Source organism: Drosophila albomicans, unplaced genomic scaffold, assembly GCF_009650485.2.
Source record: "Drosophila albomicans strain 15112-1751.03 unplaced genomic scaffold, ASM965048v2 utg000125l_pilon, whole genome shotgun sequence".
NCBI classification, from domain to species: Eukaryota; Metazoa; Arthropoda; class Insecta; order Diptera; family Drosophilidae; genus Drosophila; species Drosophila albomicans.
This window is the reverse complement of record NW_026263522.1, coordinates 50,769-122,857: the sequence shown is the minus strand read 5'-3', so window position 1 is coordinate 122,857 and position 72,089 is coordinate 50,769. Positions and strand designations below refer to the sequence as shown.

Sequence of the window (72,089 nt, the reverse complement as noted above, 5' to 3'; positions counted from 1 at the left end):
CGCCCCGACTCGGTCACCAGGGCCTCTGTTTTTTGAGCTCCGTTACACGCCAGAGGTTGGTAATTGTTAGATCCACGACCTTTAGCTCACGATTCTGCTATGGCAAGCGCTAATTTGAGTGAGAACCTTCGGCTATGCAGCACTTTCTGTTGCCCCTGAAAGTATGCCGCGTTTCTTTCCTTCCTTTGGTTCGTGTCTCTGTTCTGGGTCGTATATGCTGTGGTTTGGCTCTTCGCTATGCTCACCAGTCAGCTGTTTATTTAGCTCCACCGCGGTGAATACATTTTGCTTAAAAAATATGTCACATATCACATTTTTTGATTTTTGGCCTCTGACGGAACCACTGTGTCGGGGTACAAACTTTTTTTTTTTTTTTTAATCGTATTTACAACAATTATAAATAAAAATTGTGGATTTTATTAAAAAAATATTTTGTATGATCAAAACCGCTGCTATGTATGTATTGTATGTAGGCGTATACGTATACATATACATGCTCGTCAATATTAGCATCTGTATGCACAGGGGGTTCATAAGCAATGCGATAGCTCAGGTGGTAGAATGCAAGCCGCGCATGTTGTGGTGCCCGGGTTCGAACCCGCTCGAAGTACAAACCTTTTTTTTTTTAAACACCCGGTCGGTGGTGCTTGAGTTCAAATCCCGATCGAAAATACATGCATATTTATTTTTTATATTTTGATATTATTACCGTAATATTTTGCTTTTATTCAAAATGGGTAGCGGGTATTTCACAGTCGAGCACACTCGACTGCAGCTTTCTTACTTGTTTTTTTAGTAATTAATACCGCTCTGTTCTGCTTTCATTACAAATGGGTAGAGGATAGCTTACAGTCGAGTGTGCTTTCTTATATGGAGTTATAAGATGTATATTGTGAATAACTTTGTAGCATTAGGTTTCTAGTCTGTTCGTTTGTATTGGTAAATGAAAATGGACAAAACTCTTCATATAGGTATATGTATGCCTGGAGGTGCTTTTTGAGATAAAAAAAAGCCATCAGTCGCTGGGGGCCAAATGTGGAAAGTAGAGTGAGTGCAGAAGTAGTTCGAACCTCAATTCGCTCAATTTCACCATAGTTGCCATAGTCTTGTGGCACGATACATTAACCTGATGAAACGGTTTCTTTTGTGCCACATGTGGACACTTTCTTGATAGCTTGGTCCAGTCGATCCAGCAGCTTCATATAATATTCGCTGTTGATTGTTTTATCTTTCTTCACGTAGTCTACAAACAAAATCCCAACATACGGACGCCATAACCTTACCCGCCGATATTTGTGTATTGGCACGCTTCGGACGGCTTTTACTGGGTACCACCCACTCAGAAGACTGACGACTGGATTCTGGAGTCTAGTGGTGTATCCATGTTTCGTCCATGGTTCCGTAACGGCGAAAAAATCGGTCCTCTTGTGCTTCAACATGCTTAAACACACCTCGGAACCATCGCGGCACCCACTTTGAGCAGAGCTTCCTCATATCCGCTGCCTTCTGATATCTTTGAGGCATCAGCTAACTCCTTTAATTCAATTTGCGGTCTGCCAATACCATTTATCGGATTTTTGCGATAATTTCTGGCGTAACTGCTGTTTTTGGACGACCGCTACGCTCAGCGTCTTCGGTGTCGACACGACCACGTTTAAATTCATTGTACCAATCCTTAATGGTTGATTTTCCCGATTTTCCAATCAAAAAAAGTGTCTAATGAGGACATGAAATTCCTTTTTTTTCCATATTGTAGAAAAACTCAAAGGTTATTTCACCTTAAAATTTATAACTTAAAAGCACGTGGTCGCAGAGTTGTAAAATTTTTACACAGAGCTTATGATAATCGACACTATCGATAAAAATATCGATGTTTGCCCGGCCCCCTATGCCGGGTCGTGAACTAATTAAGTGGTGTAAATATCCAGTTTTCAAAAACATTTATAAAACATAGTATGTTTTGATGTTTACATCTATTTTTTGTTAGTCTTAAATCACGTTAATATATTAGTAAGCGCATTGTACATAAAAGCATTCAGAATGTCTGAGGTATTTTTACATGTTTTTTTTGTGTTATATATATATATATATGTATACATTTTTTTGTAAGTAATATAATTTATTTTTATTTCAGAAAAAAATTAAATTTCCAATTCATGACACTCATCTGAATAAAATTTATGGAAATTTGCGGAATGCTTGTATTTTAGCTGTTTTGGCACCACTCTGCTTTTATGGCATGTACAATTTGCCCCATATGAATAAATATAAGAGTTTTTATTCTAATTATGATCCAATGGATTCCTTTGATCGCATGCAGACTGGAGGTTACCTGTCTTCGTGCCCAAAAGAAAAAGATGACAAAAAAAAATAAAATACAAGATACATATATATAAAATACACGAAAAATGTAAGGTTGCGTAAATGTCAGTTCCAGTAGGTGAAAGAAAATCCAAATAAATGAAGAAATATTGCCCAAAATAATAACGTTATATTATAACGATAATAATATAATGACTGGTTCAATAAATCTGCAATTACGCGAAAAGACGCTCTCTGCGATGAAATCGCTAATGTTTGTATTATGTTACGGACTGTTCGGTACTCAGGTGGAATTCCATCCCTAGTCCGCACAATCGGTACAAAAACAGCTGCTTAAAGACGGAAGAAACGCATCACTAACAAAACAAACAGCTGCCGCGCAATTGAAAATTTCGCTAAACAAAAGGAAATACATAAAAACAAACTATTGGCTATATAAAAAAAAACTACAATAAATCCATTTTGTATTCGAATAGGGCCCAATTGGACCCCGGCGTACCCACCCTGCCTAAGATGGCCACATCAGCGCCATCTCCCTTGCGTTGACCACCACATCAGTGGCTGCTCCTCATCCGGGGTAGCGCTGTGGAATTCCCCTCCCCTCCATGCTGAGAAGACTCACACAACCATGTTCAAGGTAATTACAATTATATCATCCATAAATTTCCTTAATTACTAACATTTAATTAATTTATTTTTTATTTCCAGATATTTGAATTTTATTACGGCTACACGGAACAGGATTTGAAGCAAAAGCAAACAACAATGCAAAAAAAGTACCAAATAACGAAGTAGGAACGGAGCGAAACAACAACGGTCACAACGGCGTAAAGGACAACTTTTATAATTCGCGCATTCGGAAGATTGGCATATATATGTCGGAAGACCGGTAATTTCATCCATTGTCACTTAAGTTTTATAATCGATGCGGCAGCACAGCGAGTTCCGCTCACACTCGGTACCGAAACTAGACTAAAATCTACTCTCATCGATCATTATGCTCAATCCTGCTCTCTCAGCATTCTCTCTCTCAAGTTGAGCCTCTATCGTCATCTCTTTCTATCTCACGACTTTCGGTAACTCGTCAACGGACCTCACTCACCAGCAGAGACTGCCACCGTCTCTGCTGCTATGCCTTTCGCATGAATTCTGTACTTCCCCCGAATTTACAACTTCGCAACAATTCTGTGCTTCCCTGAATTTATTGTTTCCCGACACGGCCTTCCTGACCTATCACACGTCCCTGTGTGTTGAATTTCTAGATTGCCAAACAAATCTGGAAAACATCGGTTATATTGGTTCTCATATTCAAAGCCTTAAATTGAATTTATTCATTGATTCTTTTCATTATTGTTCTCTTAAGCAGTTACAAACTATATGAGTCGCTTTCCACAGACAATTCCAACAATTAACATAAACTTCTCATTTTTTTTTTTTTTTTTACAAATTTATACAGAGCCATTCTTAATTTTAAACAATTCATCGTTTACATAACTTAAATTTGTCATTTAATTTCATTCATCATTGCCGTGCAAACATATGCACCAGGTCACTAAGACCATCCGCCATAACACTGTTCGACCCCTGCGAGACAGCTGCTATATTGCGGTCAACATTTCCCCTCTTGGGACACAGACGCACTTTCACTTGTGCCGTCTTCATACTCTTTCCCCTCTTAGGACACAGACGCACATTCACTTGTGCCGTCTTCATGCTCTTTCCCCTCTTGGGACACAGACGCACATTCACTTGTGCCAACCGCAGGCTCTCACCCATTTTGGGGCTCATCATTACTTCGGAATTCTCCTGTTAATTCGCAGATTAACTGTCTGTTTGGTAGCGCTCTCAGAGACTCGTGTGAGTACTTATACGTCCGCTTATTAACTAATGATTTCAATTCATACCGATCTCCATCTAATACTTTGACCACTTGAAACGGACCCTTGAACTTGGGATCAAGTTTTGTTTGATGACGCTCTTCAGCTTTCAGTAAAACATGACCACCTACGTTATACGCAATAACTTTCGCCTTGTTTTTGTCAAATCTTTCTTTATCGTACCGTGCATTACTGTCCATGTTTTCTTTAGCTTTTATTCTAGCATTTTCTCTATTCACTATATTATCTTCTTCATTTATTTTCAGCATACCAAAAGGCCTAGCCTCTTTCCCTATTAGCAACTCTAGAGCACTAGATTTTGTAACTCTATTTGTAGAGCGATTCATGGCTAACTGAATATCTTACAATGCATCCTGCCAAGAACGTTCACTAGTTTCTAGAGCAGTTAGCATAGCATAAAAGCTCCTGCCTTGAGCTGCGATGATTCGACTGGGAACTCCAAAGAAAGATATAGCTGACTTCACGGCTTTAATGCAATTTTCTGAGTCTAGATTAAGAGTCTGATACAAGTGAACAAACTTTGTAAATGGATCTACCTGGACAATAATATATTCCTTCAGGTCATTTTTTCCACTGAGCTTGCCACTTATATCTACGTGGATAGTATGCCAAGGTATATTAATCTTAGGTATAGGGTGCAATTCCATTTGTGCCTTTCCAGAAGGGGGCTTAGATAATTTGCAGGTTATGCAATTTTCAACGAACTTCTTGACATATTTAGACATGTGCTCAAACCAGAATTGTTCATAAACCTTGTCTAGAGTGTTCTGCCATCCCATATGCATCATAGCCTCGTGTACATGATTTATGACAGACCACTTAAACGCCTTAGGTATCACTGGTAAACAACGAGTCTTGCAATTACGTTGTATCTTGCAATATAATAGCCCAGTTCTAATTTCATAAGTTTTCATTACATCTGTCTCTATATCTTCGCTATTTAATTGGTCCATGATTTTTATTATGCTATCATCTCGTTTTTGTTCGGCTATTAGCCAATTATTTGTTATTGCTGCTAGATCTACACGAACCTCTGCTCTACGGATGACAGTTGAAACTACAGGAATTGGATTGCGCGATAAAAAGTCCACATGCGCACATTTGGCTACCCTTTCTATACTCAACGCTAAAATCAAAAGCCTGTAAATACGCCCACCAACGGTGTACTCTTGGGGTCAATTCAGCTTTCGTTTGAGTCGCTTTTAGTGAATTGCAATCGGTGTGCACAACAAATTTTCTACCATGTAAATAATGTCTGAAGTGTTTCACTGTATTGTAAACAGCTAAGGTTTCCAGCTCATAAGAGTGATATTTAGCTTCGGATACTGTCGTGCGTTTGCTAAAATATTCAACTACTCTTCGTTTACCATCTATTTTGTGTATTAGCATTGCGCCATACCCATCAGCACTGGCATCTGTATGCAATTCGATTTGGAGTTCAGGGTCAAAGATTGTCAGTACAGGGTCAGACGTCAGTACTTTGATAATCTTCTGTCGGATCTGCTCATGCTTCTCTTTCCAATCAAACGTCTTAAGTTTAGAGGTCAACTCATAGAGCAGCTTCATTTGCTCTGAGAACCGCGGGACAAATTGTCTGAAGTACGATGCCAAACCTATGAATTGCCTTAACTGCGTTACAGTGGATGGTGGCGACAGAACAGACAGGGCTTCTATCTTACTTGGATTCGGTTTAATTTCACCATCTTTAATATAGAATCCGAGGTACTCTATTCCTCGTGAAGAAAAGCGCACTTTATATTAAATGTAAAACCTGCCTCAGATAAAACTCTCAGCACTATGCCTAACCTTTCATATGCTTCCTCCTTTGTTTCTGCTACAATCAGCACGTCATCTATGTAGACTACTACGTAGGAATAGGCTAAGTCACCCAGGGCTCGGACTATGGCACGTTGAAAAATAGAAGATGCATTTTTTAACCCAAATGGCATCACCAGAAATTCATACTGACCCTCTGGGGTAACGAATGCTGTTCTTTCTATGGAGTCAGGGTGAATCGGTATTTGATAAAATCCGCTGGCCATGTCTACAGTAGAGAAATATTTTCCGCCTCGCAAGCGATCTATCTGATCAGAAATCAATGGCAACGGGTACTTATCTGAGATAGTGTTTGAATTTAGCTCACGAAAATCAATGCACAGTCTGTCGCTGCCATCTTTCTTTTTAACTAATAGCATTGGACTTACAAATGGCGAATTGCTTGGACGGATCACATTGGATTTAATCATTTGGTCTATTTTTTCTCTAACTAATAGCTTTTCATCTGCACTGAGTCGATATGGGCGCCTTCGAACAGTTTTATTCTCGTCTATCAAACGAATTTCTTATGCTCCTGTGGTTACGCGTTTAGTTGGGATTCCATTTATGAAATAGTCAGAGTATTTTTCCAATACGTTTTTTAGCTTACATTTATCAATTTCAATTAACTCTATGTTGGTATCAAGTAAATTTTCAAAATTGGGTGTATCTTCATGTACAGCATTAATAATCTTAGTTTTGTAAATATTAAATTTGTCTGTTTCGATCATAACACCAAAACCAAGCTGGAATATATCTTGACCAATCATTATGTCGTGCTTTAAATAATTGTCTAATACATGGAACAAAATTTTTAAATTGAATTGGAATATTTGAACCGTAGACAAAATCTGCAAATGGCTCGTAGTACAATTAAATTATTAAATCTTTTTCCAGCAATTTTTGTGACTTAATTTTTGTTTTATCAAAGAACACTCGGCACTCGAGTCAAAGAAAAATGGAATGGTCTCACCCCTTTGATAGAATAAGCCTTTGGGCTGAAGAACTTGACATATGTCCACGCGCTTCTCCTTGTACTCGCCGTGTCCACTGGTACTGCCTTTGGGGCATACAGAAGCAATATGTCCAACCTCACCGCACTTGTAGCATCTTATGTTTGAACGCTCCTTTACTCCGGACACGCTGCTTCCACTGTAATTCTTTCCTTTGGTGGAGGATGAGCTCTCCATGCGAGCGCGGCATTTGGCGTATTTGTGTCCAATTTTTCCACAACAATGGCGTTTCACCTGCAACTGCATTCGTGGTTTCTTCTTGTCCGCGTTTGACGAGTTTTCATCATTTTCGTTTTTGCGCTTCTTGAAGGCATAAGCCTGCAGCTGCCGCTGAAGTTCATTACGCGTCGTCACGTTCGTCGTAAAAACCCAACGCAGCAAATTATTGTCAAATTGTGTCATGTGGGCTAACGCTATTGACACCGCAATCTCCTCCAGTTCCGTCGATTTCCACTTGGATAATAATAGCGTAACTATGCGACTGCCATATTCCGCAAAGCTTTCTCCAGATCTGGGATGCCCATTTAAAACATTAATCAGTACGGCAGCCGTTGTCTCAATGCCCACGAATCGCTGGATGAACAATTCCTTGAATTGGGTCCAGGATATGCCAGCAAAGCATACCTGGGACAGCCATTGCGAGGCACTGCCTTCCAGCGCTTTGCTTAGTGCTATTACTAGGGCGCTGCCTTCGAGTACATTATCTGCGAAGATTAAATCGACCGTAGTGCACCATGCTGATGCATCTGTTCCAGCGCCATCGGGATTAAATTTGGGCAGTGTCACATGCGTGGTTTTCCCATCTGAAGCCGAGGCTCTTGGCGCCTGCATGGCTTTTATAATTTCCATTAGATTTTTGTTTTGCTCTTCTAGCGCTGCCATATATTGAGCGGAGCTGTGCTCTTGTGGCGAAGGCGATCCCACTTCTGATGTCGGAAGACCGGTAATTTCATCCATTGTCACTTAAGTTTTATAATCGATGCGGCAGCACAGCGAGTTCCGCTCACACTCGTTACCGAAACTAGACTAAATCTACTCTCATCGATCATTATGCTCAATCCTGCTCTCTCAGCATTCTCTCTCTCAAGTTGAGCCTCTATCGTCATCTTTTTCTCTCTCATGAATGTACTTCTCCGAATTTACAACTTCGCAACAATTCTGTGCTTCCCTGAATTTATTGTTTCCCGACATATATTTATTTATAATTTTATATACGCACGTTAGTTTGCATTTGCATACCTTTACTTACATCGCTTAATCATCTACCTTGACCTGCCTAAGAGCTCTTGGGATTGGTTAAGGGCGATATGGGTGAGGTGATGTAGAAAATATGTGCATATATATCTCAATTAGTAAACATAAATGTATCAATCCTGCCGCAAGTAGTTTTTAAAGCATATTTGTATTAAATGAATGTGTTTTGTCGTCCCTACTCTGTAATTTTTACAAGGAAATAAATTTGAATTTATTTTACTTTAATTTACTTTACTTTGCAATTTATAATGTCCTTTATTTTGTTTTTTATTTCTTTTTTTTTATATCTTCTAACAATTTGTGATCGACCACAACTCGAGCTCGATCGAGCAATCGTTACCACCGGTAATGCGGGTATTGGGGCGTGTCGCACTGGAGATCAGAACGAGCACGGGCCTGGCACTGACTCACCAGTCGAATTTCTGCTCCTCGCTCAACGTTGGCGGTGTCGTCTGACGCTCGCTGTCCCACGCCGTTGGTGTTGCACCGGCTCGTTAAAGCGCTGTGTGTCTCTTGCGGTGACGGTTGTCCGCACCTGTCCAGCGGTGATGCTCTGGTTTTTGCTGTCGTTGCAGTGGTTGTAGCTGTTATTGCCTTCTTCGCGCACACACTCGCAGCAACACATATGCACACAATTTTTCGTACAGATACCAATTTTCCGAACTCTTTTTTCTTCTCGGTGGACCGTCTCCAACCTCGATCAAGAATCAACTCCTAGACTCAGCAAAATCCACATGCTAACCTCTCGTGAAAAAAGTTGACGTTCTTTTTTCATCTCCTATTTAACAGGAGGAGCATTTTAAAACTCCCTCCATTTCTTATCTCCGATATATCGCCTCGTGATATATCGATAACCCCCCAACTGCTGGCACAAACGATACCTAAAAACGTAACAATACCAGACTTCTTGTCCTGGTGTCAGGAGAAGTTGGCGTGCACACTGATCATAGCGCTGACGACTGCGTTCGTAGGCCTTGTAGAGATGCTCTTTCACTTGACTTCGGAGGATGGCCAGTTTATCCCGGGCTTCTATGTCGGTGATAGTATGATCCGACAGCGATCTCAGTTTCCTGGCCAACTTGTATTGGTGTCCGTTTAAATACATGTGTTGGCCGAACACAGCGAAAAACGGCGTCACTCCAGTAGCGCTATGGACGGCGTTGCATATCGCTACTTCGATTTCCGGTAGGTAGGCATCCCATTCCCGGTGGTCGTTTTCCAAATACGCTCTTATGCCAGATATTACAGTTCGGTTTACGCGTTCAGCGGCATTGCTTTGAGGCGAATACACCGGCGTGCGCATATGGGTGATTCCAAAGGCTTTGACCACCGCACTATGGTCCCAAATCCCGATTTGGTGGCATAAAATCGAATATTGCATCTATCGAGCTGAAACTTGGCACACTTCATTAATAGACCACTCTAAATATTTAAGCAAACTTTCAAGTAAGTTTGACCACGCCTACTCCAACAGCCCATATACACATCATGACGTATACGTGATGTTTTCTTAAAATTTGTTTTCTTAAACATATTTTTATTATTTTCTTTTATTTTATACTTTTTTTTATATTTATAATAAAGTTTTATTGCTTTTTGTTTATTTTATTCTATAGTAATCTGTTGCAAGAAGTCAAAACTAAAAATATAAGTGTAAGCATATAGATATGTATTCAGTAGTTTTCTACGGCTAATTCAAACGAAAATGGATTTATTTCATTTGATTCAGAATCATCTGAGTCATCTGAGTCATCTAATAGATCATTAAACTTTCGTTATTAGCAAATGACTTTGTATTGCTTTGAACAATATGATGGGGTGCTTCTAAGAGTTCGATTACATCTTGGGGAAGCGGTTGTTTCTTATGACGTGCTGTCCTTTTCTTAATACCCATACTTGAAATAAGTGGATCTGATGAGTCCATAGATCTGTGGAAAACATCCATCAAATTATTAATTCGGGAATTTCTTCGAGCATGCATTTGCCTATCACGTTTGTACAATTTATTTCGTGCTTCTGAAGCATTTTCCCCAAGACAGCCAACCGGGACTACTGATGCAGCTATTATTTGCGATCCATGTATTAAAATCTTGTATAGAGTTGGTGACATCGGATACCACGGGTAATGTAATGTGTATAGTCGAATAGTTTTATCGGAGAATTTTTGAAATTTTTGAGGATCGATTGCAATTCACAGTTAATAGCTACTAGAATAGTATGCAGACTATTAATTAGCTCCAAGTCAAGTTCTAAAATGGATGCAAATAATTTTGTATTAGAAAAAGCCTTTCTAGCTGTATTGCCATCGTTCGTGTTTCCGCTGTCATTCTGTTTCGGCTTATCTACATGCAATCCCATTTCTTGCCGCATTCGCTTTTGTATATGTTCTTTTTTAAAAATCATATCGAGTTTGTCACTTTCGAGTCGTGCTTGCCACTTTTTAAACTTCAATCTATAAGATATTTTTAGGAGTAATTCAAAAACACGTATCCACGCGTGTAGTGGACTTATTCCATACTGAAGGTGTCCAGGTTTCGCTTTAAAAGAATTCTGGTCAATAGTATCCATAAATTGTTTTGGGCCTGCTCCACAAATTGAACATAATTGGCAGGAATTCGTGCCCGTTAAAACGTTTAAAACTTTTCCGTCTATAAGTGTCATATGCATATCAAATGCGATAGTGATTTTCCTTTCCTCTAAAATGGTTAATACGAAGGGAATCAAATGTTCTATTTGCCTGTCCAAATCGTTTTTCTCTGCAAGAATGTGATCTTTTGTTTCTTTTGCGAATTCCATTTTTAGAGGGCGACAAAATCTTACAGATTGCGGAGTTCTGTTATTCCAAAATATGGATCCTGCATCATCTATAAGCTTCAGAGGTATAATGGTAGTAACAAATAACGACTGATCTGAGGTGTCTTTTTCGTTACATTCAAATCTTTGTTTGTACATACTCTGTCCAGATGATCCATCAAATCCGTAACTTACAATTAATTTAAGGCTTGACACAGTTTCCAAATTTGCAAATAGTTTCTCCTGCATCAATACAATTCGGCTCGCAGTATGATTTAATAAATCCTGTAAAGCAACCCTTGCAAATGTTTCTGTCGCTGTTATCCCCACAGGTCTCAACTGTAATTTAGCTTCCAGAACTTTTTTGTAGTTGGGGTATATGTCGCAATTATGCAGTTTGCTTATTTGACGAATTTCTTTGTACAATTGTTTGCTTAATGAATTGTCTATGAAAAATTCCAAAGCCTCATTTATTGTAAGAGGTATTGGTTCTGCTGTATGAAGCTTTCTTTTAGCTTCAGTTGCCTGTGCTTCAGACCTATTACAATTTGCAAGTAAAAATGCAACACTATGTTCACTTGATTTCCTTGCTGATATTGAAGCTGCGTGTATCAAAAGTTGCGTATCATTTTCATTCTTAAGCGCTACTTCACCAGCAAGTTTTCTTTTAAGGCGCGATCCTCCTTCATCATAAGTCAGTTTTGGTCTTCCCTTCTTTAAATTTTCCATCTCCGAGTGATTTTCCAAATGTATTTTAAGAGACTTTAATAGCCACTGTGAATGCTTTTCTCTGAATGTTCGCATATTCCGACTGCACTTTTGCAGGTTTGACGTAACAAAAATTTCAAAACTTCTTATTTTTTTATTTATTTCACTCCTTTTGTCGTCGCTTAGTGTACATTGATCTATTTGACCAAATACAAATTCAGCCAGCGCGGAAGAGTGGCGCCCGCTGTCCATCCACACGTCCAGCAACGTGGCGTGACAGAATTCAAGCACATCTAAATAATTATAGCATCGGAAAAGCCGCAAAAAGCCGCAAACGAAACTATTATTAAAATTTAATATAAAGTGTCTACTATTGTTTAACATACATTAAACAACGCACAAATACGCACAACACCGTTTTTCCTCTACAGAAGACGAACACTTTTGTCAGCTTTTTGATTTCCTTGGACAACACAAAACAGTACAATTATATAACGTTAAACAAATTACCACACAAATTGTGTTTATTATTCGTAATTTACATACCTCCAACTTCAATATCCATTTTAAATAATAGAAAAATATTGTTTGGTTTAGATTTGCCAAGCTCTCAAAGTTATTAAATATTTCCCGCCAATTTTGTCACAAAAATCAGCTGCTCAATCACCTGACTTTAAACATCTGTAAAAATTGCAAGGTTGCATTTTTGACAAAAATATTTATTGATACTTTCTATCTAGGGTATCTAGTTTAAATATATAAAAAAAAAAAATTCAGATTTTCTTCCATGAAATTTGGGACTTTATGCCACCAAATCGGGATTTGGGACCATAGTGCACCGTCTCAAACGATTTGGAAATAAATTGCCGTCCGTTGTCGGAGTGTATCACCTCCGGTGCTCCGAATTTAAAGAATACTTCGTGAACTAGGAAGTCCACGACATCCGCGGCCGAAGCGTCTCTCATCGCCTTCAAGAAGGTAAACCTGGAAAAATGATCCACGACTATAAAGATCCAAGCGTGCCCACGTTTGGATCGTGGATATTTCCCCAAAAAGTCTATATACAACTTCTGGAATGGGGGATCGGTGAGCATTTCCTTTCCAATGCCGGCCTGCGTTGAGTAATTCAGAGTTTTCGTCTCCTTGTAGCACATACTCGTACAAAGTCTTGTACTTGTACCGCCATGCCAGGCCAGTAAAAATGCCTCCTCAGTGCATGTAGTGTTTTCGCCACCCCGCCGTGAGCTGATGTCTCGTCCGAGTGCGTTTTTTTGGATCAATCCCGCAGTTAGTGAATCGGGTATCCACAACTTCCAGCTCGCCTGGGTCGTCCTACCGTCAACCGACTCCTCTGTTACTCTCTTAAACAGCATGCCACTCTGAACTTTTACATCTGGCAACCGATATTGTTGCCTGGTGACCTCGTTGACCAGCTGTTTATAGTCGGTTGACTCGAACTCCGTCGTCTCCATCCCAAGAAGATCCTCCGGCATCACACTCAACTCCTCTACGCTTCTCGACAATGTATCCGCAACGACATTCTCCGTTCCCTTTCTAAACTGCATTGTGAACGGAAAAGCCTGGAGTTTCAGTGCCCACCTGGCCAGTCTCCCTGTCAAGTCTTTGAGACTCATGAGCCATTGGAGGCTTGCGTGGTCGGTGATCACTGTGAAAGGCATCATTTCAACATACGGCCTAAATCGATGAATGGCCAACTTCGCGGCCAAGCACTCTTTTTCGGTGACGGTATAATTGATTTGGTGCCGGTTGAGTTTGGCCGAAAAGAACGCGATCGCGATCGAAACAGCTCCGACTCCGAAGTTCGATGCGTCACACTGAATGTAGAAGGGCTTTTTAAAATCGGCATGCACCAAAACGGGTACCGTGGTAAGTGCCTTCTTCAATTTCTCCACAGCGTCCACGGCTTCCTCACTCAGCTGAAACTTCCCACTCCTTTTCTTTAGAGCATTTGTCAGTGGTACCGAGATCTCTGCGAAGTTCTTAATGAATCTCCGATACCAACCAGCCGTACCCAAGAAGCTACGCAGTTCCTTGACCGTTCTTGGAGCAGGGATGTTATTGATGGCCTCCACTCTGCTCGGGTCCATCCTTAAAGTGCCTCCACCTATGATGAAACCTAAATAGTTGTGGTTCCTAAAGGAGAATTTGGATTTGGCCATGCCAATGGTGAGGTTCGCCTTCGTTAAACATTCCGCCACTAACTTTAAATATTTCAGGTGCGTGTCGAAATCTGCCGAGATGATTAGCAAATCGTCCAAGTACACGAATACGTTGGACCTCAGAGACGTCGGGATTACTTTGTCCATGAGTTGGCAAAGTTGCTGTGCTGCATTGCATAACCCGATGTGGCGATGTGGCATGTGACGAAATTGGTACAGCGGTCGTCCCGGAACTGTGAAAGCTGTATAGGCCCTACTGCTTTCCTCCAGCTCGATTTGCCAGAAGGCAAACTTCAAATCAACACTTGAGATGAAGTGCGTCTCGTCGATCCGCGAGAGAATACCTTCGATGCATGGAAGGGTGTACGCATCTTTCACCGTTACGCTATTCAGCTTCCGAGCATCTAAGCAAAATCGATTTTTGCCGGGCTTCATGACGACCGTCGTCCTATTGCTCCATGGACTGTTGCTCTCTTCAATGATGCCCAACTGAAGCATGTGAGGTAGTTGTCTAATGACAATTAGAGTTTCAAAAACAAAAAAACAAAACATCTGATTGTCACAAAATCAAAACATCAGCTGATGTGCCAAAGCCTTAATTAAGTTGGCAACTCTACTTAGCATAGCTCAACTGTTGAGTCTATCGAACGGGGAGAATTGCATTGATCCACACAGAGATGCTTTGAGCACTCACTAGGGGCAGCCATTTTCACTTTTGCAACTTTTTCACTAAGAACATACGTATTACATCAGACAAAAAATTTGCAAAGAAAAAATTGCAAAAATAAAGATAAAATAGTACTGTAACAAGAAAGGAATACCAACACCTTTGGGCATCCAACCTGGAGTGGTCGTCTCTATTAGAGAAATTGGAATTGCTAAAATTTTCTCTTTGCCACTGATTGCTAAGTTGTGTCAATTTGTATAGACCTTGCGGTAAAAATGTTATTTTTATGCAGCTTATTGGCCATACCGCTGGCAATTGCACCCGCTAGACCCTCTATAGAGTGGAATAGGTGTGGCACATTGCCTCTTGCTCCAATTCTGCAAGTGCCTCAGCCTCAGCAAGTGCCTTCCGGGAATCCACGAAAGTTCATAGAAGTCCTCGCCATACCTCCCACTAAATGCTCGACCCTCCGACATTTCTATTTTCCTATCAATCTACTGCTAAGTAAGAAAAACTACAACTACCAAAATAAACTCCTATAATAAATAATTAAACACCATAAATAAATTATTATTATTATTAGGTGGCACTAAAACCGATTTCGGGTTTTGGCCGACCTCAGCGTCTCCCTCCAGGCGCCTCTGCTCTTCGCGCGCCTCCTCCAATTAGAAATACCCAGCAGATTGAGGTCCTGCTCTACTTGGTCCTTCCATCGAAGATTTGGTCGTCCCCTTCGTCGTCGCCCGTAGTCGACTTTCGCTTCGAATACCTTCTGAGCTGGAGATTCTTCATCCATACGCACAACGTGGCCGAGCCAGCGCAGACGTTGTATCGTGATGCGCCGGACCACGTCCACGTCGTCGTACAACTCGTACAGCTCGTGGTTCATCCGAATACGGAAGTCGTCCCCAATCCGAACGGGACCGAAGATCTTGCGAAGAATTTTCCTCTCGAACACTCCAAACTCTGCTGCATCTGTCATTGACACTACCCATGCTTCTGCGCCATAGAAGAGCACAGGTAGGATGAGTGTCTTGTAGAGTGCTAATTTTGTTCGGCGAGAGAGGTCTCTATTGTACATTTGCCTACTCAGACCAAAGTACCATAAATAAATACGTACCCTAATAAATAAATAAATAACTCAAACAAACTAACACCAACAATTTTCCTTTTTCTTTCTATAACATTAACAAACAGAATGGACGCATTACTACGCACAATTCAAACAATGGACAAACATTTAAGCACTAATCAGATGCTCTATCCATCACTCTCGTGATGGATGGCATCCAAGGAGCGCTACCTGAGATCTATTTTGATTCCGTCTCGCTTTTGAGCACGATTGGTGTCCGCTGTGTGGCAGGTGCGGCGCAGTATCGCTCCTATATCGATCTGGGTCACCTGTCGCCTATGCTGATAACAGAGCATCAGGCCAGCACACACCCAGCGCCACTCGAAATGAGACGGAACAAATAGTAAACATAAACAACAAAGAGAAAGTACCTATACAACAATGCTAACCTAATATCACAATTCTATCACAGTATTTGTTCGTTGATTCCACCAGGCTACGAAGACACGTTGCAAACTCTCTACTTCAACGTAAGAGTGACACACGCACATCAACCACAAAATGAACAAATCCTGCTACAAAAAAATGACATTAAGATTTGGATCCTGTCACCAAATGGAATCCCGATCAGAGCTGCGCAATTATGGGTTACTACCTCGTACCACATAAGACATCAGATGATCACTACATCGTTGAAACTATCTTTTTTAATTTTTTTGAATTCAAATTTCAATTGGGCGCCATATTGTTACGGACTGTTTGTCCTCCCTGGGCAGTGTTGCCAACTCTTCTGGTTATAAAATAGCTAAAGTAAGATATGAAAAACGCTAGAAACCGCCAGAAAATTAGGATGATAGCCAAAATATAAAGCTACGTGTTGAATTAAAATAGTTTATGGCAACACCTATGCATATAGAATATATATCTTATTGTGTTTTAGGATGATTAGCATTTTAACTTACCAAGTGTCTTGCTGACACTTACATATATCAGCACTCTCATCAGGCAACAAGCTGTACTTGGCATCACCGATACCCTCCTTTAATAACGATTTAAAGCTTGGAGCCAAAATATTTGTTATAATACTGGTGCACTTTGTTCTATGTAGCTTTAGAGCCGCCATCCTAAAAATTTGTCACGCCCAACAATCCCAAATGGTCAATGGGGCTCACCGACGAATGCGCCGCAACATACAAAGACAATGCCGCCTTTTGCCGGCAGGTTTTTGAAGAGACAGATGGAATTAACGTTATTGTGTTCGTCTGTGAAAACACAGATGACGAAGACTTGTGCTTTTTTGTCTTGGCATGCGCGTGCAAATCAGACAGTTTCGCATTAATGCTGGATTTGCAATATTTGTAAAAGCATTTTTGATCATTAGCCAATCCTTAAATGCTGGGTGTTGCAACCAAGCATGACGCGGATTTTGCTTATAAACTTTCGGCATTTAAACTGTCACACGATCGTTTTGAAAATTGTGAAATACCCAGATGGTGATAGTAAAACACTAGTAATAATCGATAATAATGTAAAGATCTTTTGGCATATCGATGTTTTTACCATTGCAATGCAAAAATACTGTAAGGTTTTAAAGTGTGGCATCGTAAAACATAAAAATACACAAAGTTACCAAATGTTTTTAAAAAACTAAAGTTCCGACAGTTTTGTTTTGAAAATAGCTTTAATTCCCGCTAGCCGCTAGTTTTCAATTTATCCCGCATTTTGCTTTTGAAAACCGTCAGATCTAGCGGGGAAATAGCTAAATTGGCAATTAGTAAATACAAATGCATCTATCCTGCCGCAAGTAGTTTTTAAAGCATATTTGTATTAAATGAATGTATTTTGTCGTCCCTACTCTGTAATTTTTACAATGAAATAAATTTTAATTTAATTTGTATTTCGAACTTTATTTTACTTTACTTTCCAATTTATAATGTCTTTTATTTTGTTTTTTATATCTTTTAACAATTTGTGATCGACAACTCGAGCTCGATCGAGCAATCGTTACCACCGGTAATGCGGGTATTGGGGCGTGTCGCACTGGAGATCAGAACGAGCACGGGCCTGGCACTGACTCACCAGTCGAATTTCTGCTCCTCGCTCAGCGTTGGCGGTGTCGTCTGACGCTCGCTGTCCCTCTTGCGGTGACGGTTGTCCGCACCTGTCCAGCGGTGATGCTCTGGTTGTTGCTGTCGTTGCAGTGGTTGTTGCTGTTATTGCCTTCTTCGCGCACACACTCGCAGCAATACGTATGCACACAATTTTTCGTACAGACACCAATTTTCCGACCTCTTTTTTTCTTCTCGGTGGACCGTCTCCAACCTCGATCAAGAATCAACTCCTCTACTCAGCAAAATCCACATGCTAACCTCTCGTGAAAAAAGTTGACGTTCTTTTTTCATCTCATATTTAACAGGAGGAGCATTTTAAAACTTCCTCCCTCCCCTGGAGTTACCATTTCTTATCTCCGATATATCGTCTCGCGATATATCGATAACCCCCCAACTGCTGGCACAAACGATACCTAAAAACATAACAATTAAAATCAATCTCGATTACAATTAGTCAAATCGACATTCGTGCACAACGTCACCGTGGGCAAGACCATGATACAATTATACATACATGTATAATTGTATCATGGGCAAGACGAGAGACGGCTCTCACAACAAAGAAACAACGCGTACTTATCTTTTAAAGCGACCGATAATATTGCAAGTGCGGTCAATAGGGATGTCGAAAATATATCAAAATATATTTTCGAAAAAAAATAAATATTTTTATCATGATATTTTAAAGCCGTAATATCGATAAATAAATATTTTTTTTTTATATTTTCCGATATTTTGTTTTCGTTCAAACTATTCATGTTCAATTGAAACCCGCAAGTTGTGAAAATGAGCTCCGCGAAATCTTATTATGAACTTAATGAAAAAACCGGAAAGTGCACTTTATGTTCTAAAATTATTAAAGCTAGTGGCAATAGTTCAAATTTATTGTCGCACCTAAAAAATAAGCACCAGGATGCATACACAAAATGTATTAGCAAGGTATATATGCATGTCTAAAAAGAGGTGTGATTTTCCATTTTAAAATATACACTCACAGTGATGCTATGTTTTGGCGCCAACGCCAATGTTAACATGTCGCAATTTTTTTAGAAACTTGTGTTTTTATGTATCTAATATATAAAATTATTTTATTAGAGCTCCTCAAAAACAGATGAAGATTTGATGCAAACAACTATTTCTAAATCGTTTATGAATGCTGAAAATTTCCAGGGTATGGTATTTGTTATTCGTCATTACAATGGTAAGTTAATTGTTGCTACATTTTCAGACAAAACGAAGCAAGTATGAAGGATGTTCTTATAAAAAAATCAGATGAATATTTAACCGGATTCAGCAAAAACAAGATTTTGATTAAAGCTTCATTATTGGATCCGCGCTTCAAAAAAATGTACATTCCTCCCACAATGGTGTTGGAAGCCTCAAAGGACATTCTGGAGGAGATGCAACTTAATAGCGAGGGAAAGAGAGTACGTAATTTACTATTATTAGCTAAGATCTCGCTCGTTAAACTTGCAACCGCCGGAAGAATTAGATATAACAAAATTCAACCGCCAAAAAATTTTTTTGAGGCTCACAATAGAAGCATTCAGCAAACGAAAAGCTCGGACAGCCCCTCTGAAAAGGAGTTCAACTTATATATTTCATTGCCAAACTCCAATTGGGAAGCTGACCCAATAGAATTCTGGACTTCCCAACAGCAGACAATGCCACACATTTCAAAGTTGGCACTACGTTACCTGATAACACCAGGTAACTCAGTATCCTCAGAAAGGATGGCTTCGGCTATCAAATGTGTAGTGTGTGACTCACGCAGCCGTATGACTGATCGACATGTAACACAGCTTGTATTTTTAAAATCAGTGGTCAAACAATACTGGAAATAAATTTAAGTTTATCTAACGTATATACATATATTATATATTAAAAAGTAATAAAAGCTTACAAAAATATTAAGTATTTGTGTTGCTGGTTTAGTTTGGATGAATTTAAGAGGGTCATTAGAAGCAATAGTGAGGGAATGTAATACGAACATTAGATAAAAAAGAGACATTTTTAAAGGCCTGATCCCACCAAAAAAAATTCTTATATATGATAAATACTCGATACATCTATATTTTTTCTTGATATTTAAAAAAATTATTTTGATATTTTTCAAAAAATTAAAATATCATTGATACGATATTTTTTAAATATCATACAACCCTAGCGGTCAATTATCCCCAACTTGACCGAATTCTTAAACGTAGAGAGCAATAGAGCGCGCTCTTGCTCTCCTTCGCTACCATCGATGTGTCTGCAGCCTAAGAGCGCAGTAAACAGTACCGCAATTTTCGCTGACAACGTCAACCGTAACAACAACAACAACAGCTACTGTATTGCTAGCAGCGCAAACATTAATAAGTTTGCCGCTACGCTGCCTGAAAAAAAGAACAAAAAACAGTGAACATATTAAGCGGCTGTGCAGACTGGTATGGATCGCCACATTCAAAGCAAACGGAGGACGAGCACCCTAAATTCTCAACGCAAAATAACCGTGGTAATGCTAGCCTAACTGCAATACAAAGGGACATGAACTCAAACCGATTTAAAACTTTGGCAGACCCCAATGAGGTTGAGGCGGCCGAATCTACTGAAGTCGAGAAAAGGAAGCCAAAGCCTCCGCCTATTTATATACGAGAAAAAAGTTCCAATGGTCTTCTCAACAAAATTATTGTGCTTATTGGCAAGGATAACTTCCACATAATACCCCTTGTGAAGGGCAACATTCAGGAAACAAAAGTTCAAATTAAATCTGAAGATTACAAATTACAAAGTATTATCAAAATATCTTACCGATAATAAAAAGAACTTTTACACGTATCAGCTTAAAAGCAGCAAGGGCCTGCAAGTCGTACTTAAGGGCATAGAATCCGAAGTGACACCTGCAGAGAACAAAGGCGCTACAAGAGAAGGGATTTAGCGCAACGACAGTCTTCAACATCCTTAACAGGGATAGAAAGCCGCAGCCAGAAAATAAGCCCCTGAAGAAATACGAAGTGCACCCTATATACAATCTTCAGTTCCTGCTGCACCGCCGAATTACAGTTGAGGAACCGCACAAACGCAATGGTACGGTACAATGTGCGAACTGCCAAGAATATGGTCATACAAGGTCAGCCAGATCCTCACTAGGACACAAGCGCTTCAAAATCACGACCGGCTACCCCTGCCTCAAAAAGTTCATTTCTGCAATAAGCATACTAAGAACCGAACATGGTTCAGCACAATACAATAACAATACCGGAGCAGCCAAAAAGCAACTTCGAAACTATGATATGCAGCCTACAACAAAGCCTTACGGAATTTACATACAAATTAATTCGCTCGCAGTCGCAGTCGGACGTGTTTTTTTTTCTTCCCTCTTAAACTTTGTGATTTTTCATTAAATTTCATATTTATTTACAATTAATATAACATTAATTTTATTCTCTCACTTGTGTTTAACTACAGATCGTTAAATCGCTGTGTGCTTTCTTGTATTTAGTATATTATCATTTTTCTGAAAATATAACAACAAATTGTGTGGTCAAACTTTGCTTTGCTTTGTTAGCAAAACAATTCTGTTTTCGTTGCCGCTGCACTTTGTTTTTGTATTTTTGTTTACTTTCGCGCTCTTCTTTTTTCACTTGCTATTCTTTGCGCTCAACGCTGTTACAATAGTTTACTCTCCCTCTCTTGGTGTTGTTGGTGGCTTTCGTCTATCTTGCGTCTCGCTCGACCCGCGCTTTACTCAGTGCCAGTGTTGCCAACTGTTAGTGGTCGTTTATAACAGTGAAAGCATAAAAAAATAGACAAAACTAGCTAGATTTCTTCAAAAATAGTAAATTAAAATAGCCGTTAGTTTTCAATAACAAAATCTTATATTTTTGTACATTCAGTGTTGATTATTTAATGATTCTTCTTCGATAAGCAAATTGTTTAAAGCTTGACCAATTTCCACCTCCTCGGAACCAATATATGTATTAGAAAAAAGCGGTAAACTCACCAAGTATTTTTGTAAAGCTTATATCTGTCGATTCATCAATCAATAAGCTAAATTTTGAATTTGCAATGTCGTTTTGAGGACAATCCTGAAAATGTAGTGACAGCACATTTTTTATAACTGTCATGCACTTTGTTCGATGAATTTTTAACTGGCTTTCTTTAAAGATTTGCGCGCACAAATTATTAAGGTGGTCAACCGAACTGATTGAACAGTGTTGAGCCACAAACAAGCAGAGAGCAGATTCTTTTGAGGATGTCTCTGTAGGTGTTTTGGGAAACTCTATTGTTTGGTTACCTCGTCGTACTTCAAGGTTAGCCTTGTGGTTTTTAGTTTCAACGGGCGATTTCAAGTCCCACAACTTTTCACAATGCTTCTGATTTGTTAGTTAAATCTTTTGCAATACAGTCCTTAAGTTGGGGATCCTCAAACCAAGCATCGCGACCTTTTGTTTATACAATTTAAGAAACCTTCGCACAAACACAATAATCAGTGAATTTGAATGTAGAGATGGTAGCATTGCGAGCGCGAAACGATGTTGAGAAAATACCAAGTACCCAAAAGCTACAAAGGGGTATATAATATTTTAGTATTTAAAATACACAATTCAGTCACGCTGGGCGGTAAACGTGGTGTGTATATATCGATAGCCACAAACAACATCTTTATTGTCAATATACGATTTCCGAAAATTAAATTTGAAAGTCCACTTTTTTTAAGTCGACTTTAAATAAATAAATATAATCAAATATTACAAATAATTTAAAATAGCTAAAAAATAGCAAATTTTTTTTGTGAAATAGCCAACATAACAGGCTCTAGCAAAATTGAGTGGTTTCTAGTTTTAGGTCATGCAAAATAGCCAAATCTGGCTAGAAAATAGCCAAGTTGGCAACACTGCTCAGTGCTTGTGCTTTGTGCTCTCAACGCTCTTTAGAATAGTAACTCTCCCTCTCTTGGTGTTGTAGTTGCCTATCTATCTTGCGTCTCGCTCGACCTGTGCATACTCTCTGTGTTTTGTGCTCTTCGTAAGTACAGATCATATTAGTTTGCAAATAATTTACCTACTTTGATTTATTTCTTTTTTGTATTTTAATTGGTTTAATAAACTTTGTTTTAGCAATATGTTGGTCTGCTATAACAAGAAATGCCGGGTGCCAGTTGGTGCCAAAATGGGTTTTGTTTGTTGCTGGTTATGCGACAACGTTGCACATGAAAAATGTGCTGGCTTTAACGGCCGTATTGTAGATTTGATTTCGGACAAGTCAGGATTAAGATGGACTTGTGAACACTATAGGGAGTCTGAATCGATATTGCTGGGTTTATACGGCGGACGCGAACTGGTTTTAAAGATATATTGGCGGGCTTTAAAAACTCTCCGATAGCTTTTCTGCCTTGGATTCTGGGTTTAAGAGTATGAAGCTCTTGACCGAGTCTCCGAAGCGTAAAAAAGCCAATACGCGTCTGTCGATTACCCCAGTCGAGCTTTCTGTCCCAGTTGATGTTCCAAGTTTATCTGTACCACCTGCTGGGGAATTAATGTCATTTAGTTCTCCGTCCCCTCAACCATCGGTAGCTCTGGATGCTCCACATCATGACATTACGTCATTAAGATTGGAGTCTCCTGCTCCGGCTTCGATTTCGTTGTCGACTGAGATGGAGACGGTTGAAGAAATTCAACCATCACCATTCTCAGTTGAGATCGTTAGTCCTGTCACGATAGAAGAATCGCCTCCAGCTCCTACCTCAGTTGTCCGCAACACATTAGTTGCAGTGCCCGCCTCTTAAGCAGATTTTCGTTTCAAGGCTTTCCCCTGATACGACATCTGATGATATTCGGGCTTATATTAAGTCCAAATCCCAAGCCAGGGTTAAAGTAGAAAAATTTAATTTCTCGTATGAACGGGAGATTTCGTCTTTTAAAATAAGTGTTCCGGTTGAACAATTTAGCATGATGTGCAGTAGAGTTTTGGCCGGAACACCTATTAGTTAAAGAATTTGTTGCTAAAAAGAAAAATCGGTCTCCTGTTTCTCTTCCTAGTAGTGGCAAGAATTCTATTTCAAAGCCTTCCTCTATGTCTGTCAGCTCAAAAAACTAACATCTTCTTTACTTCTTGGCTATCAGAATGTAAGAGGTATTTGTAGTAAACTTACTGACTTATATTTAAATAGTGTATCTTTCCCTTTCAATGTCATTGCCTTTACTGAAACTTGGTTAAGAAATGACATCCTTGATACGGAAATCTAGATTTTCCGTATACAGACGTGACCGCAAGGTACGTCGCGGTGGTGGGGTTTTAATTGCAGTAGATGCTCAATTAAATTCAGAGTTGATTGAGCACACTTCTGATATTGAGCTAGTGGCTGTTAGATTATCCTTTGGTAGTTTTAACATTTTTATTTCTTGCTCATATATCCCCCCTGCTTCAGATAATGCTTTGTATTTAGCTCATTTTTCTATTATTAATAACATTTCTAATATGCTTTCTGATCGTGATCACTTTATAGTCCTTGGTGATTTTAATATTGCTGGGGTGTCATGGCATTCCGTCAAGAATTTAAATGGACTTTGCCCCTCTGTATCCCATGTTTTTGTTGATAGTCTCTTCGGGGTATCATTGTCTCAGATTAACGGTATTCCAAATTGCTTAAACAGGTCTCTAGACCTTATTTTTGTTTTAGACCCAGATTCATGTTCTCTATTGAGAATATCTCCTATATCTTCCCTTGAAGACCCTTACCATCCCACTTTAGAAATTATGTTGGAGCTCCCATTTATTGCGTCAGAGTCGAGTGTACGTTGTGGTGAGCTTTCTCGTTGTTTTCGGAAAACCGATTTTGAGAAACTTGCTCTGCTTATATCTCAAACTGACTGGTCCCAACTTTCGCTGTCTACAAACTTGGATATAGCGGTAGAATGTTTTACTCGACTTTAAACTCCCTATTTGATGCTTGTGTTCCATCAAGTATTCCACATTTGTCTGATAAACCCTTATGGTTTACCAAGAAACTATCGAATTTAAAAAATAGTAAGTCGACACTTTACAAAAAATTCAAAGGAACTGGCTCTTTTGATTTTCTGCGTTATTCTGTTGCACAAGCTGCTTTTCGCACTCATAACAATGGGTGTTATAATAATTATTTGAGTAGGTGCAGAATAAGATTTCAGCGTGATCCAAAGCGATTTTACGACTTCGTTAACTCGAAGCGTAGATCCGCGTCATCACCAGCATTTATGTCTTTGGAGAATATGACAGTATCTAATGGTCATGATGTTGCCGATTTATTTACGGACTTTTTCCAAACGACATATTCTGTCCCAAGTTCTCAAAATTCCTTTTCTTATCCTTATCAGTTAAATTCATCTAATTGTATTTTTGGTCCTTTAATTACTGAAAGCTCGATTTTAACGGAACAATTGGCTATAAAACCTGTTTTTTCGGCTGGTTCGGATGGAGTACCTAGTTGTGTGCTAAGGTATGGTAAATCGCTTTTTAAATTGTTTGAATTATCCGTTAACTCATGTTCTTTTCCTAAAATCTGGAAAAAATCATACATTATACCTATCCTAAAAAAAGGGAGTAAATCTAAAGTTCAAAATTATCGCGGTATATCTAAATTATCCGCGATTCCGAAAGCATTTGAAAAAATTATAACTTCTCAACTGCAACATCTGTGTAAATCTATAATTTCACCTTACCAACATGGGTTTGTGAAGTCTAGATCCACTTCTACTAACTTATTGGAGTTCTCTTCTATTGTAATTAAAGGATTCGAGAATAAAATGCAAACGGATGTCATTTACACTGATTTTAGTAAGGCTTTTGACTCTGTTAATCATCACCTCTTACTGTATAAGCTTAATGTTTTAGGGTTTCCTCATAGCCTAATTGAGTGGATATCCTCATACCTTTCCAACAGAATTCAAAATGTTTATTATAATGGTTTTGTATCTAAATGTGTCCAAGTCACTTCTGGTGTGCCCCAGGGCAGTCATTTAGGTCCTCTATTGTTCACTTTGTTCATAAATGATCTTCCTTCTGTTATTGAGCATTCCCGTGTACTTATGTACGCCGATGATGTTAAGCTTTGCCTGACATTTAATGATAGTCTTGCGAGCTCACTGTTACAATGTGACCTTAATCGTCTAGAATCTTGGTGCAGAGTAAATATGTTACATCTCAATAGCAATAAGTGTAAGTTTACGACCTTTTGTAGGGGTTCTTCCCAGTTAAATAACTATATGTTATATGATACTCCTCTTGAGCGAATTGAAGGTGTGAATGACTTAGGGGTTTTCCTTGATGCAAAACTAAAATTTGATAAAAATATTCTGTCTGCTGTAAATAGGGCCATGGGTGTTCTGGGATTTATAAAACGCTGGTCGAAAGAGTTCAATGATCCCTACATCACTAAGACTTTGTACGTCTCACTGGTTCGTCCTATCCTTGAGTACGGAAATCTTGTCTGGAATCCCCAGTATAGGGTTTATCAAGATAGGATTGAATCGGTGCAGAAACAATTCTTATTATTTGTAGTAGACTTTTATTACTAAACCTTCCTTCTCTTTCTGACCGTAGAACTATGCAAGGTGCTGTTTTTATACAGAGACTAATTAATGGTGAAATAGACTCTTTGGAGCTGTTAAGTCAAATTAGTTTTGGAGTTCCTGTCAGGATCACCAGGAATTTTCTTCCTCTTCTCATTTCACGTAGATCTACTAACTTTGCTTGCCATAATCCCTTCCGTATTCTGTGTGTGAACTATAATAATCTCAATAACGTAGTTTGCTCTAGTAAATCTATTCCTTTGCTTAAAACCTTATTATTAGCTTTATTTATATACATTTACTCTAACATATTTTTAATCTAATTTAATTAGCTGTCCAGCGTCTTTTATATTTATTCGCGGTTTTCGTTTAATGCATGCTGTTCACAAATTTATTTTGTTTTGTCCGCGCGTCAACAAGCCCGTGCTTGGTATCGCTGGGCCACTTGATGGTACTGCCGTTAGTACGTCAGTGTCCAAATAAATAAATAAACTGCTGGTTTCACAACAATCCAAATAATGACTTCCCTACGGATATCTACGTGGAATGCTAACGGCGTTTCGCAGCACAAACTTGAGTTAGCTCAATTCCTGCTCCATCTATCAAAATACAATTAAATACTGGCAACCAACTTACACTAGCCGCCGTATACGTATATGAGTTTATGCAGTTTTTCAACTCACTAGAAGACCACTTCATAGCAGCAGACACACTGGGGATCTCGTCTCGTGACTTCAAAAGGAAAGCAGCTCTATAATGCAATTATCAACGTCAAGAACAAGCACACCAACATACTGGCCGGCAGACCCAAAGAAACTACACGATTTAATAGACTTTGCGATTATCAAAAACATTCCAAAAAATCTGATAAGCGCCGAATGCCTTTCGGATCTTTCCTCTGATCATTCGCCTATTCTGTTTATTCTACTCCGTCGTCCAGGAACATTGGAACAACCACTATTAATTGACCTCACAGAAAATCTATTGGGTTAAGTACAGAAAGTATATTAGCTCACACATTGAGATAAGTCCTCATCTCAACAATGAAGCAATGAATGAACAATGAAGAACAGCTTTGTTAATTCACTGCAGTCTATACATGTCTCTGCAGCTCGAGCTTACACTTCAAACTATAAATATACAACGCATTCAAAAGACAAATCTACAAATCGAGCAGCTCGTCCACATCCGATAAAGATTTCTTCCAACCAAATCCTGCCACGAGTGAATTTCGCGTAATTGAATTTCGCGTAAATGAAATCGTAAGCATCATCAAAAATCAACTGAATCCGAAAAAATCCCTGGGCTGCGACCACATAACTCCCAAAATGATCATCGAGCTCCCATATTGCGCCGTTTGCACTATCACCCAGCTTTTCAATGCCATCGCAAAACTTGGCCACTATCCAGTGAGATGGAAAAAGTCAATTATAATAATGATAGCCAGGCCGGGAAAAGACCACACAATCCCCACGTCGCATAGACCTATAAGCCTGCTTTCATGCTTATCTAAACTCTTTGAAAAATGCGTTTTGGCTCGGATAAACATATACCTAAGACTCCAGGAGGGAATCCCGTCACACCAATTTGGGTTTCATGAAAAGCACGGAACAATTGAGCAAGTCAGCCGGATAACATCAGAAATTCGGAACGCGATCGAAGAACGAGAGTACTGTACTGCCATATTTTTAGATGTCTATCAAGCATTTGATAGAGTCTGGCTAAAAGGTCTAATGTACAAGATCAAGACAATGCTCCCCAACAACACCCACAAGCTTTTAGAGTCTTACCTTTACTACAGAAAATTTTGGTGTGAGATGCAACACTGCTATATCTGAAGATTTCACTGTTGGAGCTGGAGTTCCCTAAGGTAGCGTGCTAGGGCCAACACTATACGTCGTCTACACAGCAGACATCCCGACAAGCACACGAATAACAACATGTACGTTTGCTGATGACACAGCTATTCTCAGCCGCTCAGATTGGAGAATTAAAGTGAACGAATAAAAAATGCAATCACGTTACATTTACCTTGTACAGGCAAAACTGCCCGCCGCTAACGTTAAACAACACTCTACTCCCTCAAGCAAATGAAGTGACATATCTAGGAGTACACCTCGACAGAAGACTCACATGGCGCCGACACATTGAAGGCAAAAGAATACACCTAAAGCTAAAAGCCAGCAGCCTTCATTGGCTTATCAATGCTCGGTCTCCCCTTAGCCTAGAATATAAAGTCCTGCTGTACAACTCGGTACTAAAACCTATATAGATGTACGGCTGCCAGTTATGGGGGAATGCCAGCAATAGTAATATTGACATTGTCTAGCGAGCTCAGTCAAAGATCTTGAGAACCATCACCGGGGCACCGTGGTACGTTCGCAACAAAAAGATTCTACCAGTCAAAGAAGTGATCGCAGAACAGATGGAAAAGTACCTTACCAAGCTATTGTTGTACCCTAACCAACTGGCGAGAGCTCTAACAAGGTTGAGCAACCAATCACGTCTTGGACGCAATGACTTACCCACTCAGCGACCGACTTGAGAGACGCGCAACCAGAATGCAGTCTTAGCACACTGTTAGTTAAATTTTAATGTTAAGATTCGTAAACTCATTGTTAGTCTCAAAATAAAGAAGAAAATTCAATAAATAAAAGCAAAGTTTAAAAAAAAAAAAATATGTACATACACATGTATAGTATGTGCAATAAGTACCATGTAGTTTACATACATTTCCTGCCAGCACAAGGTTATAATACCCTCTACCCTATGGGGGTAAAAACAGTTACACAAGTAAGTTTATAAATATCTTAATTTATAGACGATACCTTCAACTTCAAAATCCCCTACAAAAAAATTTGTTATTTGGAGAAGAAATAACTGAATCGACCACTTCAAAGTTCGGCTTTGTTGTGAAATATTCGCGATGCACTCCGCAAATGAACTCGTGTTCACAACTTCAATTCTATTTTTAGAAAATACCGTTAGATTTCCAAAAAAATTTTAAATTTTTGTTTTGAGTTATTACTGAAAAATATTAAAAACAGGAAATCCTATGTTTGCTATATCGATATCGATATACTATATACAAAATATGCCAGATTGTCAGCCAATGAAACTAATACCCAAGTCCAACAGCCATTGATTACCATATCAAATTAATTCTTAAATAATTTCCACAATTTTTATCTGATCGCAACAAAAATTTCAACAATCATAATGATTTTAGTTATCACAGACTATTTTCGAAAAAGATTTCAGTTTCGACGCTTTAACTTATTTTCTTAAATAATTAAAACCGGTGGCCCGAACTACCCCCTATCTCTATTCACTCCAAATTGTGATTATTGGTGCGATGCATATCATTTTAATAAGCAAATAAGATTATTAAAGACATTTTTTTGAAAGGTTATACATTTTCAGTTTCGCTGTAGTTTAGACACTTGATCCAGAAGTTGTCAATGGTATTATACAAATGTGGCAGCGCATTGCCTATACTGTGGTTCTCATCGGTGTAAGTCTGTGCAAAAACAAAAAGTTTTAATAAATTTTTTCACATAAACAATACTTTCCAACTCACCTGCTCATCAAATTGAATGTCAGCTTTTTGAAGAAGCTTGGCTAATAGCAGTGAATGCTGATAATGGACATTATCATCACCAGAGCCATGAACCAGCAAGAAATCATGGGTCTTGAAGTTCTCCAAATGATGGAAGGCGTTACTCTCATTATACTTTTGCGCATTATCCTCCAAGGTGGGTAGTCCCATATAACGCTCCGTATAGATGGTATCTATTCATATAATCGGATTAGAAATTTGAATTAAATTTGTTTGATTCGTAATTGCAAGCAAATACCGTAGTATAGCCACGAAGTCACTGGCGCCACTGAAACACCACATTGGAAGACGCGAGAATCGTCTTTTTCGATAGTTTTGGCTGTCATATAACCACCATAGCTCCATCCCCAAATCCCTGTGCGGTTTGGATCTATGAAAACTAAGTTATCTTGCAACCACTTGGTGACATACAATTGATCTTCGACCTCATAATCGCCCAAGTCATTATTGACAGAAAACAATAGATCCTTGCCTTTGTTTCCGGTACCACGGCCGTCTATATAAGCGTAAATGGTATCTCTTTTGGTTGTTACAAAGGCCTCATAACCCACAGTAAATGAGTTCGTTACTCGCACTGAATTGGGCCCTCCATAGACTACAACAATCATTGGGTACTTCTTGGATTCATCAAAATTTGGTGGCAGTGCCAACTTAGCAATGCCCGTGCTTCCATCGGCAAGAGCTACGTTAATAAATGAGTAACTAGGACGCAGCTTGCCCTCCAATGTCGTTCTATACTGGCTGTTCAGCTCCCAATCCTTCACCATTGTGTCACTAGCAACTTCATAGATTTTCGTGTAGATCGGATTGGGTCCAACACAGGAGAGAGTGTAGAAAGAAAAGGATTTGCTAAAAGTGGCGCTAGCTGATTTACATTCTTCATTGTCAACATCATAGCGGTTGCAGCTAAGGCAGTCATCATTACTGTACACGTGATACACAGCTGGATTATTCCGTTGAGTAGCCTGATAGTAACTGCAAGAGATGGTGTTGTTTTTTCAATTCTTCCATTGTCATATTATTGTGAAACTGGGAAAACTTACAGCTTATCGTTGATTTCATCATAGCCATAGATATTGAGAACAGTGAAGTTTCCCCGAGATTTCCAGCTATTTACGCCCGTTTGTAGATTGAGGTTCCAAACTTGATACCAGTTGTCTATGAAATAGCTAAACAAACAATTGAGACCGTCATTAATACACTTGGGTGTACTAATGGTAACCCAGCCGTTTGGTTCCTCAATACGCGTAACCTCAACACAGCTGCCATCGTGGCTGCAGCTCTGGATCGATGCCAGATTCTGGCGTCGGTTCATCCAAGTGATAAGTAAATGGCTGTTATTCGACCAAACCACATTCTGCAAAATGTGATCGCTGCTGACAATATCGATTGGAGCATTAATGCGCCGCATAATGGGATCATCATTACTAAGATCGTAGACTCGCAGATATACGATTGGATTAGGTGTGCCAGTTTTCGGATACTTTAACTCCTCTTCGTGTGGATATTGATAATACGAAGTAGAGTCATCGCCGTAAAGAAAATATTTAAAGGTTTCCACATTTGTATCATCGAAGAATCCTACAGAAAGTTTGCTGCCATCTGGCGACCACCACAAAGCGCTACCGCTACTTAGTACTTCCTCCTCATAAACCCAGTCAGGGACTCCATTATAGATAATGCCATCTGTGCCATCTTCCGTGATGGGGATCTCTAGATTCTCATTGAAATGTATGTACACATTGTTCAGGTATACATATGCAAGTCGATCTTTTAGTGGTGACCAACCACAATATTGCAGCTTCTCACCCTTATGGATCTTAATAGACGAATTTGTTGCAATATCATATATATCGTACTGAGCTACGTAAGAATGGCGAAACTTCTCGGTCAAGTTGTAGCGCACCAGAATTTTACTAAAGTCCTGCGAAAGTGTGAAGGTAGCACCACTGTAAGATTCCTGTAATGTTAAGCGTATATATTTAACAAGCTATTTTATAAGTAATTTTTAATAAAATTACCAGAAATGATGAGTCCACGAATATAGTATCTGTATTTGTTGCAGCATTGAATTTGTGAATAGATTTATCACTTGCCGTATAATAGAATTCCTCATCTGCAAGTAGTAAGAAGTAAGTAGCTTAAGATTAATTCTCCTCGTTATTTATAAGATATTTGATTTAATTTGCAAATTTTTTGTTAACATTCTTTCATAATCTGACTATACAAAAAAACACCGCCCAAAACAGCAAATTCTGCGAAGTTAATTCCTTTCCTTAAAACTAAAAGTATTTCAGGAAGAGCTCACTAGGAACCGCCTTTTCAAAATTCGATCTGCACAGCCGAATGAGTGGCTTGGCTCACGATCAAACTTCAGTTTTAGTTTAGTTTTAGTTTTTAATTGGAAATCAATAAAGACAAATGAACTTCGCTCGCTAAATGTTGAGCTATACAATAGGCGAGTGATCGAATTTATATTATTAACACTGCAGCAAACTGCAGTGACCAACGAAAGTATCATAGCATAAAATGGGCTGGAAAATTAAGAGCGCGATGCGATTTACAATCTCTTCACATTTACGCTGTCTCAAATTTGTTTTAGCGGCTACTGCTTAACCAAACACTTAGTTTAGACTATTTAATAACTGAAGAGAACCGTTATTCTTATTTTATTTACATAAGTTTTTAGAAATCCATGTATTATAATTGTAGACGTATTAAGAAGCACTGCGCGAAATCCTCGATGCATTTTACGAAAATTACAAATTATTTATTATATAACTTAATGTTATAGTAATTATATGCTCAAATTGCAATTTTTACACAACAATAAATGGTTATCGTAAGTCAATTTTATTTTAAATTATATTAAGCGACCACCCTCGATTGTGTACCCTAAAAAGAGTCATTACAAATAAAAAATATCAAATTTTATAATCGTTCCTGCAATACCATAATATGCATACTGTAATATTATATACATATGTATGAAGTTTGATCGTGCATACTGAAATGAATCGCACATGAAGCGTAAGTGCGTAGGTCACCAAATTCTAAATTTGACAACTGCGGTAAAATAAACCACAAAACTATATTTAAAATGGAGAAAGCCAAAAAATATTTTCTCCCATACACTCGATTCTGCAATCTATAATTGAGAGATAAGGCTCAAGTGATTATTATAAAGTACCAAGAACCAGTAAGCAGTACTGAAAGCCATTGAGCCTGATGTAACTCCAGTTTTGAGGAATTAAGAGAAATATAAAAGCAGAACCTCTGTTCCAGCTGGAACTTGAACCAGAAACTAAGCCTCTGAGAAATTATAGTGCATCCCATCTACAGTAATACGAATATGGTTACATAAGATGGTACTGCACGCTTCGTCCCATTTACTTGGCTTGTGGAGTGCTTTGTGTATATTAAAAGTTCATAGTCCAGGTAAGATCCCAGAATAAACAAGTAAGAAAGCCACAGTCGAGTGTACTCGACTGTGAGATACCCGCTACCCATTTTGAATAATAGAAATATATTTTGCGGTATTTTTCTCAAAATATACCGAATATACTACATCAATACTAAAAATATACCAAATGGTATGTTATTAGATTTTTTTGATTTGAGGGGGCGGGAGTGGGCGTGGCAAAAATTTGAAACAAACTTGATCTGCGTGCAAACATAACAAATGCTGTCGAAAAAATTATCGCTCTATCTCTTATAGTCTCTGAGATCGAGTGTTTACGGACGGACGGACGGACAGACACACAGACGGACAGACGGACATAGCTAGATCGTCTCGGCTGTTGACGCTGATCAAGAATATATATATTTTATAGGGTCGGAGATGCCTCCTTCTACTTGTTACATACATTTCCTGCCGGCACAAAGTTATAATACCCTTCTACCCTATGGGTAGCGGGTATAAAAATGTAGTCATTTGTAGTTACGTAACACCTCGGTTAAACCAGCTTTTACTCTTAAAAATCGGTAGAGGAAAGCACTACATCCGCTAATCTGCTATCTCACAAACACATTCCAAATAATCAATGGCTCTTCTTCTTTAAGTGCTACGGAATGCCAACTTCTTAACGATGATAACATCGAAGTCATACTTCTCGCGGAGCATATAAATCGAACAGTTTATCGTGGGAAGAGGCTTTTACGGTGAGAATGGAAATCCCACAGATCAAAATCTGCAAAACATCCACTAAAATGCAAAACCATGCAGACTATCAAAAGCCTTACGTGAAGAAGAATATCATAACAGCTCTGTGTAGAACCATCCTCATAAAATTCCAAGTTTCCACATTAGATGATCCAATAAGCTCACCAAATATTTTTGAAATGCCAATAAGGACATACTATTGAGTCTACAAAAATATCTTCCCACCTACAACAATCCTCAATGACAATACCGCTGTGCCGCAACGAAACAAAGTAACTTAACTTGGGGCAAGGTGGGCCAATAATCGATTAGACTCAGAAGCATGCCATTTCATGCTTACATTTTTTTTGATAATTATGATTATTCAGCATTTCTTCGCTAAGAGCACACCAGGAAATCTTTAAAGTCAATTATGTAATTAAACAAAAAAGCTACAGTCGAGTGTGGTCGACTGTAAGATACCCGATACCCATTTTGAATAAAAGCAAAATATTGCCGTATTATTTTTAAAATATACCTAAAATACTACAAATTACTAAAAATATACCAAATTGTATATTTGGTATATCCATAGACGGCACAATATACCAGATTGTCAGCCAAAGCAACTAAAACCCCTAGTAAGTAGGCATTTTTGATCATACAAAAGTATTTCTTTAATAACTTCCACAATTTTTATCTGATCGCAGCCAAAATTTCAGGAATCATAATTACTATTGTTATTATTATCGTATACACCATCCAGTGTTTCATACGGACAGACCCAGACAGACAGACGGACATGATCGTTTTGGCTGTTGATGCTGATCAAGAATATACATATGTACTTTATAGGGTCGGAGATGCCTCCTTATACCTGTTACATACATTTGCTGTCGGTAGAAAGTTATTTACGAAAGAGTAAAAAACTAATTATAATTACAGAAACCATCTGCTTGTTTTTCTGGTGCTTAAAATTAAAATTAAAAAAAAACAAAAGGCTAAAGTCGACTCTTTAATAATACTCGTAATACATAACATACATATATACATATGTATGCATGTACATACATACATGTAAATTTTCATTCAAATCATGGAAAGATTTTCGTTAATATAAACCTTTAACTATTCCATACGGTAACAACTAAAACTCCGACTGCAGCAGCCGTTTTTTGCAATTTAAACATTTTTCTCAAATAACTTCTTAAATCGTTTTCTGATTGCAAACAAATTTTCAGGAATCATAAAAACTGTAGTTATCGATTTTTTTAGATTTGCGATGGCGAAAGTGGGCGTGGCAAACCTCTAAAACAAACATTATCTTCGTACAAACATTATTATAGCATTATGTCTTATAGTCTCTGAGTATAATATGAACTGTCTATTGTCTATCGTCTCGGAGTTTTTGCTAAACAAGAATATATATGTATGTATGTAAAAAGTCAATTCAGCTGAACCAGTTCTTAGTTCCCTATCTTCTTTTCCTTAAAAATTTGTTTGGTTGACTTAACACGCTTTCCTCTCAGTGTACTCCTCAACTATTTCTCTAATTATACCACTATAAACCATTGACTCTGAGCCGATAAGAAATGACACACAAATATATGAATGTAGGTAATAAGTCTCGCATTAAAGATAAGATTATAAGTGGTATATCGACATCTGTTAGATTATCAATATTTAGAGCCTCTCAATAATATTTATGAATATACGTATTACACCTTACGACTGAAGGAAAGTAAGAAATAAGTTGCAACAAATATCCAAAAACTTTTAAAATACATAATATATATATAGTAATTATGATCCAAAAGCTGTTTGATCTTGAAATACAAATGCATACAGATGAAATTGTTCATTCAGTTCACACAGTTTGAAAACACATTGATAAGAATGTTCCTAGCTGGGAATTTTAAATTCATGTGGAGAGGGTAGTCACAGACAAGGGGATTTTGCGACCTGATCACCTCATACATTTAATGTCACAAGTCGAATCTTGTGACCGATCTTGCCAATAACAATGACTGACCTGTTATCCATGTGCCATTAAAGCTACGAAGACCTGCAGTGCCATAAATCGCATCTGTTAAGTTCCAGGGTGTCTTGCCACTGATCAAACGGTCAGTAGTTGGTTGTATTTTTATGATCGAGGTGTGTCCCAGGTAAAATTGACTAAGAAATAGCAGTAACAACTTAAATATAGGTAGCATGATTTCACTACTATTCGTCAATTATAACAATGGCAACTTCGAACACGATTAAGCCAACCACAAGTAGCACAAGTAGATGTCCAACAAACAGCACCGTTCCGCACAGGCCCACAACAAAACATCAACTGAATTCACAATCAGTTATAATCAGCAAATTAGCATCGCCGATACCGCCTGCGTGAACTCAAAATTGAAACAAAGCATTGAGTCACTGTAAAAATACCCTATGAACTAAATTAGAATTAGCCCAAGCATTAGCAATGTAGGAAATCAACCAAAAGTTTACTTCTTAAAAATCTGAAATACATACAAACATATGTATGTACATATATGTGGACCAATGTTTTGTTTCAATCTTGTAATTATAAAACAAAACAATTGAGAAAGCTACAGTCGAGTGTGCTCGCCTGTGAGACACCTTTTATTAAAACCAAACTCTAAACATTCGATATATTGCATTACGGTTTTTTTTTTGTTTTCATACAATATTTTTTAAATAACATCTACAATAATTATATGATTGCAACAAAACTTTGGAAAAAAAATAAATACTGTAACAAAAATAACAAGTGAAATCGAAAAAAATATAACTTTATATTTTATAGTCTTTGAGATCCAGTGTTTCATACGGACAAATTTATAATGCCTTCTTACCCTACGGGCTTGTATAAACATTTAATATTTTGTTGCCAAAACAGAGTTACAATCCGATCACTGTCAGCTGTTTGTGAATAGACTTACATATGAATGTATGGTCTGTGAATATTCGCTTGCTTACATCCATTCAAATTAGATAATTAAATTTTTAATTATGCATTTTTGGTAAGTGCTATTTATTTGATTTAATAAAAAAGATCTGGTTAATGCAGGACACACTTTTCGATTTGCATAATTTCCGGGAATATGTTGTTCTGATGCATTCAACGATGTTTCCCCAAAAAAAACGAAACTAAACGCAACGTAATTCTACTTTAATTTTTTTGCGTGACATCTGTCTGCTTAATTTATATATTCAAACATACATATCATAGAATTAATTAATTAATGGTCAATAAATTGTCCACTACTAGAGCGACAATTATGCGAATGAACACAACTATTTTTTAAAGTATATTTAACATAAATAACAAGGGATATGAGGAGTATATGAGCCTCGAAATATTTCTAAATTAATGAATTCTTTTTGGGACACTGAGTCAAAACTACGAATCAAGCTGTACATTTATTTAATGCGATTTTGCGCTAATAATCAATTTTATTATGGTAAATAGTACAAATTCGATTACTGAAATAAGTTATCCGATGTTGTTAGTTATTAAAGACGTATATTAAGTGTAGTACGGCTTTTTACGAGAATGCATAAATTAAAACATTGTTGATTAGAATTATACTTAGTAGTATAAATTGAGTTTATTATATTATGGTATTGATTACAACATATTAATTACGATCGTTAAAACAATTGAAAACGTAAAGGGCAATCATCGAAATCATAATTTCTCTCAATTGCTGCTTACATACACATCGAAATTAAAACGATTTCTTTTTGATTGGCTTACGATCGCTATTTTAAGGACTAATCACGCTATATTACTGGTGGTGATACATGTATTACAATGACTACTGTTGTGGAGGCGGCAGCGATGGCGACTGCAAGTGCTGTTGCAGGGATGGCAATTGCATGACTCGTGCTAGTATATGAGCTTGCTGCTCCAAGCATTTAGGGAAAAAAGTTTGCATGAGCTCCACCTTTCGCTCTTCCAATTCCAGGCGTTGTCGTGAGATTTTCGTTTGCTCAGAGAGCAGTTGATTCTTCCGACGCACTTCTTCAATATATATCGACTCCAGTGAATCAGCAGCGGGGGGATTGCTTGAGCCAAACGGTCGACCCCGTTTCCGTGGGGTTGTGCTGATGGCATTGCTTGCGGCTCCTACTCCAACTGGAGGTTGCATTTGCACCGCCGCCATTGATTCGTCTTTGCTGTTGCTATTGTTGGTGGCTACGCTTATTGTATTATTACTGCTGTTAATGTAAGCGACAGCTGTGATAGCTTGATGATTAATAGACGATACAGAGGCGGCGTTATTGCTGCTGCTAGTGCTGTTGCTATTATATTGCTGTGGTTGTTGCTGCTGGGTCGAGATCCCACTTGCAGCATAATTAACAACACTAGACTCGTACTCAGACTGAAAATGTTGCTGTTGTTGTTGCTGCTGCTGTTGCTGGGGAGTTTGGAGTTCGAGTAATTGTGCAGGCTCCGCTGGTGAATACTGTTGCAATTGCTCCTGAAATGGCATTGATCGATAATCGTCCTCATCGTACTCGCGCTTTATATCGTCGTACTGATCTGTGAACAGTTCGGTATTGAAGCTCATTGTGTTATTATTATTGTTATTGACTTGAGCATGGCTGTTGCTGTTGTTGCTGTTGCTACTGTTGTTGTAAAAGTTGTTGCCCGTTGGCTCAGTGGTCAAATTAAGCACTGATTGGCCTTGTTGCTGTTGTTGTGGCTGCTGTTTCTGTTGCTGTTCCTCTTCACGCGGCGGGGACACATCACGATTGTTGAGCAACACATCGGGTGGAATAGGTTCAGCATTCTTGGGCCTATGTATATTCTTAAGTATGCGATTGATTATGTCATATTTCTTCCAGCGCAAGGAATAACTCGAGGGATCACTTTGAAGCTGTTTCTTTACTTGACTGCCAAACGAGAAAAAACATAAGTATAAATATAGTGCTATTCATGCATTTTGACAGTAACTCACCGAAACTTAGCACGTGTCTGGTTAACCTTCATTTGAATCTCTTCGGGCTTCACATCCACCGAGAAACGTTCGCGCAACTCCTCAGACCATTGACCAAAGAAAATTGTGTTCTTTCCATTACGTGTTAAACGCCAGTTGTCCCGACCCCAAATCTCATAGAGGCGCTCCTCCTCGCTGGGCGTCCAATAGCGCCGAGCTTTCTCTTTCGACTTCACTTCCAGCAACTCCTGACTGCCACACATATTCGCATCTGGAGCTTCCGGATCTGCGGTTGGTTTTGAGTTTGTGACTCCTTCAATCAAGTCTGTCGCTTGGCTTCCATCGCCAAGATTAAATGATAAATTGTCGTAGTCCATGCGAGTGCAAGGTTTGTTATATATGCGGATCAACAAAAGAAAGTTATTCGTGTGTAGTACAAGTTTGAAAAACTTATTTAGGCACCACAATGTCTCATTTTATATTAGCAAACCGAAGCTTCACTTTTTTCGCAAAAAAATCAACAACTAGTGATGGAATGAAATATCGAATGACTTTTTAATCGATACATATTTTTACTCCTCATTTCAACGAGAATACAATACCCAATTTTCGCCATATTTTTATCAGTGACGCGAAGTTTCTCGTGCATTTATATATTTTTGTAAATATTTAATTTCTTATTCTTTGATTTGATGTATCAAATGCTTTCATATTGCATTATATTAAATAAAGTCGTTCTAAAACGATCAGCTCCTGCACAAAGTAGTGGATTTAATCGTGTTTGTGATCTTCTACCCACATTTTGTTATGTACCTGTTCATTGCCTTTTATTGTTGACTGTATTTCCTTTTTTAATTGCGAAGCAATATAATATAATTTTAAAATGTCAAATTATGTAAGTGCAGTTTTAATTATATAATTTTTCAATATATAGCCAAGATACGGTCACATTTTTAGAATCACTGTAATTTCATTAATGATGCGGCTCTATCAGCCGACACTCACATATATCCGCTTATGGAATGATGCCACGATAAAATGAACCTTTCGCCGCATTATTCCATAAGCGGCTGTGTGTAATGGAAGGCTAATGGAGCCGCATCATTGATTATGCTGCAACGATACTGAAAATGTAGAAGTATTTTGGCTAATTATTTGGTACTTATTAAAAAAAAATTAGATAACAATGGAAATCAGATGATTATATTATTCTTTAAAAATAAAAAAAGTCGAAAAAATTCAAGAAAATAGACAGAGACATAAGAAAATGTCTAAGAAAAAATCGCCAAGACGATCAATTTGACATTTTGACCATGTATATAAATATTGTCTTTGCAGAGCGAGTTGCTTATTATAAATAAAAACGAAATGTAAATAAACTTATACTTTTTGAATGCCGTTAGTGTTACATATTTAATGGAATTGCTTATTTTTCTGGTGATTTTTCTATATTGCATTAAATATTCTTCTTCCTTCCGTCTGAGTTTGTTATGTTTTTCAACCCTAATCAGCTGTTCGCGAGATGCAGTTTTGGGGTAAGCACTTGCATCACAGAACTGCATCTATGAAATAAAGTATAAGCAGAGTATAAAGAAAAACGCATTGCGAAAAATGTTTATTTAGGTTCTGCTGACAACTGAGCTTAAAATAAAAGACATTAAAACAAAAATTTTTTGTTTAATAATTTCAATTTATACAATTACAAAAAAAGTGATTGCGATATACCATCGATAACCTTTTCGATAACAATGCCGAAACAGAACAATAGAACCATTCATAGTCCACACAAAAATACCAATAAAAGAATTACACTAAGCATTTGATATAAAATTCATGATTTCAGAAGTTGAATTCAGTTCGCATTTGTTTTAAATCAATATTGGTTAAATATTTATATTTATATCAAAAATACTTAAACAACGCACATCGATGTTCTACATGCAAGTGCCACCTCTATTGAACATACCTCAAACCAATTACCTTAATATTTATGGAAAAAAATTTGCTTCGACAAGATGAGTGAAGTGGAAAACAAACGCGGTCCAAAACATATGCGGCTTCGCTACTACACATCATACGAGGAAGCCTCCGTGTTGAAACTGTGGCGCGAACATCTCAACGAAATCACATCTTACACCGAAAACTTACAAATTTTTCGCGAGATTGCCTTTGGTTTACAGCAGCATCGAATCAGATTAAACAAACAAGAAGTTCGGCGTCGCATTAGTAGCTATAGGAACAAGTATTTGTAAGTACATATTTTATAGCACTTCGCTATTTATAAAATCTATTATATTTTGTACTAGAATTGAGCGGAGTCGATTAGAGAGCGACCCGGAGTATAAGTCACATTGGCGCCTTTATCCGCTCATTAGCAGCCTCTTCCCTTCCACGACACAAGAATCCATAATTCTTCCGGAGTACAGCGCCTTGGGTGCTATAGAGGCAAAAGTGCGCAGCGAACTTCCCAGCCTTCCCCGCTTTCAGCGGCACGACTGCAAGACAATGAAGTTCGAACAAGATGTTGACGGATGTCCCTTTATGGTGGGTCAATTTATTAAACCGGAGATGTTGCCGCAGTCCACGCCGTCGAAATTATTTTCTATTAAGACGGAGGAGAAAACCTGCGATGAAATAGAAGATATGCGGTCTTCGCCTGAGAAACGCATCCCGTTTGTGAGCACATTCGAATACGCTGGATCAGCTCGTCGAATCCGACGCCGCAGTATAATGCCGCGGACTGGTCAGATAACTATGGCGCAAATCCAAATGTTGCGCCAGGAGAATGATTTACTAGTCGAGCAACGCGACGCTCATCTAGCGGACCTTCAACTAAAGGAACGTCAATATCAGAATTTAGAGCAGACATTTGATTTCTGGTTGCATCAGCAGGAAACCTGGATGATCTTCTTAGATGATAGGGATTTACAAAAGCCATAATTCATCATAATTGATGGAAAATAAAAAGCTTTATTTTTTATATTTGTCAGTTACTCTTATCTATTAAGTAATCAAAGCAGAATTGCTTGCTAGGAATCCTAATCACACACATCCAAATATATGTGGTTTAATTTGATTAAAAATACAATCTGAACATTATGCTTCTAATTATAAAATTTAAGTTGATATAGTAAAAAGTTTAATATTAAAAATCAGTTCTTTATTAGTCAAAACGAACCGGGAACTGCGTCGTATACAAATTTCAACCTCCTTATTTTTACCGCTTGGACTGTGCATTATAAAATAGATTTAAGTACAAAACATGTGAATATAACTGAATGGAATATGCTTCAACAGTGCCAAAGTATTTTGGAATACTTATTTCTTTTTCAACTGTTGGAAAAACTCAATCGTCGATGGTGAGTAGTTTAAGCACAAGCATCAGCATGTGGTTGTACAAACAAGTTTTTATACCCGCTAGCCCATAGGGTAGAAGGGTATTATAACTTTGTGCCGGGAGGATATATATGTAATACTTAGAAGGAGGCGTCTCCGACCCTATAAAGTATATACACCTGGCCCTCGCTTAACTCGGACTCTTTTAGCACGAACTCGGTCTTGCACGATTACAAATTTACTCCCATCCCCCTTTTAACATGCTAAAGACATCGTTCTTACACGATTTTTTTAATAAGGATCCACTAAAATGCGAAAAAAAAAATTTTGAAACAAAATGGCTTAAGCTATAAATGCCACCAAATGCATTTTAAATTTGATATGAATTGAAACATGATTTTCTTACTTTTTAACATTTTCAAGTTTCTATAAAGTTTAGCTTGTTAATAATAATATGTTGAAACTTTTTTAATTTAATACCAACTTTTAATTATGAAAATATGAATGTTATGCATTTGTTAAAGGCATATACAAAATAAATTTTGTTTAATTTTGAACAAATATATTAAACTTTAATAAAAACAGACCAAATTTGAACAAAAAACATTTTTTTTGCTGCCAATTTTGAATTTTGCGAACGTAACCCCATATTTTGTACTGAATCCATGTTTCGCTTAACACGAGGATTTCTAGGAACGTAACCCCGTGTTAAGCGAGGGCCAAGTGTATATCCTTGATCAGCCGAAACGATCTAGCCATGTCCGTCTGTCCGTATGAAACACTGGATCTCAGAGACTATAAGAGATAGAGCAATTTTGTTCGACAGCGTTTGTTATGTTTGCACGCAGATCAGGTTTGTTTCAAATTTTTGCCACGACCGCTTCGGCCCCGCAAAATAACAAATATTGAATAAAAAGCGTAGAGCTGCGAATTTTGGTGTATACAATAATAACAATAGTAGCTATGATTCCTGAAAATTTGGTTGCGATCAGATTAAAATTGTGGAAATTATTAAAGAAATACTTTCGTGTGGGCAAAAACGCCTACTTACTAGGGGTCTGAGTTGCTTTGGCCGACAATCTGGTATATTATGACGTCTATGGTATATTTTGAATGTGGTAATATGTCGATATACCAAATATACTATTTGGTATATTTTTAGTATTTTGGTATATTTTGAAAATAGTACCGCAATGTTTTACTTTTATTGAAAATGGGTAGCGGGTATCTAACAGTCGAGCACACTCGACTGTATCTTTCTGACTTGTTTTAGTTAGCGCAAGTTTTTTAATTCTTGGTCACAATAATGAGGACTTCAAACACGATTACATTTTATCGACGTTCTCCCACAAGACGCAACTCTTAAAGCTCTTCTGGCGAGAACATTTTCTAAACATTCGATTTGTAAATGCATAATAATAACGATATTTAATATACTTAAGTCATATGCAGAAAGCCCTGGTCAACAGCTCAAGAAATTTTCTGATAACAAAATAGAAAAACAAGAAATAACAGAAATTGTAAATTTCTGCAGCAGTGTTAAATATTCGCTAACTAACAACTGCAGCATATTGTTAGATTAGTAATTAGATTCTTCTTCTACCTAGAATAAGCGTACCTACGCTGATTCTATGTCAACGCCTCCTTCTTTGAGGAGACCGACATCCATATACCAGGCATACCAGGCAAGATTTTTGTTTTTAGTTTCCTTACCTCATGGTTTTTTATGCCTAATTTATCAATATAAATATATTTTTTGTAATTAAAAATAACTTTTAATCTATGAATGAACTTTTAGCAAAATACTTTAAATGCTTATGTATGTATGCATGCTAACAAAAATTTATCCGGCGGAAAGAGACCCAAACAAATGTGAACATTCTAAAATAATGAATCAATTAATTTTAACGAGCTGATGGGTGATTGATGTCGATACACGGTAATACCGTTCCACATAAAATTTTCAAAATGCAACAAGCAATTCTTTTATTAGAATAGTTTTGGAATTATTTTTATGTTTAAAAATGAATAGAAAAGTTCCTAACACCAATCTTAGCTCTAAATAACATTGTCTTATTTCTAAAATTGTTTATTTTTGTTTTTATATCGCATGCCAAATTTTACGTCAGAAAATTACCCATATTTAACAGTACTATGCATTTTTTAAAGCTGATTAGATGGTTTCAAAAAATAATTTAAATTTGTTGGGAACAGTATCATATACTATTAAATTTTATAATACTAAAATTTATCACACTTCTGATCCAAGCTTCGCAACCCTAAGCACACACTTTTCCACCTTCAATCGGCAAGAAAATTTATGGAAAGTATTATATATTCAGTTATATATGTATTTTATTTAATTATGTCTTTACAAAAATTACATGGGACGCAAATTCCTCTCATTTCCTTTTGCAATTGTATATGGACAGCATTGAAGGGCTTCGTGAAGTTCCTCTCAATAAAATATGGCGTCACTGAAAAAGTATTTCGAAAATTGGTAGCCGATATTTTCACATTTCTCGCCCATGTATAAAAACTGTTGCACAAATTGTAGAGTGATCGTTTTTGACAGCCTTTATGACACATAACTTGTCACAAAAATAGTAAAAATAAACAAAAATTTATGGTCACCCCACTCAAACATTTGACTTTTAACTAAATGCAATAATTAAAAACAAAAAAAAACAAATTAAATCACATTCATTGACTATCGGAGTATCGATACGCTTCAACATATTTTTGCTGGGAACTGCTGCATAAATTTCGCAAGTCGGCTTTTTTTTATATGGAGTTAAACGAAAAAATGACGATTTTGCGCATCTGGGAACAGTGCCTTAGGGATTTTGCATGGGCCAAATGTAAAAAAGGAAAATGTTGAAAAGGAAAACAGAATTTTTGATGAAACACGCACAAAAACTTTTACGCTAAAAGTGACATTATTTATCGCAAAATATTGAGTATTAAATACAAATTGCAGTTTGGTCACACTGAAGAGAATTCATTCACTAACATTCTGAGTTAAGTTAAAGCATATTTTATTCAAAATGATTAATTGCACAATATTTAATGGAATGCGAATGCTGCGGCTTACTAACATAATTAAAACAAACCAAACAAATTCACTAGCTTCTGTACGTCTTTATGGTAAGAGTTCCACTAATTTTTGAAACTGATTTCATAACAGTTGATTTTCAATAGCCACACATCCAAAACGATTCTATAAACAAACGAATGTGATATGCACAGATAACGGCTATGAGGTTACGTTAGACCACAGGAAGCTAAAGACACCCAAAGGAACACTGTTTACAGTGAAGAGTGAGCCGCTGGCAATAGCCGTGGCCACTGAGTTCGATAATCAGAAGGAGCAAATAGAACGCTCTCGAATGCATATATCGGCACTTTGTTTCACAGTTCTGGACAATCCCAATAATCTGACGAAGCTCGACATAGTTAACTACTTATTGAACTTTGTGCCTACCGATACAGTTCTCTTTCAAAATGAGGTAAGTATGAGTTATTTAATTGGTTTTGAATTTGGTTCAAGCTTTGTAATATATTTGGCAGACTGAAACGGCTTTGCAAGAGCTGCAATTGAATGAATGGGATCCGGTAATCAATTGGTTTAACAAACGTTTCGAGACAAATCTACAGAAGACTATGAGTATAACACCGCCTTATGTGACCGACGAAGACAAAATTAGAATCGCCAAGCATTTCCAGTCGTTCAGTCTAGATACATTGCATGGTAAAAAAAAAAAAACAACCATTAAATCAATATTCTAAATTCTGGATTTCCTTAGGATATACTTTTGCAGTGGATACGCTGAAATCGATTGTGTTAGCTTGCGCTGTAATTGAGCAACAAATTAGTGTGGAGAAAGCCGTTACACTCTCACGTCTAGAAGAGGAATATCAACTAAAGTTTTGGGGACGCGTCGAGTGGTCTCATGACCTAAGTCAACAGGATCTACAAGCTCGCCTGGCCGCCTCAGTGTTATTTGTTCATTTCAATTGCTCAGAGCACCTTGTTCAAGAAAAACTCTTATTATAATATTAAAACCAACTTTCCTTTCTTTTGAAAATTGTCATTTAAATGATACCATACAAATTGCATTTACTTGGCGCCAATTTTAAATCACTTCAGCGCACGTCACCAACGAAAAAACATAAGCAGGCCGTGTGCTTTGTTCGCACCACATTTTGTTGACGTCTTGCTATGAGTTTATATTATCATATGTGCTTTTCATTAAATCTGTTCTTTAACAGACACATTGCACATGCACGTAGCAGTATGTGTGCTTTTATATGCACCTGACTTCATCAGAATACAAAGTCATACTAGCTAGAAAATGCAAATGTAGCCGCTCGCCAGTGAAAGCCCTTCTGTTTTCAGGTCGTTTGCAAGTCCTTTTCAGGTTTAGTATGTACATTTTGTACATATCCTAAATGATTAATTGATATCATTTAGAAGCTTTGGATAATATCGAAAATAGTATCGAAAAAAGGTTAAGAAATTAATACATATATATATATATATATATGTATGTATTTAAAATCAAATGCAGAATTTGATTCATTGAATAAAATTGTGTGTCGCTCGAAGTAATGCTTATTTTATAGTCTTAGTTGTAGGCATACATACATACATACATATATACATATGTATGTACATATGCATGTATTATACCGTTCACGAACGTATACGTGTGCATACATATATACATACATATATGTATGTACATATATACACATAAACATATATATGTATATAATAGTCTAAGTTCTTAGTTGCTGTATGTGAAACGTGCTTGCACACGTCCCTGTTTACAATATACATATGTACATAAATGTACATGTACATATGTACACACATGCATACTTTAGGAGTTTAGTTGTACTGTTTGTTTGACTGTAAGTTTTATCAGTCGTTTATCTGTTGTTTGCTTTGATTTTATCGCCGACGCTAATTTGACAACTGTGACTCGCAGCTTCCCCTCTTGACAGGGATCATTTATAAGAAACAATTCCAGTTCACTTTTGAACGTTTTCTTGTGAAGGTGTCATTCAATTTTGTGTGTACATCGTTTTGTGTTCATCATTCATTTGGATTTCAGTTCAAAATGTCGAGAAACGAAGATACTCCAATTGCGACGTAAGTGAGATAAAAACAGGCAACAGCATGAATCGAGGCTGTTAGGAGAACATTTCAATTACAAAAATACATTTATATACATATGTATATATATATATATATATATATATATATATATATACATATACGTATACATGTTAATTTATTACAGTGTATACATGTGCATGGTGCTCTGTGCATAGATTGCAATAAATTAGCATAAAAATGTAAAATAAGTCCAGTGGCCAAATGATCTGCTAATTTATATTTAATAGGCGTGAAAGTAGCCAACTCTGAACCGTGAGTCCTAACAATTGGCGCGTGTGTAAAATGAATTTAAAGTTAAGTAGTTGTAACATGTAGATATGTATGTATGTATGTATGTAGTATGTATGTACATATTTTCGTTAATTTTTTTTTTTTACCATTTTCTCCCTTTTTTGTTGAAATTACTTTTGCAAACTTGCAGAGCAAGTAGTTTAGCGTCATTTGCACTTTTCGTGGTAAAAAATTATGCCACCTCAGCCACTTTCCTTCTTCCCACATTACCAAAGCGTACGGGATGAAGAACCAAACATCTTACACACACTTACGTTCATTCACATGCACATGCACACACGCACATCTGACTCACATAAAGTAAGTACGTAGTATGTACATACATATGTACTAAATACGTATGTACATATAGTGTAAACTTGCAACGGCTCTGTTCTCAAACTGTTGATGCGAGGACGCTTTTTGGCGTGCCATTAAGTAGTCGCCGTAGTTTTGGTTAAGTAACAAAACTTCAAATTGAATTTTTGCAGTTTTTTTTTAGCACCTATCAAAAAACTCTTCATACACTTTGTTCGCCTCAAAGTATTCCCGTTTTTACTGGAACATAGTCATACCTACATATGTACATACATACATACATACCTAAATACATACATATGTATACATTTATATACATATGAAAGTGAGAGAAGGCGAACACATGTGCAGTAAATGCTTTGAGTGGTATATGCTTTTACATACATACATATACATACATGCACAAGCAGTTAATTCTCTTTTGAGCTTGGTACTGATTTAACGTATCCATCTGGCATTCGTTTAAAAAATCAAACAATTAAAGCTTTGAAGCATAAACGACACTTTACGTGAATTGATCACAACTTTCATACATATGTATGTATGCATGTACACGTACATTTATTGCAGAAGATGCAACAATTACGGGACTACGCCAACGCCGCTTCTACAGACAACAGACCGGGGCTGCAGTGGCGAGAACAACAACACGCCACTTACAGTACCCTCACAGATTTTCTGTTTGCATGGTCGTTCAAATAACATTGAAGTTGAAGGTAAGACTTTTCATAATGTTCTATAATATAGGGTATGTGAACTATGTAAGTATATAAGTACACCTTAGAGTCAGTAAGTATATGTACATACAAATATGTATGCTGTAACGATCATAAACATACGTACATACATATTTATGCAAAATTCTTTGCCAAAATTCTTTCATTCACTGATTCAACAACGCACAACGTGAACGGTAAATGTTTTTCATAATTCTTTCTGCATCCGTTTTTATACCCGCTACCCATAGGGTAGAAGGGTATTATAACTTTGTGCCGACAGGAAATGTATGTAACAGGTAAAAAGGAGGCATCTCCGACCCTATAAAGTATATATATTCTTGATCAGCGTCAACAGCCGAGACGATCTAGCCATGTCCGTCTGTGTGTCTGTGTGTCCGTCCGTCTGTCCGTATGAACACCTAGATCTCAGAGACTACGAGAGATAGAGCTATAATTTTTTTTCGACAGCATTTGTTATGTTTGCACGCAGATCAAGTTTGTTTCAAATTTTTTGCCACGCCCACTTCCGCCCCCGCAAATCAAAAAAAATCGAATAACAAGCGTAATTTTAAAGCTAGAGTTGCAAATTCTGGTACATATAATAACAACTATAGTAGTTATGATTCCTGAAAATTTGGTTGCGATCAGATAAAAATTGTCGAAGTTATTAAAGAAATACTTTTGTATGGGCAAAAACGCCTACTTATAAGGGTCTTAGTTACTTTGGCTGACAATCTGGTATATTGAGCCGTCTATGGTATATTTGAAATGCGGTACTATATTGATATACCAAACATACCATTTGGTATATTTTAGTATTTTTTAAGTATTTTCGGGTATATTTTCAAAATGATACGACGCAATATTTTGCCTTTATTAAAAATGGGTAGCGGGTATCTCACAGTCGAGCACACTCGACTGTAACTTTCTTACTTGTTTTTACCGTTTTCATTTTTAATCAATTGAATTTGTGCGCCAAATTCATAAGCTATATCAAACGGTTAAACACACTATACATATTCAACCTGGTGTTCGTGTTAATACATAGTCGAGCTCTGGCACATCCCTTTTCGCAATAGTAGTTATTGTTTAGATTTGCTCTTTGCTTTTATTGTACATGCATATGAGCATCAACTCGAATATGTGAGTGAGTCTCAATGTTGCTAGATTTCAGGCATGCAAGTAAGCCAGATCTGCAGAAAAAACATGCTAGATACTAAATGGTTTAAATATACCAAGTCATCTGTAAGAGCTTAGGATAATTTGTTCAATTGCAACGTATGTTCAATATTTCATTTATTGATTTAAATTCGTACTATGATAATTTGACTAAAATCACGTTCAACATCCGCGTCCATGGTAAGATAATAATTGTAATCCATTCAAAGTTACTTCTTTAAATGGATTAAATGGATTAAAATTTACTGTTTTTGAAGTTTTAAAAATATGGGACAGTCTAAATAAAAAAAAAAACAAGTAGGAAAGTTACAGTCGAGTGTGTTAGACTATGAAATACCCTCTACTAATTTAAACGCAAACTATATTTGGCCGAGACGATAAAGACATCCCCGACTGCCAGTCGTGTATTTCCATATGAAACACTGGAGATCACGGTAATTGAACAATTCGATTTTTGAGGGCAGAAGTGTGGAACAAATCTAAAACAAACTGGATTACAAGTGTTGCTGAAAACTGAATATTGTAGCTCCATATAGTCTTTGAGATCCAGTGTTTCATACATGGATATCTCGTCTCGACAGTTGACGCTGATTAAGAATATATTTACTTTATATTGCATACATTACGAGCAGGCAGAAAGTTAAACTGATGGAAAGCAGCTGGCTTCTAAGAATATAAAATAATAATTATTAATAAAATGCAAGTATTTATCCAAGTCATTAAATTGAATATAATTGATGTAAGATGTTTAAAAAATTTGTAACTGACGTAATAAAAAATATAGCAGGTTATAGTTTGATAAAAATAAAAATATTTACATACATGGCTAGTTTTATATAATAAATATATTTAAGTAAAGCAATGCCCGGGAAAAATGTTCTAAAATCATGATCTTGGTCTTAGCACTAAGAATTTTGGTCTCAAAAGTCCGTGAAAAACATGAAAATCATAGCTTTATGTCTTGTTTTCATTTTTAACTAATTATATATTTATTATTTTACCAATTTTTAATTTAATTAGCGCACTCATTCAGTTATTAATTTAGTTTTATGTTGATCACCTTACTTACGAAATATTTATCAACTCTTAGACTGCAATTGAGAATAGTTCGCGATATTTCGACCATCTGAGCCACGAGAAGAATTTGTCCTTTAAAACAATTTTTAAGACGAAAGTTCTTGATTGTAAAATATTTAATCTCTAACTACAACAACTTTCTAGCAAGCAGTTTGACTGGCGCTTGCTAAACAACAGACAAGATGTTCGCACCTTTACATTTTTGGCAATTCAGCGTCAAGAATTTGCTCAATAGCGATGAATTTACAAAAATATATAACAACTAATTTTCACAATTTAAAACAAAGCTAAGCAGTTAGGACACGGCAACGTTTTTATAAGGTACGAGTAATATAAATTATGCCTGGGTTTTTAAAATTACGAAAATAGAGATAGCAGTTTTTATTATATATTCGACAAATGCGTTAGAACGTTAAGCATCATATTAACTAAACTTCAAGAAATATTTGTATGTGTTCAGTTTGAAAATCGAAAATTATTCGCAATTTGTGTGTTATTACCCGGTAATGCACGCTAATTGACAGACGACATGGAAATTGAAATGAGTGACGGCCGTGTTTATCGTCAAACGAGGCCACGACAATGATGGTGACAAATTCACCTTGTCTGGAAAAAAAATTCACACTGCTGGTCGCTTCTACCCTACCTACAATTTTCCTACAACGAGAAGACTTTTTGTATTCGGTGTACACTTCGTCATCAATCAGTTAATGATTCCGAAGCTTGGTCGCAATTTTGTGGTAACTAGTAGAAGACACGAGGCATGAGGATTGCCACCAGCAGATGTGTAGCCTGGGCGTAATCACAATTTATGCTTGTACTATTGTCATATGCTATAAATTGCGGGAATAGACTCATTATTTAGGTATGACAACGCAGTGTAATAAATGTTCCGCTTATTTCTCTACAACGAAAATTGGGAAAAATGGACTACAAACTATGTACAGAATATTCACCTTCAAAGTCATCCAGCTGCTCTGTTTTAATTTCCTTTTCCGTGAGTGAAGCTTGAAAAATAAGTGCCAGTTCCTCTTTCCTTGTTGGAGTTATTGACAGACGAACGAACTTAACGACATTACATCAGGTCTAGCCGGAGCTCGTTGTCGACTGTTGGCTAATATTCAATATTCCATCTACCTCAGCAGTTAAACAGTATTTTACGTTCTGTTACGTTTATATGTATATGTATATGCATATGTATATGTATGTATATGTATATGTATATGTATATGTATATGTATATGTATATGTATATGTATATATATGTATATGTATATGTATATGTATATGTATATGTATATGTATATGTATATGTATATGTATATGTATATGTATATGTATATGTATATGTATATGTATATGTATATGTATATGTATATGTATATGTATATGTATATGTATATGTATATGTATATGTATATGTATATGTATATGTATATATGTATATGTATATGTATATGTATATGTATATGTATATGTATATGTATATGTATATGTATATGTATATGTATATGTATATGTATATGTATATGTATATGTATATGTATATGTATATGTATATGTATATGTATATGTATATATGTATATGTATATGTATATGTATATGTATATGTATATGTATATATGTATATGTATATGTATATGTATATGTATATATGTATATGTATATGTATATGTATATGTATATGTATATATGTATATGTATATGTATATGTATATGTATATGTATATGTATATGTATATGTATATGTATATGTATATGTATATATGTATATGTATATGTATATGTATGTATATGTATATGTATATGTATATGTATATGTATATGTATATGTATATGTATATGTATATGTATATATGTATATGTATATGTATATGTATATGTATATGTATATGTATATGTATATGTATGTATATGTATATGTATATGTATATGTATGTATATGTATATGTATATGTATATGTATATGTATATGTATATGTATATGTATATGTATATGTATATGTATATGTATATGTATATGTATATGTATATGTATATATATATTTATTTGTATAACTTGGTCTTATTTATTATTCTTAAGAAAAAGATTTAATTTCAACTATGTGCATAACTCCGTTGATTTTATACATTTGTTTTTATATAATTAGTACTGTGAATGTATGAAACTGATCTTAAATATTTCAGGGTGAGTACATATGTGTCAGACATTCGAGGAAGAATGGGGCCTTCAATGAATAAATGTCAAGTTGTAGTGGGCAAACAGGGAAACGCCTTTCGAGTGTTGTGACAAACTTGTACACACAGACGCAAGCAAACAGAACGACCAAGGCGACCAATTAAAGATGCAGATGAATTGGTGTTATTTAAATTGCAAGTATGGTGATTTTTATGCATCAGCTGCAGTGGTAACGTTAACGATGGAAATGAGGGCGTCCAGGTAGACTCACCCTGAACCAAGAGGCAACTAGCTGGTGTGTGTGTGTGTGTACGAAATACGCTGAGGCCATTGGGAATCCGTACCTGTAAACTTGGGATATGCATTGGAATTTAATTTCGCTGCTGACATTGTGTTGGAGTATAAGGCGCAGATTCGTTGCGTTTTTTTGGTTCGAGCAGGATGGCAAAGTCGACGTAAGAGTGAGGCTGAATTCAAATGAAGAAACCGCGCAACGTCGAGCTACTAGCCAAGCATATGCACATTCTGTATTTGTACTATGAAATGTGTGATTCGTGCAGCTACAAATCCTTACTTCCCTGAACTCTGTTTCCAGGGAATAAAAGAAACGGGCACAAAATGAACTTGGTAAGGGACAAGTAGGAAGAGAGCAAAGGAAAAGAGTGCAAAGAAAACGCAACGGAAATGACAAAGCATGATATACTGCTGCGACAAATGCAATAAAGAATTTAATAGACTGCTCCTGGCCGACCCCACGCGACCTGACCAGACTCGACCAGAGAAAACCCGTGGAAATGTTTTCGCTGACTCCAAATCATGCATCCCCAGCTCCAGTCCAGTTTGAGCCCTTACAAAGTCGTGTATGAGATGGTCTTCCCAAGCATGACAACCAATGCAAACAGAGTTGATGGTCATAATTCACGTACCATGTTTAATAAAATTAAATGCCTGTTTCGGAAATATGTAATCGGCATAACACTTGGGCAAGGATGCTGCGAAGAAGTGAAGCAATAAAAACACAAACAAAGAGATAGGGGGCAATTGGTCGAGATCAAGGAGTAGGTAATATTCCAGTGGTTTGGTTTTGCACACTCCATTTTTCCCTGTCCATATTAATGAGAACAGTAAAAAATGGATATCCACAGTGGCCATGAACTACTGAGGATTTTGGAAACACTACAACTTTCCTGTTTGCTGTTTAACCTTTTTAATATGGACATGGAAAAAGTAAGAAACGTAAAGTCGAGTGAGCTAGACCCTAATCTAAAAATATACCAACTATTAGTTGGTAATAATTCCAAAAAGATATCGGAGGCTGTGTTTGGCATATCGATATAGTACTAAATTCAAAATATAATATAGAGTACACCATATACCAGAAACAATATACCATATATACTTTTTATATTTTATGGGGTCGGAGATGCCTCCTTCTACCTGTTACATACATTTCCTTCAAGCACAAAGTTTAAATATGGGGGTAGTGGGTACAAAAAGATATATACCCAAAAAAAATAGGGCGTAATTTAGTTGGAGCTTTAATTGCACACTTGTTAATTTTGTATTGAATTTACTACAATTGTTTATAATAAAAGTATAATAATAATAATTCAACTTTTACTTTCAGTTCGGGACCATTGTCATCGGGCACGTAGTGAGGGTGTGGACTTAAAGGCGCGTCGTAAGCTTATTATTGCTAGTATATTGTGTTTGGTTTTCATGATTGCGGAAATTGTAGGTGAGTCACATATCCTGGCCTAGTCCAGAACTCATTAAAATCGGGAAGTTTTAAGTATTGAATAATGAATGAACAATGGATGAACAATTAAAAAAAAAAACAAAAGAATACATAGTTGCAATGGGTGCGAGGTATATTGAAGTCAAGCATCTCTGACTCTTATACTCATGTTTGTTTATATTATATTTCCCATTTTTAAATGATTTTAAATTTCCAAACTGATTTGATTCACCTAAGGGCTAAGAAAAGAAAAAGTCAATCAATCAAACCGTAAGAAGGGAAGATGTCGAGACGATTAAGAACCGAGCACAGGAAGTGCAACAATATGGTCATCAGATGGGCTAACAGTTTTTTTTGTTTGATTTAATATTTAAGCTCCAGCACTGTGCCAATGTTGTTATTGCCTTCACCCGCTATAGATGTTAATCGCATTGCCATTACCTACAATGTGCCCATCTAAAGCACATTCCATGCCATACTCATTCGGTTTACATTCTGCATTTTACGATTTGTTCAAATTGAAATTGAAGGAATTGTCGATACGCTTGCTAAAATGAAAAGCTCCTCCTCTTTGGTGTTTTGGTAGCCAGGCGACTGCTGTTGGTGAATCTCGTTTTTGGATCTGCAGCTTAATTTTGTTGTATATTTATCTGTTCATGTGGCAGGAGGCGTCTTATCGAACAGCTTAGCTATTGCAACAGATGCCGCACACTTGCTCACCGATTTTGCTAGTTTTATGATCTCACTGTTTGCCATCTGGATAGCCGGACGTCCATCTACGCAACGGTAAGTGAAAAAAATCAATAATGTAGGGAACATTTTGTCAACAAATATTCATTTAGCTTGTGACGACACTTTAAGTTCTCTATTCTTATAAATTTCGATGTTTGTTATTTAATAGTAATCAAATTTTCAAGAATTATAAGGACTATAATTGTAATTTTATGAACAAAATCGAGACCCTAGTTTTAAAATTACTTATGTTATATGTTTTAAAATTACTTATGTTATATGTTTGGTCCGTTGCTTTGCATTTACCAATTTACAAATTCTTTTTTTTTTTTTTTTAAATTGCATTTGCACCCGCAAATCAAGTATGCGTAAACCTCAAACTACAGTATAAATAATCACAACCTTAGTCTTTATGATTCCTGAAAATTTGGTTAGTTAGATACAAATTTTAGAAGTTATAAAAAAATAATATGGAAGAAAACGGCTACTGCTGTTGGGTTTTAATTTACTATGGTTGACATTTTTTTTTATATTTTGTACCTTTTGAGTATATTTTTATATTTGTCCTTATATGAATTTGGTATTTTTTTAAATATCACAATGTTTTGCCTTTAATGAGAACGGGTAGCAGGCTCGACTGTAGCTTTCTTGTGTAAATATAAATTGAATCTTTCCATAGCGGACACTTCTATTAAGCGGACATATGAACTTATGTATGAATCTACATACACATGTACTATATATGAAGTTCTTTGTCGCAATTGGAGAATGACTATACAAACTTCAGGCTAAATGGGAGTACCTAGACCTAGCTCTTGCCCTCGATCCCTTTTCTTCTTTCCTTAGCAGAACATTTGTTTTTGAGGTTTGTTTTCATTGAAAATTCAGATGAACAACTTCTCTAATATTATATGTGAGTGCATCGTGTGATAGAAACGATCAGCGGACGCTGGCAACCGACTATCGCGAATATCAATATCTATCGCATATCAATGCCATCAACGAAATATTCGAATTGCTTTTTGCTTTCAGAATTTTGTTGTTTTCTGTAGCATCACTCAAAGTTTAAAAAAGCCCACTAAAATATTGAAGAGAAGGACAAAGAGAACCGGGGTGTGATTGTCACAAAATGTTCCTATGTACATGTGTATGTAAGTATGTAGATGCGCACTCGCGATCTCAGAACGGTAATAGTGTTAAATGTCGCAATAATCAACTTCGTGTTCTTTTAAGAAATTTGCTTTTTATTTCCTTTTGCATTCACATACCGCAAATTCAAATTTGAGCATTCCTTTCATTACTTTTTCTCTTATCGGTACGTCGAAGTTAAGAATGGCTTCACAGTCTAGTGAGGTTTGCGAACACAGATTTTTCTCTGTTTCGTGTCGAATATACCACGGTGAGCCGGTGTCCATGATACAATTCATGATACAATTATAGAAGGTAGTCTCGTCAGCAAAAGTGCGTGTTCGTTTTTCGACGTTGAAGGTTGCCTGTGGACGAATTTTTTGATAAATTAAGCCTTAGATACGGATAGAATTAGAAAGTAGAGAATTATAACATATATTTTTAAGTTATGTTCATAAACAATTTACATTTTTAAAAAATGTCAAGGAGACATTAAATATTAGCATCTAAATATGTAAAAAATTATTATTGCATGGTCTAACGCACAAATTCATTGTCGTCTCGCTCAAACTACTACGCTGAGCCCCTTTCACTCGCACTCATTGTCCTGATTACTAGGTTACCAGCTTTTGCCGACGGGACTACCGGTGACGATTCTTAAGATTTTTGTCTGGGCTGTCTGGATGATATCGATATTGGAATTGCAAGCGTGTCCGCACAATGAATGTCGATAGCGCTTTAAATACAAAATTGTAGAGCAGGAGCTTATACCTTAATTTAATTTTGAATGGGTTAATGCTTTTATTTGTTTTCGGTAGGAGACTAAAACAACAAAATAAAAACAAAGAGGCAGAATAAGTGCGACAGTGCTGTTGTGTTTACAGATACACCGATTGCACATGCATTGTGTAAATAAGTTTCAGCGTAAAAATTTCAAATTAATATTTTAATAAGTTCATTAGATGCAATTAAAAGATCAAATTATGAAAAATTAAAATTAATTTTTTATGAAAATAATAATTTACTAATATTTACAGAATGAGTAACCTTTTAATTACGAATATACTCATATGAATATATAGTACATATTTATACCCGAATAAATAGTATTATAACTTTGATTTTGTCTGACTTCGTCTCCGGCTAATTAGACGAAAAGCCTTTTTACCAAATTATTTCTTTCTGCTGTTCTTATTCTTTACTTCTATTCCTACTGCAGCGCATACTACTCGCATTTGACCGTTGCACATTTTTCAATTGGTTTTTGGAAGCTGCGTTTCGTTAGTGGCTTTACATGAAGAAAAATTCTAAGGCGACCGACCCATCGTTGTGGGTTTTTTCCAACCATTTTGTTTGTATTCTCGTTCTCGTCCTCAACTGGGTCCGCATGGCACGTTCTGCTCATTCATGCAAAAATCTCACTCTGCGACTCGACTACAGCCACAAAGTGAATAATGAAAAACTTTTGCAATTTCAAGCGTGTTGCATGGTAATTTTGTAAATTTTCTGGTGCTGCCTCTCAGAGTTTCTGCATCTTCTTTTTTAGTATACTCGTTGCTGTTGCAGTTGCAGTTGCCATTGCCATTGCTTTTGGAGCATGTGAAACGTCTGGTTTTGAGGCTCAGTTTATTGTTGGACTCGCCCTACTCTTCCACCCTTGCAGTGCGCTCCTTAGTCTCGCAGCTACTACTTGCAAATGCTACAGCTCCTGCACCCATTCTGGTTCTATTCCCTTCTCTATTGCCGAGTTGACAAGCCTAATTTATCAAAACAAAACACATTTGCACAATTGCAAAGGCAAATTCAGAACACAAACGGAGCACTGCACATTGCACACTGCACACTGCACACTGCACACTGGTATATAAATGCTATCGAAGTAGTCGGGACCAACAGGGAATTAATGGTAACAAATAATGAAATCAATTGAATCGAATAACTGTGGACTACTATTAAACGATGGCGGGAAATTAAACTACATGTGTATTCAGACAATTAGGAAATATTAATTAATGCTAAATTACAGTATAATTATTGTTATTTTTATTTAGAATGCAGCCCAATGTGCCATGACACGACTGCCTGTATGAGGTGGCAACGTCGCTGGCGAGGCTCTCAACAGCAGTCGCCACGTTGTGCCTTTGGTTTCTTTGCAGTGACAGAAACTGAACCAAGGGGACCGGCAGGCGGTCATTAAGCAAATGGCTGCACTTTCAAGTTGCAAGGGAATCTATACTCGTACATGCGACTACATAGGCATATTGTACATACATACATATAAATTATAATATAATATAATATAATAAAAGGGGCAAAACGAATGTTTGCTGGAAATTAAATTGTATTGTTATGGCGAGGCCTTCGTTTCTCGCATTTTGCGTTGTAGGTAGGTACTGCCGGTGTCTAATTAGTTAGAAGGCAGTGTGGCGGCTTGGCTAACAGCTAACTAGCAGCCGCCAGGTGGGGAGGCAAAATAGTTGGCATTGCCACTATTTCAATTTTATAACGAGAGTGGTGTCCTCTGTTGGATGGTGTTTTAATTGAACAAGCGCCGTCGTCATTCTTCAGGTGTTGACTGTGAACCCACAAAAAATGTCCGCACATGCAATGTGCTCATTACATTAAGGAACAACTAAACTAAGAACCCAACCCAAAATCGGGCACTCCCTGCATTAAGTAGAAATCCGAGACACTCAAATTAAAAAAGCTTTTCCCATATTTTGAATATATTCATACGAGCATCTTAATATTTCCTCAATTTCCTCCTTGAAGAATTTTTTAAGAATTCGCAGTATTGTGGTAAACAAAAATATTTTACTACTCAGAAACTAATTATTTTCAAAATATATTCTCACATTATTTTCAATGTAAAATTCTGGCACTCCCGTTATATTTTATAAATCGAAAAATGTGTGTTTGGTAAAAATTTGGATATATGGTAATTCCAAAACGGAATTTGTCCCGTGCGAGACTCTTTACATTGAAAATAACATAAACTGAAACAATTTTGAAAATAAGAAAAGTCTATTTTTATAGCTCTAGATAAGTACTTTAATTAGAGCTAAGAATGGTTTTGGATTTTTTTTTCTGTTTTGTTTTCTGTTGTCATAATTGCAAAAATTAACCAATTCGTTCGCAAAACCAAAAAATGAACGAATATATTTTATCGGAAAACAAATCAAGCTCCTAAAATCAATCTTAGCTCTAAATATAGTGCTTATCTAGAGCTTTAAGAATAACATTCACTTATTTTTAAAATTGTTTCAGTTTATGTTATTTTCACTGCAGTGTACTGTAAAAAGTCTCGCATGGGACAAATTTCGCCATGGAATTACCCATATTCATTTTAAAGTAAAACCTCAGAAGCCAAACAAATTCCAACCGAAAACAAACTTTGGGAGGTTTTAGATGCCACACAACCGAAATGGAAGCGTTTTTCAAATCTCAATGCATAGAGATTTGCCCTAGTTCTGTAATATTTAACCTGTTGTGTATAATAGCTCATTAAATTTCCAAATTATTAGGATATTACATTAAATAATTTTTTTTTATTTCATAACTTTTTTCTCCCAAATCTTTATTTAAATCTCCACAAATTAGTATTCACTGTTACCGGATAAAGCAGTTTCTAAGAATAGAGTTATCAGAGTTTTGAAGGCATTTTTATACCCGCTACCCATGGGGGTAGAAGGGTATTATAACTTTGTGCCGGCAGGGAACAGATAGAATGAGGTAACTACGACCCTATAACGTATATATTCGTGATCAGCATCAATAGCCGAGACGATCTAGCCATGTCCATGTGTCCGTCTGTGTGTCTGTCCGTATGAACACCTAGATCTCAGAGACTATAAGAGATTGAGCTATAATTTTTTTGACAGCATTTGTTATGTTTGCACGCAGATCAAGTTTGTTTCAAATTTTTGCCACGCCCACTTCCGCTGCCGCAAATCAAAAAAACGAATAACAAGCTTAATTTAAAGCTAGAGTTTAGGTATATACAATAATTACTATAGTAGCTATGATTCCTGAAAATTTGGTTGCGATCAGGTAAAAATTGTCGAAGTTATTAAAGAAATACTTTTGTATGGGCAAAACGCCTACTTACTAAGGATTTTAGTTGCTTTGGCCAACAATGGCCATCGCCGTTCATCTTTTGATCGATACAAATCAAGTCAATTGTTCCGTAAAACGTGATGGCACCCTTCTCCATTACTCCACCTTCTCGGCTGTGGTGGGGACTTAAATATAAGCTCATCTTTTCGTAAATCGTGATAATAATATTGAAAGCCATCGGGGCCATCTAAATTAAAAAGTTTTCCATCAATAAAAAACAACAGAACGCCAATCATTAAGCCGAGTGTCAGTTTGAGCATTCCACGTGATGTATTCTTTCGCGAATTGAAGCCGTTTTTCTTTGCGTATTGCATTCAGAGGAGGTTCTTGATTTTTAGACGCTTTAGGTGTTCTGCATTTCTGCTTGTATGCTGAACAGCTGAAAGGCTTGCTTTACTCCGGTTAATTCCTTAATCTTAGCTGCGGACTTAGTCGAATGCGATGCAATTATAACAATTTTGTGTACTGCTTGTTCAGATAGTGCTCTTTTTTTTCTTCTGGATCTTTTAAATATCTATCACCAGTCCTGTAGCTGCGATTTATCTTGATTGGCATAGAAATTTCTGGAATTTTCAAATGTACACTTATTTTTTCGCAAATCAACCAGCTATGAGCACATATTCTTCGAACAAGATTCAAACTCTGATAAGAGAAGCTTTTTGGACAATTATTGTAGAATAAGCATTATTATAAATATAGCATTTTATTTAAAATAAAAGTTGGTGCGTCAAACCTAAGACCAGCAGTGTATACAAGCTCTCCATTTTCTTGGACTATTACTAAAGCAAATTATCTCCTACTTTTTTAATCAGGATGTCCTTTGGTTGGTATCGTGCAGAGGTTATTGGTGCCATTGCTTCCGTGTTTATGATCTGGGTGATTACTGGAATTCTAGTTTGGCTGGCAATCGGTCGTCTCATCAACGGTGACTATGAGGTGAATGCCAAGATCATGCTGATCACATCGGGCCTTGCAATTTTGGTTAATGTCATGTAAGTATAAAAGATTCGGAAACCTTGCAAATAAATTTTATGTCGAATGTCGCCTGATGCTGGCAGCTCCCTTGGGCAGTTGTCCAATTGCAATTGGCGCAATCAACTAGCCGACTATTGGGTACCAAATGGGTCAACAATGTAACTGTGGCAACTCCGTTGGCAGGGCGACAATATGCAGCCATCCAACCAACCATTCCTCCTGTAAATTGGTAGTATCCACCTCTTATTGCGGCAAATTTCTCCACATTTTAGCGTCAACTTTTTCCGCAAGTTTCGAATTTTTTACGTCAACAAAAGGCAAAACCAAAAGCAACTACAACGTTCACTGCGACGACGATTTTGTTGTGTTTGTCTTGGCTAGTCCCAAGGTAGAATTTTGCTTGTGCTCTATTTTGAGGGTGATTCCGTTGGCTTGGGCTTTTACTTTGTCAACTTATAGATAAACTTAACATCAATTAAAATTAACTTTAGTAACATTGAACACTCATTCAACTAGAATATGTAATTTTCGCGCATACTTTTCTGTAATAACTTCTAATCATACGTACATACATAAAATAACACATATTGAAATTGTTTAATTCATATGTAGTATGTACATACATATACATATAAGGGGCTTTCGTAAAGAGTATTTGATATTCAACAGATAGATCTTTTAGATTTTATAAATTTTTTTTCCATTCTTTGTTTTGATTGCAACTCATGCAGCACCTGCAACTGTAGTTTTCAAATACTATTTCTTGCTACCCTTCCTACATCTCTTATTCCTACTACCCCTACCCGTAGCCGTTACCCGAATTGCCTTATAGCAGTAGCCTTTAGTGTCTGCTTGGTCACGTGACCGTCCAAGTATAGTTTTTGGCGAATAAATCGAAACGTTTCAATGCTTGACACATGCTCATATACATGCATGTCTGTGTGCCCGTGACGATGTGTGTATGTGTATTCGTATAACGACCCCCCTTGTAACCTATTCCATTCCATTTTGTTCCGTTCCCTTCATATTGCTTGGAGTAGCGCAAATTTTCCAGTTGACGTTGGCGAATTCAGTGTTTGCCACTTGAATTGTTTGATTACGTGAATTGATTGTGAAAAACGTGCAACGGCAGCAACAATAACAGCGTCGACGATAACAACAGCAAAAGCATCATTTGAAAAACGCTTTTCTACGCGGTATGGTAGTGCTGTCCGGTTGCCGTTTTGGGCTATCTTCCGTCATCAGAGAACGGGAAAATCAAGTCAACGCTTTAAGCGTTACTTGCGTCAACGTGTTTCGCGGCACGTTGAATAATTAAATGAAATGGTCTCCTTTTTCAGCTCGTTCTGAACTAGTCGATGTTCTTGGTATTGTTATCTTTGGTTTTACTGTTGCTTTTGTTGTGGTTGCTTTCGCATTTGAAGGTTTGAAGGATTTACTTAGTAGCATTGAGAAGAGTTTAAATTCAATTAGCAAAAGCCTTGGTAAGGCACAAACTTGAGTTTTGTTGGACTTGCCTATGTTTAGGTACAACAACGTAAAACGTGAAGTACGAACAACATTTACAAATCACAGTAGTCGGGAGCAGCATAGAAAACTGATTTTTGCTGGAATAGCTGAAAATCAATTTTTATATTTTTTTGGCCTACTATGCGATGCTTTGAATGAGTTCAAAGCAACAAATGAGCAAAACGAAACATCGAAAAAAAAAAATTAATTAGAAATAACAAAATGAAGTCGAGAAATCAAATTTATATTTCTTATACGCAGTAATAAAATATAAAAAATTGTTGGTGACGTAATCAACGCAGCGCAGTGTTTTCAGCAAGCCTTTTTATACCCGCTTTCCATAGGATAGAAGGGTATTATAACTTTGTGCCGGCTGGCCCACTGCCGCCCCCGCAAATCGGCAAAACTTGAATAAAACTTGAAGAAAAAAAGAATAAAAAATAATAAGTTTGGAGCTAGTGTCGCGGTATATGCAATAACATCTATAGTATTTGTGATTCCTGAAAATTTGGTTGCGATCAGATAAAAATGATTGAAGTTATTAATGAAAAACTTTTGTATGGGCAAAAACGCCTACCTAAAAGGGATCTTAGTTGCTTTGGCTGACAATCTGGTATATTTTGAACTCTATAGTATTTTGGCATATTTTAAGAATAATGTCGCCAAAATAATATATGAAGGGTATTTTTCAAAATAATACTAATAAATAAGTAAATAATACTACTACGTGCTAAGATGGGCATTATGAGGAGCGAATTTAAGGTGCCCGATACTTTTTCACTCACCGCGCTGCCATCGTGAAATATATAGGGTGACAGTTTAACGAGCAACTCAGACGGCTGACATTCGCCAATATCATCCTCGATTCCCAGTCACATACGATGCTAGATGGGAGAGGAGGTGCTATACGGGCGAACCAAGATATGTGCTAATATTTATGTTCCTGTCAATTAAATCAGGACATGTTGGTTGGCGCAAGTAGAAATAACCAGAGGAGCTTGGGTTTGTTTTGTTGCCTTTCGCGATGGCTCGTTGGCTTGCCATCCTAGGCTCTGGTTGGCTCCGCTCAACAGCTCTGCTGTAGCTATAGGTAGCTAGTCCAGCCATCTCTGGTCTCTGTCCTGATGTTGGCGTTGTCATGGCTGCAATCATTTGTTGGCCTCTAACGAGGCGAGTAAAGATGCCGCAAAATCAAGGGGAATGCTTCATTGCGCGCTACAAATTTCAACGACGCAGTTGGAACAACAATGGGGCGCCAAATGACTACACAGCACAGCATATGGGGAGTAGCATATGGGGAGCGAGAGAATGAAAGAACGAAAGTGAGACATTGGGGAAGAAATTTTGCAGCAAAAGCATTGGCATTTTTTTCGCTCGAGGTCACACACGCAGCACTTAGTCGTCTCGAATCAAGTTTTGGACGGCAAATGCCTTGAGTTCAAAGTTGAAACTCCTAAATCAGTCGAAACTCTTTGCCGGGAAATGGGCTAATCTCGACAACCAGTACAGGCGCAGTTACTAATTCCCAGTATAATTTGTTTGCTGCTCATCAACGAATTTTGCAAAAGCAAAACAGTGCGGTATTGTTCTCAAAGATATTAAATTAAAATAAATAAATCTTAATTGGAACATTGATATACTACATTAAAATGATAGAAAATGGTTCAAAATATACCAGATTGTCAATCAAAGCAATTAAGGTCCGACAGCAGCAGTCGTTTTTTGTCATATATATTATTACTATTATCTTGAATAACTTCTAAGATTTTTATCTGATCGCCACCAAATCAATAACTTTAAAATAATGATTGACTTTGATTGATTTAATTTTAATCGAACTGCGAGAACGAAAGTGAACTGGCCAAAAATCAAAAACACTTTCTGCATGTAATAATAACAGTATATTTGTTATGTCTCTGAGATCTGGGGACATACAAACAAATGAACATGGCTATAACGTCTCTTCTGTTCAATAATAACAAGCAGGCTTATACTAGTTTCATACTTTAGTCCCAAGGTTATAATTACCCTGGGTAGTGTATATAAAAAAATTACACAAAGTAAAAATGTCGCTTAATAACGTTTCTGCATTTTAGAATCCTTCTGCTGACAGATAAAGGTATACGTAGTTAAGCATTGTGATAATATTTTTTTTTTTTGGGTGAATGCAAATGTTAGCACTTATTATGATTCAAAAAAAGTTCAGGGCAGATAATTGTTGTCTTACACATGCAATTTTAGAAAATTGTAAGTTTTATATGTATTTTGATTTCATTAGTTTTAAAAATTTTGAAATAACTCGATGGATAAGACTCTTGATAAATCTTTATGTAGTTATAATATTAAATGTAAAATAAATATTTGCGCATTTGTTTGAAAACATTTTCTATTTGAAAATATTTGGATATTAAAAATTTCTTAATTACATCTAACTCTTAATTACAATACAGTTGGGACTGGCTACGAATTAAAAAATCATAATTTTTAAATTTTTTCCCAGAAGTTTATTTAAATTTCAATAACTCAATGTTTAATTAGCCACTGATATCTTTAAGTTAATGTCGCATTTGGTTTATTATTCGCAATCGATAACGTCCACATTTTTTTAGCTGTAACTATTCGTAATTTATGCCAGTTTTCCAAATAGTAGATATATTGATGTCCAAATTGGAGTTGGATTGTTTTCAACAAGGAGCGAATAAATGCAGCCAGCGAGCTTTCGGTAGCCACAACAGACCGGCATTTGGTCATGGCCCTTTTTCCCAAAATAGAAAACCCATAAATCGTCGGCAAATTTAAAAATGAATACAAAGTCAATGTGCCAAGCTATTAACTGCCTGGTTCATGCTAAGCTTGTCAGGGGACCGAGGGAATAAGGGACGAGCATTGCTTTTTACTGTATAGTGGTGCTGTGCAAGGATGTCAGCGAGGGGGGTGGCGAGAGAGTCACCACTTTCGACAATACATTTGTATTTGCATGCGGTGGGTGCATCTGGATCCACACACCATCGGGTCGACCGGCCGGACCTGGTTGCATGGGCGGTTGAGCGACTCGTTCACCTTCCGTTACACAAAACAAGTGCACAGTGTAATACTGCTATAAACAAAAATAAGTTAATTAACAACAATTCTTGGTTGTTAAGAAAATGGGACCAAATGATGTCTGTTCAATTCCAAAGAGCTGAGCATATGCAATTTGATTGATATAAGAAATAAAAATTAAAACTTGAAGATTTTTAATCAATTAAAAAAATGCAGTGCCCTCACTCATCGTGATCCCCGATCTTTCCATCTGAGCTCGCTTTTAAAATAATCTAAATTTACCCTTGTTATGTGGTTTGCAACACTGTGCGCTTTGTGTTTGTTTGTTTATTTGCTTGAGCGGCTGTTGGTGCATTAAAATGCTGAAATAAAATTCCGTACAATTGAGAAGCGTCGGCCGCGTGGCAAAAAAGCTTTTGTATGCGTTGTTTTTGTTCTGCGGCTCAAGACTCGTGGCCGAATACCAGGAGTAGAGGATACAACAGGGTATTAGGGGAGGTTCACAAAAGGGGAGCACACACAGGAGCCTGGGTACGACGGCTTGCAACATTTTTGAGTATATTAAATATTTGTGATAACGTTTTCAATTTCTCTTACCATTTTACCAGCATGGGCGTGCAGCTGCAGCATGGTCACTCCCACAGTCTGGGCGGTGGGCATGGTCACAGCCACAGTCACAACAGCACAAAGAAGACATCCAAATCGATGAAAGAAAATAAGATCACAGCTCATGTGCATGCCACCTCAACACCATGTACCGCCTCCCCTACCAAGCGTATCGAAGGTGGTGTCGCCTTTGATCCAGAGGATGCGGAATTGCCTGGCGCAGGACTGCCTAGTTACTCGTATCAAAATGCTAAGTTGGTGGATCCTAGCCTGGATCTGGAAATTGCTGCTGTCCTAGCAGAAACAGCTCCAGGCGCCCATCACCATGGGGGCAATGCGGGTCACGAGGCAGTCAACATGAATGTGAGGGCAGCCCTGATACACGTTATTGGTGATGTGATCCAAAGTGTTGGCGTCTTTGTGGCTGCCGGCGTCATCTACTTTTATCCCGAATACGCTATCGTTGACCCGATTTGTACATTTGTCTTTTCCATTATTGTTCTGTTCACAACGTTCACAATTATGAAGGATGCACTTTTGGTAAGTATATTAAAATTAAGTTTCTAAAATTCAAAATTACGTAATTGCTTGAAAACTACATAATTATTCGTTGTAAAGTGTCGGACAAACACTTTTTGCTAGTATCTACAGCCTGATTAAATGCATATTAGAATGCTCATATCAATCGCCTCTCAAATCCAAGTTATTATCCCGTACCCGTACGAGTAATTTGTTCGGGCCTAAAACTTGAATTTGAGAGGCTATGGATATTATTACGCGTATAATAGGGCTAGCAAAATGTAAGTTCGGTATCGAAGAGTCATTTATAGTATATAATTAGCCTTTGATTTCATTAACATAGAAATGCACATTACTTACTTATGGTTTAGTTAAATAACCGCCATTATCATCTCTAGTTTGACCAACTGCTTATTTTAGCTCGAGTACGCGCCCTTGCAAGAAGTGCTATCTTTTTAGGCAGTCATGTAGTGATTCAAACAATGGTTTAATGATTTAAGAGAAACCCTGCTTAGGTGTCCGCACAGGATCAATACCGCAGGTGGTGGTTAATCAAAGGATATGAGGAAGGGTTAGACAAAAACTAAGAACAAGGCATTGCAGGTTAACAGAACATTATACCTACTTGAGCAAGACTATAAATTCTGATTATAAAGACTATCGATTCTGCGTCGAACTAGAGCATCAGAACCATCCTACTAGATATGTAAGTTTTTTTAACATATACCCGCTACCCATAGGGTACAATGGTATTACACCTTTGTGCCTGCAGGAAATGTATGTATCAGTCAGAACGAGTCTTCTCGCAACCTATAAAGTACATATATGTATTTTTATACCCGCTACCCATAGGGTAGAAGGGTATTATAACTTTGTGCCGGCAGGAAATGTATGTAACAGGTAGAAGGAGGCATCTCCGACCCTATAAAGTATATATATTCTTGGCGTCAACAGCCTAGACGATCTAGCCATGTCCGTCTGTCCGTCTGTCCGTCTGTGTGTCTGTCCGTCTGTGTGTCCGTCCGTCTATCCGTATGAACACCTAGATCTCAGAGACTACAAGAGATAGAGCTATAATTTTCGACAGCATTTGTTATGTTTGAACGCAGGTCAAGTTTGTTTCAAATTTTTGCCACGCCCACTTCCGGCCCCGCAAATCAAAAAAATCAAATTAAAATCAAATTAAAATCAAATTTTAAAGCTAGAGTTGCGAATTTTGGTATATATAATAATAACTATAGTAGTTATGATTCCTGAATGGTTGCGATCAGATAAAAATTGTCGAAGTTATTAAAGAAATACTTTTGTATGGGCAAAAACGCCTACTTACAAGGGGTCTTAGTTACTTTGGCTGACAATCTGGTATATTGAGCCGTCTATGGTATATTTTGAATGCGGTACTTTATCGATATACCACATATACCATTCGGTATATTTTTAGTATTTTTGCAGTATATTTGGTATATTTTGAGAATAATACCGCAAAATATATTGCTTTTATTCAAAATGGGTAGCGGGTATCTCACAGTCGAGTACACTCGACTGTAGCTTTCTTACTTGTTTTAAATTTTGAATTCGTAATTGATTTGTATTCTTATTCTTAACTTAATTCATAGATTATTAAGGTTGCTTTCTTTCTTGCAGTACTATGAAATTTACCATATACACAAATATTTACAGGGTATCACTTTTCTTAAATTTCAAATTGATTTTTATTGTATTTATGACTTGTTTATTCTTGTCAACAGGCGAGACGTTATAGCAATGTCTGACTGTCCGTGTGAAGCACTAGGTTTCAGAGACTAAGAGATAGAGCTTCAAATGCATTTGTTAAATCTTAGGGTCTTAATTGCTTTGGCTTTTGTATTCTACCGTATATTTAAAATACAGTTTTATATCGATAGTCTTAACATAGCCTTCGGTATATTTTACTATTTTTTAAAATGTATTTATAGAATCTCGTCTTAAAACAAAAAAAAGGTTAACTTCTAGGATAAAAGCTCCGAATCTTTTGATATGGCGACATTTTTAAAGCTTGGTTGGGCACTTGGTGATTACCTAAATCACTAGTAATTTCTGTGGTGCCCTTGATAACATGTAATATATTTATGTACAAGAAGAATTCTAGATGAAAGTTGATGGAAATTTATTATCTCTTTCTGAACCCTGTCACACGAAAATTTTGTTATGGATGATGTTTTTACTCAATTTTATGTGGATAATAAATTTAAAATTTAATACTTGATTACAATTCATTACGAAATTTTCAGGTGCTGATGGAGGGCACTCCAAACTATATGCATTATGCCGAAGTTTTGCAGATATTCCAGCGTATTAACGGTGTCGAGCGTGTTCACAATTTGCGCATCTGGGCGCTGAGCATTAATAAAGTGGCGCTATCTGTACATTTGGCCATTGGTAAGTAACCTCGGGGAATCAACCAAACAACCTACTGGGATACCCCATAGGCGTAAGAGGGGGCTCCACATGTGTTCTGTCTGTCTGCCTGTTTCTGTGTTTGTGCTCCGTAATTATTTCAATGGATTCGGTCCTGGTGTGTTGTTATGCTGATGGTCACGTCGTTGTGTTGCTTTTGGATGTGGTGGTGGCAGCGTTGTCCATTGGGTTTGGGGCATCACTTCATGTCCACGTACACAATTAGCTTAATTATTTTTTAAATGACTTTTTAAGCGCAACCAATTTGGATGCGACTCTCATCAAAGTTATCAGCGTTCATTTTGCTAATCAGTTTTGTTGTCTTGCTCTTTTTACTTTCCTTTTCCTTTACCCCTACAGCAACCAATGCGGATTCAAAACAAATTTTAGACGCAGCTACTTCGGCGGTTCATTTGAGGTACAACTTTTTTGAGACAACTATTCAGATCGAGGACTATACCGCTCAAATGGAAAACTGCAACCAATGTACGGTGCCAGAAAACTAGATGATTTAAAAATTCCAATATTTCTTAGACTTACAAATTGTAAGTGTATTAGTTAAGCTCCAGTCCAATATGACTAATAAATACTGCGCCGGCTTATCATTAAATTTTGGTGAGGTTGAAATCCTAACCTTAAATCTAAACTTTGTATGGAACATGATATAAACTATTTTCCAACATATTTGTTCTGGGATAAGTTATATTATAAATAAAACCTTTAAACAGAAAAAGATTCTTATTTAAGTTCTTATCTTCATTTTAATAGTTAAGCAACCAATTCTTGTAGACATTCTTCACAGTGCAGCGTGCATATTGTGTTTGCAATATCGATTCGACGATACGCAAAAACGCATAAAAGCTATTAAGCTGCCGCTGACGTTCCATAAAAATTGCATCAGCTAGTGAGCCGATCCATTGCCTCATGGTCCATACGAAGAGCAGCCAGCAATGGTGGGAAAGAATCCCCGGGCACTAATGCCAATTTATGAACTAAAGCCGCAAGCTGCAGTAAGCTTCCCCCAGCAGCAGCTTGTTGCCAGAATGACAGACAACTCTGAATCACCTGGGCGTTGTGCCCAAAACGCTTATGCATAATTTGACAGACGGCCATTGCGTAAGCGACAGATGTCAATGTGGACATCGAAGCTGACAGAGACATCGCACTGCTGGTGATTCTAATTATCTCAAAATTAATGACCAACGCTCCTTTAAGGGGCACATTTGACGTAAATGTGACGAAAATTGTAGTAGATGCAAAACTTCAGATAACATTACTTTATCTATCTACCGCAATTGTCTTAAATCTTAGCCACAAAGTTTGCAGCTTGGAGGCATCTTCGTATAGTTCTGCCTACAGCCTCTCCAAGAACTGCAGCAATCATCATTTAGTTTTCGGACAGCAGCGGTATTATTTCAGGGATGCCAATTGCCAGCGCAGGCGCAGAAATTCATGTGCTAAATTGAGAGCCTAGGAGAGAGCCGGATTGTATTGCATTTTTAGCTCTTATTGCGACATTTTGCAAAAGCGGTTACTTGACACCTATAGTCTACAATTGATACACATTTCATGCCAGAAATGCATTTTACTCCGTTTTGACACAGAGCTCAGTTTTAGGATATTTAACTAGTTACTTTTACCACCACATATATGCAACACACAGTGTCCATGCAAGCACAGTTCGTAAGAAAATGTTAACCTTGACCATTACTTTTGCGTAAAAGCCGCAACTGTTTGCACGGCATTAAATTAAATTATGTGGGTAACTATTCCCCGAATTGGTCGAATCCTAAACAAATACAGTGGCGTGCAAGTGTGAGTACATGTTTGCAACTACTGACTTTGGGTTCGCATAAAAAAGTTATTAGTAAAGTAAATGAGTCCAAATTTTTTGTGTTTATTCTTTGAATATTTATTAACAAAACCTTATACAAAATATACC

The 72,089-nt window shown here is 37.1% G+C and overlaps 6 protein-coding genes and 1 long non-coding RNA gene across 7 annotated transcripts; 5 read left to right on the top strand and 2 right to left on the bottom strand.

The window, feature by feature from the left end:
• The first annotated feature begins 1,938 nt into the window (after positions 1 to 1,938).
• On the top strand, positions 1,939 to 2,487 carry LOC117564535 (uncharacterized). Its single transcript, XM_034243357.2, has 2 exons — positions 1,939 to 2,049; positions 2,135 to 2,487. The coding sequence occupies exons 1-2, from the start codon at positions 2,041 to 2,043 to the stop codon at positions 2,372 to 2,374; spliced, it is 249 nt and encodes an 82-aa protein (XP_034099248.1). The 5' UTR covers positions 1,939 to 2,040; the 3' UTR covers positions 2,375 to 2,487.
• Positions 2,488 to 13,609: 11,122 nt separating this feature from the next.
• On the top strand, positions 13,610 to 14,665 carry LOC127566282 (uncharacterized). The gene is made up of 3 exons (XR_007955531.1): positions 13,610 to 13,690; positions 13,768 to 13,990; positions 14,041 to 14,665. It is a non-coding gene; the product is annotated as an uncharacterized LOC127566282 (long non-coding RNA).
• Positions 14,666 to 29,708: 15,043 nt separating this feature from the next.
• On the bottom strand, positions 29,709 to 36,466 carry LOC117564891 (venom dipeptidyl peptidase 4). The gene is made up of 6 exons (XM_034243838.2): positions 36,157 to 36,466; positions 32,005 to 32,099; positions 31,027 to 31,943; positions 30,222 to 30,958; positions 29,945 to 30,156; positions 29,709 to 29,884 (listed from the first exon to the last, which is right to left on the bottom strand). The coding sequence occupies exons 1-6, from the start codon at positions 36,335 to 36,337 to the stop codon at positions 29,774 to 29,776; spliced, it is 2,253 nt and encodes a 750-aa protein (XP_034099729.1). The 5' UTR covers positions 36,338 to 36,466; the 3' UTR covers positions 29,709 to 29,773.
• A 1,250-nt stretch (positions 36,467 to 37,716) lies between these two features.
• Positions 37,717 to 39,618, bottom strand: LOC117565157 (myb-like protein AA). Its single transcript, XM_034244140.2, has 2 exons — positions 39,104 to 39,618; positions 37,717 to 39,038 (listed from the first exon to the last, which is right to left on the bottom strand). Exons 1-2 carry the CDS (start codon positions 39,457 to 39,459, stop codon positions 37,958 to 37,960), a joined length of 1,437 nt encoding a protein of 478 aa, XP_034100031.1. The 5' UTR covers positions 39,460 to 39,618; the 3' UTR covers positions 37,717 to 37,957.
• Positions 39,619 to 40,849: 1,231 nt separating this feature from the next.
• On the top strand, positions 40,850 to 42,067 carry LOC117565366 (uncharacterized). The gene is made up of 2 exons (XM_034244431.2): positions 40,850 to 41,330; positions 41,389 to 42,067. Exons 1-2 carry the CDS (start codon positions 41,098 to 41,100, stop codon positions 42,020 to 42,022), a joined length of 867 nt encoding a protein of 288 aa, XP_034100322.1. The 5' UTR covers positions 40,850 to 41,097; the 3' UTR covers positions 42,023 to 42,067.
• A 3,329-nt stretch (positions 42,068 to 45,396) lies between these two features.
• Positions 45,397 to 46,519, top strand: LOC117565461 (ATP synthase mitochondrial F1 complex assembly factor 2). Its single transcript, XM_034244565.2, has 4 exons — positions 45,397 to 45,565; positions 45,620 to 45,927; positions 45,989 to 46,169; positions 46,225 to 46,519. The coding sequence occupies exons 1-4, from the start codon at positions 45,466 to 45,468 to the stop codon at positions 46,473 to 46,475; spliced, it is 840 nt and encodes a 279-aa protein (XP_034100456.1). The 5' UTR covers positions 45,397 to 45,465; the 3' UTR covers positions 46,476 to 46,519.
• A 900-nt stretch (positions 46,520 to 47,419) lies between these two features.
• Positions 47,420 to 70,852, top strand: LOC117565173 (zinc transporter 2). The gene is made up of 8 exons (XM_034244164.2): positions 47,420 to 47,576; positions 48,762 to 48,907; positions 54,974 to 55,084; positions 55,750 to 55,870; positions 61,873 to 62,052; positions 67,195 to 67,732; positions 69,982 to 70,129; positions 70,508 to 70,852. The coding sequence occupies exons 1-8, from the start codon at positions 47,545 to 47,547 to the stop codon at positions 70,651 to 70,653; spliced, it is 1,422 nt and encodes a 473-aa protein (XP_034100055.1). The 5' UTR covers positions 47,420 to 47,544; the 3' UTR covers positions 70,654 to 70,852.
• Positions 70,853 to 72,089: the final 1,237 nt, after the last annotated feature.

Bases quoted from the DNA above. Each gene is read 5' to 3' on its own strand.
- LOC117565157 (XM_034244140.2), bottom strand. From the start codon at position 39,459: ATGGACTACGACAATTTATCATTTAATCTTGGCGATGGAAGCCAAGCG. The intron at 39,039-39,103 runs GTGAGTTACTGT...CTCGTTTGGCAG, and splicing joins CAGACACGTGCTAAGTTTCG to TCAAGTAAAGAAACAGCTTC.
- LOC117564891 (XM_034243838.2), bottom strand. From the start codon at position 36,337: ATGCTACCTATATTTAAGTTGTTACTGCTATTTCTTAGTCAATTTTAC. The intron at 32,100-36,156 runs GTCAGTCATTGT...TACTACTTGCAG, and splicing joins TAATGGCACATGGATAACAG to ATGAGGAATTCTATTATACG. The intron at 30,959-31,026 runs GTAAGTTTTCCC...CATCTCTTGCAG, and splicing joins GATGAAATCAACGATAAGCT to TTACTATCAGGCTACTCAAC.
- LOC117565366 (XM_034244431.2), top strand. From the start codon at position 41,098: ATGAGTGAAGTGGAAAACAAACGCGGTCCAAAACATATGCGGCTTCGC. The intron at 41,331-41,388 runs GTAAGTACATAT...ATTTTGTACTAG, and splicing joins AGCTATAGGAACAAGTATTT to AATTGAGCGGAGTCGATTAG.
- LOC117565461 (XM_034244565.2), top strand. From the start codon at position 45,466: ATGATTAATTGCACAATATTTAATGGAATGCGAATGCTGCGGCTTACT. The intron at 45,566-45,619 runs GTAAGAGTTCCA...GATTTTCAATAG, and splicing joins AGCTTCTGTACGTCTTTATG to CCACACATCCAAAACGATTC. The intron at 46,170-46,224 runs GTAAAAAAAAAA...GGATTTCCTTAG, and splicing joins CAGTCTAGATACATTGCATG to GATATACTTTTGCAGTGGAT.
- LOC117565173 (XM_034244164.2), top strand. From the start codon at position 47,545: ATGTCGAGAAACGAAGATACTCCAATTGCGAC. The intron at 47,577-48,761 runs GTAAGTGAGATA...CATTTATTGCAG, and splicing joins GAAGATACTCCAATTGCGAC to AAGATGCAACAATTACGGGA. The intron at 55,085-55,749 runs GTGAGTCACATA...TTCATGTGGCAG, and splicing joins CATGATTGCGGAAATTGTAG to GAGGCGTCTTATCGAACAGC.